The sequence below is a fragment of the Geotrypetes seraphini genome, chromosome 2 (assembly GCF_902459505.1).
Source record: "Geotrypetes seraphini chromosome 2, aGeoSer1.1, whole genome shotgun sequence".
Classification (NCBI taxonomy): domain Eukaryota; kingdom Metazoa; phylum Chordata; class Amphibia; order Gymnophiona; family Dermophiidae; genus Geotrypetes; species Geotrypetes seraphini.
The window spans coordinates 10806722-10878810 of NC_047085.1; positions in this window are offsets into that span (position 1 = coordinate 10806722).

The following is a 72089-nucleotide window of genomic DNA, read 5'->3' on the forward strand; positions in this document are numbered from 1 at the left end:
ATTATAAATGCCAGGAACTTATCTCAAGGTTTCTGTTCCATCATTAACTTCCATTCAGGTCTTCACACCCTGTTATCATTACTGGCTCATTCTCGCTCCACTCCACTCGACTGTGGGTGTTTGGACGATATACATTGCAAACTACTTTTTTTGACGCTTCATAATTGCACAGGAACTGAATGGGGAGTTAGGGCTGCAGAACAGGGCTGGAAATCAGCAGACATGTCACAAGGTTGGAGTAGGGTGTGGAGGTACAGTACACTGGAACTGCAGGCTTCCTACTGGAGCCAGCGAGAAGACAGCAAATTATCCTGGAGAAGAGAAACCTTGGCAACAAGTTCTCATCATACATAAGAACTGGGTCAGACCAATGCTCAATCAAGCCCAGTAGCCTCTTCTCATGGCATCCAATCCAGGTCCCTAGTACCTAGCCAAAACCCAAGGAGTAGCAGACTTTCATTATCTCAGAGTAAGCAAGATGCTGGGACCCCAAGGAGTAGCAACATTCCATGCTCCAAGGAGTAGCAACATTCAATGCTACCAATCCAGGGCAAGCAGTGGCTTCTCCCATGTCTGTCTCAATGGATTACATAACAAGCAGATGGTCAGCCTTACTTTTGAACATTGGCTGGCTGCCTTCAGTGCCACAGAAAAGTAGCCCGCCTCTAATGTTAGAGGCAGATCTAGATATTGTCGCTATCACAGAGACATGGTTCACTGAATCACATGGATGGGATGCAAACATACCGGGATATAATCTTTTTAGGAAGGACAGAGATGGTCAAAAAGGTGGAGGAGTAGCTCTCTATGTAAAGATCAATATCCAAGCAACCGAAATGCAAGGGACCTGGGGAGAGGAAGAAGCGATATGGATTGCTCTGTAAAGAGAAGATGGAACTTCTATCTATGTGGGTGTAGTCTACAGACCTCCGACTCAATCGCAGCAAATGGATAAGGATCTGATTGTGGATATCCAAAAGTTTGGAAGGAAAAAGGAGGTACTGCTGTTGAGAGATTTCAACCTGCCGGATGCGAACTGTAATGTTCCATCTGTGGAATCGGAAAGAAGTAGGGAGATGGTGGATGCCTTTCAAGAGGCTCTGCTCAGACAAATGTGATGGAACTCACAAGGCTACAGGGTAAAACTGAAAGAAGCCAAGAGAGAGATATGTTTGGCGAAGGCACAGGCGGAAGAACAAATGGCTAAAAATGTAAAAAAGGGAGATAAAAATTTTTCTGATATATTAGTGAAAGGAGGAAGATAAAAAATGGAATTGCTAGGCTAAAAGATGCTGGGAACAAATATGTGGAGAGTGATGAGGAGAAAGCAAATGTGCTAAACAAATACTTCTGTTCTGTGTTCACAGAAGAAAATCCTGGAGAAGGACCGAGATTGTCTGGCAAAGTTACACGAGAAAATGGAGTAGATTCTGCGCCGTTCACGGAGGAGGGTGTATATGAGCAACTTGAAAAACTGAAGGTGGACAAAGCGATGGGACCAGACGGGATCCATCCCAGGATACTAAGGGAGCTCAGAGAGGTTCTGGCGAGTCCTATTAAAGACTTGTTCAACAAATCTCTGGAGACGGGAGAGATTCCTGGGGATTGGAGGAGAGCGGATGTGGTCCCTATTCATAAAAGTAGTCACAGGGATGAAGCAGGAAACTACAGGCCGGTGAGCCTCACTTCAGTTGTTGGAAAAATAATGGAAGTGTTGCTGAAAGAAAGGATAGTGTATTTCCTTGAATCTAATGGGTTACAGGATCTGAGGCAACATGGCTTTACAAAAGGTAAATCGTGCCAAACGAACCTGATTGAATTTTTTGATTGGGTAACCAGAGAGCTGGATCGAGGACATATGCTAGATGTAATTTACTTGGATTTCAGCAAAGCCTTTGATACAGTTCCTCATAGGAGGCTGTTGAACAAACTTGAAGGGCTGAAGTTAGGACCCAAAGTGGTGAACTGGGTCAGAAACTGGCTGTCAGACAGACGCCAAAGGGTGGTGGTTAATGGAAGTCGCTCGAAGGAAGGAAAGGTGACTAGTGGAGTCCCTCAGGGTTCGGTGCTGGGGCCAATCCTGTTCAATATGTATGTAAGTGACATTGCTGAAGGGTTAGAAGGAAAAGTGTGCCTTTTTGCAGATGATACCAAGATTTGTAACAGAGTAGACACCGAAGAGGGAGTGGAGAATATGAAAAAGGATCTGCAAAAGTTAGAGGAATGGTCTAATGCCTGACAACTAAAATTCAATGCAAAGAAATGCAGAGTAATGCATTTGGGGATTAATAATAGGAAGGAACCGTATATGCTGGGAGGAGAGAAGCTGATATGCACGGACGGGGAGAGGGACCTTGGGGTGATAGTGTCCGAAGATCTAAAGGCGAAAAAACAGTGTGACAAGGCAGTGGCTGCTGCCAGAAGGATTCTGGGCTGTATAAAGAGAGGCGTAGTCAGTAGAAGGAAGAAGGTGTTGATGCCCCTGTACAGGTCATTGGTGAGGCCCCACTTGGAGTATTGTGTTCAGTTTTGGAGACCGTATCTGGCGAAAGACGTAAGAAGACTTGAGGCGGTCCAGAGGAGGGCGACAAAAATGATAGGAGGCTTGCGCCAGAAGACGTATGAGGAGAGACTGGAAGCCCTGAATATGTATAGCCTAGAGGAAAGGAGAGACAGGGGAGATATGATTCAGACTTTCAAATACTTAAAGGGTATTAACGTAGAACAAAATCTTTTCCAGAGAAAGGAAAATGGTAAAACCAGAGGACATAATTTGAGGTTGAGGGGTGGTAGATTCAGGGGCAATGTTAGGAAATTCTACTTTACGGAGAGGGTAGTGGATGCCTGGAATGCGCTCCCGAGAGAGGTGGTGGAGAGTAAAACTGTGACTGAGTTCAAAGAAGCGTGGGATGAACACAGAAGATTTAGAATCAGAAAATAATATTAAATATTGAACTAAGGCCAGTTCCTGGGCAGACTTGCACAGTCTGTGTCTGTGTATGGCCGTTTGGTAGAGGATGGGCAGGGGAGGGCTTCAATGGCTGGGAGGGTGTAGATGGGCTGGAGTAAGTCTTAACAGAGATTTCGGCAGGTGGAACCCAAGCATAGTACCGGGTAAAGCTTTGGATTCTTGCCCAGAAATAGCTAAGAAGAAAAAAAAAAAAAAAAAAAATTTTAAATTGAATCAGGTTGGGCAGACTGGATGGACCATTCGGGTCTTTATCTGCCGTCATCTACTATGTTACTATGTTAAGTTAACAATAGTTTCCTATCAATAGGCTACTTTGAAGGGATGACAAGAATTTTGGATTTTTAATATCTTCCTAAAATCCCATCTGTTCTGAAAATTCTTCTGATATTTCAGTTTATATTTTGCAGATCTTTTCTGATATTATTATGTTCTTATTAATGCTTTTAAACATTTTCTACTAAGTGGTATATAAAGTTAACCCAATCAGTCCTGGATAGCTGAAGGCAGTCTGCATTTAGTGTGTGTAGAGGGGGAATTTCTGGTGTTCTAGACTTGAAGGAGGGCTGTGACGTGGCAAACGTGAGAGGCGCCTGGGGTGGTGGTGAACCTCCCCTGCCCTCATCTCTACCCTCCTGCTCCTTCCCTAATCCCCCTTTGCCTCACACGCGCCCCCCTTCCCTTCCTTTCCCCTGTAGCTCGAGTCGTTCACTGCCACGAGCAACGAGAACTTCAACGTCTCTCCCGCTGACGCCATTTCCTATGTGCGGCACCCAGAAGTGACATGAGCAGGAGAGATGACGCGGTCACGAGGAGGAAGGGAAGGGATGGAGTGGGAGGAAGGGTGCCCCCACCAACATGGTACCCGGGGTGGATTGCCACCCCCCGTCACTATGCCACTGTCCTATTCAAGATGCCTCAGAATCAGTGGATGTGGGAGAATACAGCATCAAGGAATGTGCTTAGAGAAAAAGAAGGTTGGTTCACCTTTTTGAGCTTTTGCAACTCACCAACTTGTACTCATATAACTTGAGTTACCAGATTTTACTACTGTAAATTCTGGACCCATGGCCCTGCCCCCAGTCCCGCCCAGTTCCACCCAGCCCTGCCCCTTTCTGCTCAAGTCACACCCCCGTGTTCCGCCCCAGCCTCGCCCCCTCAACCTGTTCTTATGCTTGGAGCCGCTTCAGGAGGGCATCTGCGCCTGTGCAGGTGCCCTCCCAACAAAGTGCCGGGTTTTGGAAAGCCATCCTGATGCCTGAACATTTCCTCTAAAAGGATGACATATCTGGGGAAATCTGGACGTCTGCTAACCCTACATATAACGAGCAGAGGGGGAGGACAGGACAAAGGAATACTCTTCATGAGAGGGTCTGCTGACTCCATGTATTAAAAATTTTGATGAAACGCCTATCAAATACTAAGAGGGGCATAATTAAAAGAAACGTCTAAGTCTGTTTTGGGCCTAAGTCGCCCAAAATCGGACACGGGAAAAGGTCCATTTTCAAAAAATATGTCCAACATATTTTTTTTCCCAAAAATCGTCCAACTGTACGTCCAGCTGTCTGATCGCCCAGACCGCTAAATCGTCCATCTTTATACCCTATTTTCATCCCAAAATTCGTCCAAGTCACAAACGCCTAGAAAAATACCTTTTGGGCGTGGGAGGGGCCAGAAAAGTGATGCACTGGACACCCAGACATGGCACTAGAGTAGTGGGGTACCTTACAGGGCACTGCTGTGAACTTCACAAAAAAGGTCCCACATAAACATTTCACTACAGCTCCCTTATAGGTCATGGTGAGCTCCCCCAAAACACCCTCAGAATCTACTAGACCCACCTGTCTACCACCCCAATAGCCCTTCTGGCTGCAGGAGCCACTTATATTACATTACATTAGGGATTTCTATTCCGCCATTACCTTGCAGTTCAAGGCGGATTACAAAAGAATTATCCAAGATGTATTACAACAAGAACTTACAAAAAAAAAAAAAAATTGGTCATTTTCAAAAAGAGTAAGAAATGGGTAAGGTTATTTGTTTGGGGTAGTTGGCTTTAGTGAGAGGTGGAGTTTGAGACTTGCGGTATTATTTCTTTTTTCAGAGTTTTCTTGAAGGGTATGGTCTTTATTTCTTTTCTAAAAGTCTTGTAGACGAGGGATGCCGTCAGTAGATTGGCGATTTGGTTGACTAGTTTGGCTGCTTGAGTGGCCAGGAGGCCATCATATAGTTTTTTCCATTTGACCTCCTTAATTGGGGGGTATGAGAATGGGGTGTAAGTTTTCCTATGTCTGGTTGCGGTGTTGTGGATGAAGCGGTTATTCAGGTAGTTTGGACTGTCTCCGTATAAAGTCTTAAATAGTAGGCAGTAGAATTTAAATTGTATTCTTGCTGGGATCGGAAGCCAGTGTGATTGGAGATATGCTTCTGTAATGTGATCATGTTTCTTTAATGAATAGATGAGTCTTAGTGCTGTGTTTTGGATAGTTTGTAGTTGTTTTGTTATGGTTGTAGGGCATGGGAGGTAGAGGATATTACAGTAGTCAAGTAGGCCTAGTATTAAGGACTGAACTATGAGCTGGAATTGAGTTTTCTCGAAGAATTTCCAAACTTGTCTTAAGTTTCTCATGGCTAAGAATGACTTTTGTATTGTTTTATTGATTTGCGATTGCATGGTGCAGCATCTGTCGATAGTTATTCCTAGTAGTTTTAGGGTGGTTTGTATGGGGTAGTTGATTGCGTTGATTTCAATGTTGGTTATGGTTGGTATTTTGTTGTTTTCTAGGAGGATGAATTTCGTTTTATCTGGGTTTAATTTCAGTTTGTGATCTTTCATCCAGGTTGCTATTGATTTTAGTGTTTGGTATATTGTGTTCGCCATGGAGAGATCAGGTTGATCGAAGGGTATGAGAATGGTAATGTCATCGGCATAGCTGTAGGAGGTTATGCCTTGTTTGTCCAGGTGAGAGCTGAGGGAGGCTGTATAGAGATTGAAGAGAGTCGGGGATAGAGGGGATCCTTGGGGAACTCCGCAGGGGTTTGACCAAGGTTCAGATTTTTGTTTGTCTGATTTTACTCTATAGGTTCTTGATTTAAGGAATCCTTCAAACCATGTGTATACTTTATCTGTGATACCTATTGTATCCAGGATTTGTAGTAGAATGTTATGGTCCACCAAGTTGAATGCAGCGGTAAGGTCTAGTTGTATGAGCATCATTTTTTTTCCTGTGCTGAGATGTTATCTGGCTGTGGCCAAGAGAGATCCTAGTAGTGTTTCCGTGCTGAAGTTGTTTCTGAAGCCGGATTGTGTGGGATGGAGTATGCCCTGTAGCCGCGAATCTAAATTACCTTCTTACAGCAGCTGTAAGAAGGTAATTTAGATTCGCGGTTAAGGGCAGGGAGGTTTGTTGGACCGGGGCTGTTGTCGGTCGGTCGGTCGGGGAAGCGCCACAAAAGTAAGGGGACCTGGCCGGCTGTGCTGCACCCGGGGCGAGAGAGAAGGAGGGGGGGAGAAGGACCCTGAAAGCACTGAAGAAGTCAAAGGGATGGAGAAGGACGCTGAAAGGCCATGGGGAAGACGGGCCGGGGAGGGGGAAGGACTCTGAAAGCACTTGTGGAAGACAGAGGAGGGAGAAGAACGCTGAAAGCACATGGGGAAGACGGGGGTGGTGGTGGAGAAGGACGCTGAAAGGCCATGGGGAAGACAGAGAGGGAGAAGGACGCTGAAAGGACATGGGGAAGCAGAGGGGGGAGAAGGACACTGAAAGCACATGTGGAAGACAGAGGGGGGAGAAGGATGCTGAAAGGCCATGGGAAGGGCGGGGGGAAGGACTCTGAAAGCACTTGTGGAAGACAGAGGGGGGAGAAGGATGCTGAAAGCACATGGGGAAGACAAAGGGGTGGAGAAGGACGCTGAAAGGACATGGGGAAGACGGGGGTGGTGGTGGAGAAGGACGCTGAAAGGCCATGGGGAAGACAGAGAGGGAGAAGGACGCTGACAGGACATGGGGAAGATGGGGGGGAGAAAGACGCTGAAAGGAAATGGGGAAGAGAGAGTAGGGAGAAGACGCTGGCAGGGAAGAAGACAGATGCCAGACTATGGGGGGAGCGGAGGGAAGAAGATGGGTGCCAGACCAATTTGGAAGGGGGAAGAAAGGGAGAGGCACAGTAACAGAGCAAATGGAAGAGGCAGAAGGAAGAGAGACAGTGGATGGAAGGAATTGAATGAGAACATGAGGAAAGCAGAAACCAGGCAACAAAGGTAGGAAAAGAATTCTATTTCTTTTTTTTTTTTTTGCTTCAGGATAAAGTAGTATATTAGTTGCGTTGATAAGTTTATAGGGACGGGCGGGGACGGAGGGGATTCCTCACGGGGACGGTTGGGGACGGAGGGGATTCCTCGCAGGGACGGGTGGGGACGGAGGGATTCCTCATGGGGACGGGTGGGGACGGGTGGGATTCCTCACGGGGACGGGTGCGAACGGGTGGGACTTTGGCGGGGGGTTCGGGTGGGGACGGGTGGGATTTCTGTCCCCGCACAACTCTCTAGTTTGCATGAGGTGTATGTTACTTTATTGAGTTTTGTTATAGTTTTTTTGTTGTTTTTGGTCCAGTTGATGTTGAAAGTGTAGGTGAAGTGGTCTGATCATATGGATCTGGACCATGTTCTATTAGATGTATGAATTTCTGTTAAGGATGGTTGGTGGGTCATGAAGTCTACAATATCAAGTTGGTGGCCTTCTTCATGAATTGTTTGTGGATTTAGCATTTGGAAGGATAAGGCTTTGAGAAATGAGAGAAAGTTGTCTACTTGTTTGGATGATTGATCATCTAGGTGTAGATTTAGGTCTCAAAGGAGTAGGTTGTAGGTTGCTATTAGTGAGTTTTGGTATATGAAGTCTTCCACTTCGGTTCTTGCTAAAGATCAATTTCCCGGCGTTATGTAGCAGAGCATGCAGTTTAGTGTGTCTTTTAGTGTGGTGCTTGAAAGTTGGCAAGCTAAAAGGTCCATGTACGGGTTAGATGTTTTCTCAATTATATTAAGGGTTAGATCTTGTTTGATTAAGATTGCTAGGCCTCCGCCTCTTTTTTTTTCTCTGCAGACCACTGTAATTTTGTATCCTTGTGGGCAGACTTCAGTTATTCTGGGGTCTGAGTCGGAGGTTAGCCAGGTTTCTGTGAGGAAAAGACAGTCCAGGTTTTCTTGTGTTATTCAGGTTTTTATAAGCTCTGTTTTTGGACCTAGCGCTCTGATATTTAAGTAGGCGCATTTGAGTGTGGATATCTCTGTGTGATAGTTGTGGGTTGTGTTTGGATATATAAGTGATTTGGTGTGCCGGTGTGGTTTAGTCTTAGTGTGTGTTGGTCTTCTTCCCCATGCTGTGGTAATGGAGTGTAGAGTGTTAGATTGTAGGTTTGAGTTTCTGTCACTTGATGTTCTCCTATTTTGGAAGAGAGATTTATTTATATCTGTAGCGGGTGTAGGGAGGAGGTTATTTGCTGCTGTCTTTCCGCTGGTTAAAAGAAGGATTAACAGTATGAAGTGCTGGACTCATGAGGTTAGCTTCATTTTGTTTTTTTTTGCTTGGTGGTTGGTGGTTGGTGAAAGGTGGTAGAAGGGTCTTTGGTGGTTTGGCTGCTGTTTTTCAGTTGGTTTTATGTTTGGTAGTGTTGTGGGGGTGGATCGCTTCTTGGTCGCTTCACAAAGGTGCTCTGAGCGTCTTAGACAGCGTGCTGTTAGGCGCTGAATCTTTTATTGGTTCAGCGTAGTCCCGTCGGGTGGGGAGGAGGGGCGGAGTGCGCTCCCACGCCGGCAAGTCTCCCTGCCTGCTCCTGGGTCCAGCGATGTGGCCAAAGTGAGTTTCAAACACGAAACAAGAAATAAACAGAAACTAACAGAAACACAGGTGCTAAGAGACTTCCTGAGCCTTCCAACTGGCTCAGTGTAGTCTCGTCGGGTGTGGGGAGGGGCAGAGTGCGTTCCCACGCCAGCAAGCCCCCCTGCCTGCTCCTGGGTCCAGCGATGTCAGCGATGTCAGCCCTGTGCAGTCCCATCACGGCTGTACAAAAGAGTTTGTTGGGGTTTGGGGGGGTGCACATGTTTCACCATGAATGCAGTGATTAGAGTGGCTTATGTGCCTGGGTCCTCCTCTCCATGGTTCACTAACCCACCCCCAAGACCACTTAAGCCACCTCTGTGCAGCTCTACTAGGCTTTCCTATGCCAGGCTACCAGGTGCTGATGTTCTTGTGGCAGATATGTAAAGTTGTTATTATGATTTTTATGGGGGTGGAGGTGAAGGGGGGCAGTGATCACTGGGGCAGTGGGTGGGGGTCTGTACTTTGTGTCTGCAGTGCTTATCTGGTCACTTTGGATACCTTCTTGTGACTTAGACCTGGTTTTAGATGGCCTAAGTCACAACGTCCAGGTCCCATCTAGGCAGTGTTGTATAACTTTCAGTTATACATGCAGTACGACTAAGTCTAGGACGGCCCACGTCCCGCCCAAATCCCGCCCTCGACACTCCTCCTGACACGCCCCTTTTAGCTCTGGTCATTCAGCAGCACTGTGAAGGCCTAGGTCATTTTTAAATACGTCTAAAACCTGGTTTGATTATCGGCACTTAGGTGACCTTTCTTACTGATTGTCTAAGTGCCGATTTAGGCCGATTTTTAGATGTATTTCCATTTCGATTTTGAGCCCCTAAGTGTTTTACAACCATAAAAGTAAGGGAGAAAATAAATTTTAAAACAACAAAGATTGAAAATTACAAAAACGTGGACAAACACAAAATTAAACGTACAGAAAAAACTAACAAACCAACTGAGAAGGAGAGGGGGAGAACTACACTGAGTACAGGAAAGAGAACATAAATGGAAAACGACAATAGGGCTTGACTAGGCTTGAGAAAATCCAGGAAGGGTCCTGGTTGGACTTACATATGCTCTCGTCGAACATTGAAAACTCCAAAGTAATGATTTTCCCCATCAAGGAAGGACTTTCTATGCAGACCCTCTTAAATTCAAGTCTCAATCTATTAAAACTGTACCTTCACTTAAATTACTTGGAGTCACTTTTGATAATAAATTTATCATCTTCATATCAGTACAGTGGTCCAACGTTGCTTTTATCAGCTACGTATGATCAGATCATAATCCAAACTATTAGATGCTGCATCTTTGAACATTTTGATTCATTCTCTCGTGATTTCGTGCATTGACTATTGTGATGCCCTTTATAAAGGCATAACCAAAAAAGAAATACGAAGACTCCAGATAATATAGAATATATTCAATGCAAAAAAATCCGATCATGTTACCCCCCCTGTTGCAAGAAGCCCACTGGTTGCCAATGGAACACAAAATCACTTACAAAATTCTTCTAACATTTAAGACCAGACAAAACAATCGACCTGAATTTATTAATAATCTTCTTACCCTTTATAATCCTTCTAAGACCCTAAGATCGACAGCTAAGAACCTTTCCTCTATTCCGTCACTGAAGTTTATGTATACAATGAGGTCTACTATCTTCTCTGTCGCTGCCCCCTCTCTTTGGAATAGTATTCCAAATGATTTACGCGAAGAATCAATTCTTAATAACTTTAAGATGAAGCTAAAGATTCTCTTCCTTGATGCCTTTGAGACCTAACTGTCCTTTTAAGGACAATTAGTGCAAATACCATTGAGTTTAACCTTATTTATAACACCCTTCCTATTGTTTTTTCCTTAATTGTTCTCTTTTACTTAGACTATTGTAGTTCTTCAAGTTTTCAAGTTTATTTAGGAATTTTATAAACCGCCCGTAATGTCAGCTTAAACTTGTATTTTAGTTAAAGTTTGTTTTCTGTTTATACGAATTTGTACACTGCCTAGAAGACTGATTGGGCGGTATAAGAAATTTTAAATAAACTTGAAACTTTGTGGTACGTATTTTGCACTTTTTTAGGAAAGGGTTTGATAACGTCCTTATTGTGACTGAGACTGATTTTCAATGATTTTCAATGGGCTCTGATTTACGGAGGGAGTAACTCTGTGACCCTGCTGCTAAAACCCCTAAAGAGGGAAGAACGGAGAAGTGTGATTTTACATGGACAGAGGAAACTATAAGGAAGGGCTCGAGAAGTGAACGTTTCAAGGGCACGTCATATGAATTGTGTTAAAGTAAAAAAATAGGGATTCATATTCCTTCCATAGTAACATAGAGCAGATAAAGACCTGAACGGTCCATCCAGTCTGCGCATAAGTTATACCCATTAAAAAATATATATGATTAGATTAACTTGTGTCTTCTTTGATCTTTCTGGGCCGTAGAGTGTAAAGTCTGGGATTGTCCAAGGTTCCAAATGCCGTCCAAGCTCACTCCAGCCTATCCAACCATCCTGTTGTTTGCAGGATATCTACCGTAAAGTCTGGCCAGTAACATGTTGGATTCAAGCTGAACTGATCAAAATTCCCTCAATGAGGAGCAGTGCTTCTTATTTAACTCCAGATGGGGGGACTGGGGGAGGCATCACTCATCCAGACCTTGTGAAAGGCACGAAAGGTTTCAGGAAGTGGCACCAAAGAAGTTAGACAGACAGACACCCTATCACAACTCATATGCAAGCAGATTGATAGGCTTAAGAGTGATGCAGCTCTGATATTGGCGGCTGACAATCATGTGATGACGCCATTTAGAGAATCACGCCTCCAGGAAAGATAGGCGCTGGAAATGTGCGATTCCGGCGCTTTAAAATTTAACGTTGCTTGCCATTTCAAGTGGCATTTCTCAATTAACTTAGAAGCCAGTAGGGCCAATGGCAGAGTAAGGGTGAGCGGCACCCAGGACGGTGGCACCCTTTCCCGCACCCCCCTGCTACGTGTGCGCACCCTTCCCTTCCACCATACCTTTTGTAACTTCTCCGGCGTGAGCAACACGCCCACATTGGTGTCTGGTCATCCTTTGACTTCACTTCTTAGGCGCATGGCCCGGAAGTAATGTTGGAGCGAGCACCGAGGCCGTCATGGGCAACAACCTCACACCGGGGAAGTGAAAGAGGAATGGGGAAGCCAAGGGGCATGTGTGTATGGCAAGGAGAGGAGTAGGGGGTGCAGCACCCTTAGAAAGATTACAGCTGGGGTGGACCCCCTTGATACTCCACTGGGTAGGGTGTCTACAATGTCCCTCATATTGAGCTGGCGGCTTTCTTTGGCAGTTACGCCACTAGTGGGTTCTGAGCTTGACGCTTGTCCAACGTGGAAGAATTGCTGGTTGTCCTTCCTCCTGAAGAAGCAATCGTGGAAACACGTACAGGCTGTGGACATTAACGATGACTTTTTGGGATGATTGAACTGCATCGTCTGGGTTATTGGTTTTGGATTTTGATTTTGAGCTTTGACTTTGGATTTAAATACACTATTGGGGACCGTGTTGAGAATCTGGAATATTGTGAGCGACAGACGGAGTAGATTCACAGTAGTTTAAAGATAAGTAACCCTTCATTATTGATACATAGAGTTTTTTGGCTTATCTCTTTGTACAACATCTAAAACAGGAAGGGTGCTGTGACGTTGTAAGCCTGCGCTGGTAGAGTCCATGGCTCATGTACCTGAAGCTTTTTGGCTTTCACTGAGCACTTCATTTATATATCTTTTTCTGTTATATTTAATAATATATTATTATTAATTCTCTGTAGAGAAGAAACCAGCATGTATTATGAGAATTAAACAATCGTGAGTATTTTATTCCCACTATTTCTCTGAGTGTCCTCATATTGTCCCACCATAGATTAGATACAACACCTTCTAACCCAAACACCCCTCCCCACTGCCTCACACAAATACACCTATCCCGTACCACTACAGCATCTTCCGACCTCCTCCCACAAAAGGATTTGCTCCAGTTTAAATGTAGTGAAACTTTTATCAGCGAGAAACAGCTTTTTCATAGGCAGTTCCAGCACTTTGGAAATCATAGTCGAATACATTTCAACCCGATTTGTCTTAGTTTCCCTTTTGAAAATTGGTGGACAGTCTTATTTCAACATTATTATGTTGAACAGATGGAGAATTTTTTGAACAGTTGCTGTTTTATCTCTGGCTTTATTGCTATTTACGGAGGCCTAGTTTGAACGATGTTACAAGTATTGGTTTTCGTACACTGCTTGATACTTTTGTAACAACGGTATGTCAGATCTAATAAATCCAATCTAAACCACACACACATTGTCCCACCACAGGAGAGTGAGCTTCATACTGTGTAGAGAATGACATGGGGACAGAATTTGTCCCAGTCCCTGCAGATAACTGTCCCCATCCCCACGGATAACCATGAGAAACCATCCCGTGTCATTCTTTAGTGGCTCTCTCAACCTCAGTCCTCCTACACCAGCATTCTTCAATACAAGACTTGAGGGTCAGTGGCTAGAAATCATCCCGTGTCATTCTTTAGTATCTTATTTCAACCTCAACCCTTCTATATAAGCATTCTTCAATACAAGGCTTGAAGGTCAGTGGCTGGAAACCATCCCATGTCATTCTTTAGTATCTTAACTCAACCACAACCCTTCTACACCAGCATTCTTCAATGCAAGGCTTGAGGTCAGTGGCTGGAAACCATCCCGTGTCATTCTATAGCGTCTTATCTCAACCTCAGTCCTTCTACACCAGCATTCTTCAATGCAAGACTTGAGGGTCAGTGGCTGGAAACCATCCCGTGTCATTCTTTAGTGTCTTATCTCAACTCAACCCTTCTATATCAGCATTCTTCAATACAAGGCTTGAGGGTCAGTGGCTGGAAACCATCCCGTGTCATTTTTTAGTGTGTTATTTCAACCTCAACCCTTCTATATCAGCATTCTTCAATACAAGGCTTGAGGGTCAGTGGCTGGAAACCATCCCATGTCATTCTTTAGTGTCCATCTCAACCTCAGTCCTTCTACACCAGCATTCTTCAATGCAAGACTTGAGGGTCAGTGGCTGGAAACCATCCCGTGTCATTCTTTAGTGTCTTATCTCAACCTCAACCCTTCTATATCAGCATTCTTCAATACAAGGCTTGAGGGTCAGTGGCTGGAAACCATCCCATGCCATTCTTTAGTGTCCATCTCAACCTCAGTCCTTCTACACCAGCATTCTTCAATGCAAGACTTGAGGGTCAGTGGCTGGAAACCATCCCATGTCATTCTTTAGTATCTTAACTCAACCTCAACCCTTCTACACCAGCATTCTTCAATGCAAAGCTTAGGGTCAGTAGCTGGAAACCATCCTGTGTCATTCTATAGCGTCTTATCTCAACCTCAGTCCTTCTACACCAGCATTCTTCAATGCAAGACTTGAGGGTCAGTGGCTGGAAACCATCCCATGTCATTCTTTAGTGTCTTATCTCAACCTCAACCCTTCTATATCAGCATTCTTCAATACAAGGCTTGAGGGTCAGTGGCTGGAAACCATCCCATGCCATTCTTTAGTGTCCATCTCAACCTCAGTCCTTCTACACCAGCATTCTTCAATGCAAGACTTGAGGGTCGGTGGCTGGAAACCATCCCATGTCATTCTTTAGTATCTTAACTCAACCTCAGTCCTTCTACACTAGCATTCTTCAATGCAAGACTTGAGGGTCAGTGGCTGTAACCATCCCATGTCATTCTTTAGTGTCCATATCAACCTCAGTCCTCCTACACCAGCATTCTTCAATGCAAGACTTGAGGGTCAGTGGCAGGAAACCATCCCGTATCATTCTTTAGTATCTTAACTCAACCTCAACCCTTCTACACCAGCATTCTTCAATGCAAAGCTTGAGGTCAGTGGCTGGAAACCATCCTGTGTCATTCTATAGCGTCTTATCTCAACCTCAGTCCTTCTACACCAGCATTCTTCAATGCAAGACTTGAGGGTCAGTGGCTGGAAACCATCTCGTGTCATTCTTTAGTGTCTTATCTCAACCTCAACCCTTCTATATCAGCGTTCTTCAATACAAGGCTTGAGGGTCAGTGGCTGGAAACCATCCTGTGTCATTCTATAGCGTCTTATCTCAACCTCAGTCCTTCTACACCAGCATTCTTCAATGCAAGACTTGAGGATCAGTGGCTGGAAACCATTCCGTGTCATTCTTTAGTGTCTTATCTCAACCTCAACCCTTCTATATCAGCATTCTTCAATACAAGGCTTGAGGGTCAGTGGCTGGAAACTATCCCATGTCATTCTTTAGTATCTTAACTCAACCTCAACCTTTCTACACCAGCATTCTTCAATGCAAGGCTTGAGGTCAGTGGCTGGAAACCATCCTGTGTCATTGTATAGCGTCCAATCTCAACCTCAGTCCTTCTACACCAACATTCTTCAATGCAAGACTTGAGGGTCAGTGGCTGGAAACCATCCCATGTCATTCTTTAGTGTCTTATTTCAACCACAGCCCTTCTATATAGCACTATACATAAAAGCACTATACATAAAAGCACTATACATAAAAGACACCATTCCCTCGTCCGGAGTGGATATAGAACCAAAGGCGGAAGGACTGGAGTCATTATGGGTCAAATTACCAAGAAAAGGTGGCCTTGACATAAGATTGGGTCTATACTATCGTCCACCTGGACAAACGGAAGCAAACGACAAAGATCTGGCGGCAGAATTGAGGCGGGAAGGCAACAACAGGAATGTGACAGTAATGGGAGATTTCAACTACCCCGGGATAAACTGGAGTATTGGAAACTCAAACTGTGCGAGGGAAACAGAATTCTTAGAAGCTGTGAGGGACTGCTTTATGGATCAGCTTGTCAAGGAACCAACAAGAGGAGATGCCACTCTTGACCTAATCCTCAACGGATTAGGGGGACCTGCAAAAGAAGTGGAAGTAGTAGGGCCACTAGGAAACAGTGATCACAACATGATTCAGTACAAATTAGGAGTAAGTACAACAAAAGGGAAAAGAACCACAGTGACAACGCTCAACTTCAAGAAAGGGAACTATGATGCTATGAGAGCAATGGTAAGAAAAAAACTTAGAAACAGCTCAAGGAAAACAGAAACTGTAGAGCAAGCCTGGTCTCTATTCAAGGGCACAGTGCAAGAAGCACAACATATGTACATCCCCATATTTAGAAAAGGGTGCAAAAAAAACCGAACAAAAGACCCCGCATGGATAAACAATGAGGTGAAGAAAGCGATAGGAGACAAAAAAAAATCATTCCGGAAATGGAAAAAGGACCAGACTGGGGAAAACTGGGATGAACACAGGAAAGGCCAAAGAAAATGTCACCAAGTGGTTAGGAGAGCGAAAAGAGAATACGAAGAGAGACTGGCCAGGGAGGCAAAAAACTTCAAATCATTCTTCAGATATGTTAAGGGGAAGAAACCGGAGAGGGAGGAAGTAGGACCGTTGGATGATGGAGATAAAAAGGGAGTGATAAAGGAGCAAAAAGAGGTAGCTGACAGGTTAAACAAATTCTTCTCGTCAGTCTTCACAAGCGAGGACACATCAAATGTACCGGAACCCGACGTGATCTTCCATGGTGATCAAGAAGAAAAACTGTCGGCAATAGAGGTGAGCCATGAGGATGTCCTCCAACAGATAGATAGATTGAAAAGCGACAAATCACCAGGCCCAGACGGAATCCACCCTAGGGTACTAAAAGAACTAAGAAATGAGATAGCAGAAATACTCCAACGAGTTTGCAACCTATCCTTGAAAACTGGAGAGATACCGGAGGACTGGAAGATAGCAAATGTTACACCTATCTTTAAAAAGGGGTCAAGAGGAGACCCGGGAAACTATAGGCCGGTAAGTTTGACATCGGTTCCAGGCAAGATGGTAGAAGCACTGATAAAGGACAACATCTGTGAGCACATCGAAAAAAATGGGCTGATGAAAGCGAGCCAACATGGCTTCTGCAAAGGAAGATCGTGCCAAACAAACTTACTGCACTTCTTCGAGGGGGTAAACAGCCATTTGGACAAAGGGGAACCTGTAGACATCATCTACCTTGACTTCCAAAAGGCCTTTGACAAGGTACCCCATGAGCGGTTACTTAGGAAGCTGTGGAACCACGGGGTGGAAGGGGACGTACACAGATGGGTCAAACACTGGTTGGCAGGCAGGAGACAGAGGGTTGGAGTGAAGGGTCACTACTCGGGCTGGAGGAAAGTCACGAGTGGAGTTCCGCAGGGGTCTGTACTTGGACCGCTTCTGTTCAATGTATTTATTAATGACCTGGAAACGGGGACGAAATGTGAAGTTATAAAATTTGCGGATGACACTAAACTCTGTAGAAGGGTCAGAACTATGGAAGAGTGTGAGGACCTACAAAGGGACCTAAGCAAACTGGAAGAGTGGGCGAATAAATGGCAGATGAAATTCAATATAGGGAAATGCAAGGTCATGCATATAGGGAGAAAGAACCCGATGTTCAGCTACCAAATGGGGGGACTAGTATTAGAGGGAAGTAACCTTGAAAGAGATCTGGGTGTACTGGTGGATACAACAATGAAGTCAACGACGCAATGCGCAGCAGCCGCGAAGAAAGCGAACAGAATGTTGGGTATTATTAAAAATGGTATTACGACCAGAACAAAAGAAGTCATCCTGCCGTTGTATCGGGCAATGGTGCGCCCGCACCTGGAGTACTGTGTTCAGTATTGGTCACCGCACCTTAAGAAGGATATGGCAATACTTGAGAGGGTCCAGAGGAGAGCGACACGAATGATTAAGGGCATGGAAAACCTTTCATACACTGAAAGATTGGAGAAGCTGGAGCTCTTCTCCCTGGAAAAGCGGAGACTCAGAGGAGACATGATAGAGACCTACAAGATCATGAAGGGCATAGAGAAAGTGGAGAGAGACAGATTCTTCAAACTTTCAAAACATAAAAGAACAAGAGGGCACTCGGAAAAATTGGAAGGGGATAGATTCAAAACAAATGCTAGGAAGTTTTTCTTTACTCAGCGGGTGGTGGACACCTGGAATGCACTTCCAGAGGATGTAATAGGGCAGAGTACGGTACTGGGGTTTAAGAAAGGATTGGACAATTTCCTGTTGGAAAAGGGGATAGAGGGATATAGATAGAGGATTATTATGCAGGTTCTGGACCTGTTGGGCCGCCGCGTGAGCGGACTGCTGGGCACGATGGACCTCAGGTCTGACCCGGCAGAGGCATTGCTTATGTGCTTATGTGCTTATATATCAGCATTCTTCAATACAAGGCTTGAGGGTCAGTGGCTGGAAACCATCCCGTGTCATTCTTTAGTGTCTTATCTCAACCTCAGTCCTTCTACACCAGCATTCTTCAATGCAAGACTTGAGGATCAGTGGCTGGAAACCATCTCGTGTCATTCTTTATTGTCTTATCTCAACCTCAACCCTTCTATATCAGCGTTCTTCAATACAAGGCTTGAGGGTCAGTGGCTGGAAACCATCCTGTGTCATTCTATAGCGTCTTATCTCAACCTCAGTCCTTCTACACCAGCATTCTTCAATGCAAGACTTGAGGATCAGTGGCTGGAAACCATTCCGTGTCATTCTTTAGTGTCTTATCTCAACCTCAACCCTTCTATATCAGCATTCTTCAATACAAGGCTTGAGGGTCAGTGGCTGGAAACTATCCCATGTCATTCTTTAGTATCTTAACTCAACCTCAACCCTTCTACACCAGCATTCTTCAATGCAAGGCTTGAGGTCAGTGGCTGGAAACCATCCTGTGTCATTGTATAGCATCCAATCTCAACCTCAGTCCTTCTACACCAGCATTCTTCAATGCAAGACTTGAGGGTCAGTGGCTGGAAACCATCCCATGTCATTCTTTAGTGTCTTATTTCAACCACAGCCCTTCTATATCAGCATTCTTCAATACAAGGCTTGAGGGTCAGTGGCTGGAAACCATCCCGTGTCATTCTTTAGTGTCTTATCTCAACCTCAACCCTTCTATACTAACATTCTTCAATACAAGGCTTGAGGTCAGTGACTGGAAACCATCCCGTGTCATTCTTTAGCGTCTTATCTCAACCTCAGTCCTTCTACTCCAGCATTCTTCAATGCTAGACTTGAGGTCAGTGACTGGAAACCATCCCGTGTCATTCTTTAGCGTCTTATCTCAACCTCAACCCTTCTATATCAGCATTCTTCAATACAAGGCTTGAGGGTCAGTGACTGGAAACCATCCCATGTCATTCTTTAGTGTCCATCTCAACCTCATTCCTTCTACACCAGCATTCTTCAATGCAAGACTTGAGGGTCAGTGGCTGGAAACCATCCTATGTCATTCTTTAGTGTCCATCTCAACCTCAGTCCTTCTACACCAGCATTCTTCAATGCAAGACTTGAGGATCAGTGGCTGGAAACCATCCCATGTCATTCTTTAGTATCTTAACTCAACCTCAACCCTTCTACACCAGCATTCTTCAATGCAAGGCTTGAGGTCAGTGACTGGAAACCATCCCATGTCATTCTTTAGTGTCCATCTCAACCTCAGTCCTTCTACACCAGCATTCTTCAATGCAAGACTTGATGATCAGTGGCTGGAAACAATCCCATGTCATTCTTTAGTATCTTAACTCAACCTCAACCCTTCTACACCAGCATTCTTCAGTGCAAGGCTTGAGGTCAATGGCTGGAAACTATCCTGTGTCATTGTATAGCGTCCAATCTCAACCTCAGTCCTTCTACACCAGCATTCTTCAATGCAAGGCTTGAGGGTCAGTGGCTGGAAACCATCCCGTGTCATTCTTTAATATCTTAACTCAACCTCAACCCTTCTACATCAGCATTCTTCAATGCAAGGCTTGAGGTCAATGACTGGAAACCATCCCGTGTCATTCTTTAGCGTCTTATCTCAACCTCAACCCTTCTATACTAACATTCTTCAATACAAGGCTTGAGGGTCAGTGGCTGGAAAGCATCCCGTGTCATTCTTTAGTGTCTATTTCAACCTCAGTCCTTCTACACCAGCATTCTTCAATACAAGACTTGAGGGTCAGGGCTGGGCCCAGTCATATTCTGATTCTTTCCTCTCTCCTTAAATGTGGGGATGTAGAGGGGGCCAGATTTTGTCCCCGTTTCAGTCTCTACTTCACAGACACAGTGGTGTAGTAAGAAGGGGAGCGGACCACCCCGGGGGCCTTGTTGGTGGGGGGCCAGCAGCACTCCGCCATCCCCTACCACGCTCATGCCCTACTTTCCCACCATCCCCGTACCTTTTTCAATCTTTACCTGCGCAAGCAACTTCTCAGGACAGCTGCTCGCGCTGGCCTGGCTCCCCTCTGAAATCACTTCCGGGTCACGAGGCCAAGAAGTGATGTTAGAGGGAAAGCCAACGCAGGCCTGCTCGCACTGACGAAGATGTATCAAGGAACAGGGGGGAAGGGAGGGCATGAGTGTGGCGTGGGGGTGGAGAAGGAGTGGGAAGGGGGCGCCACTGCCCCAGGTGCCTCCTACTCTCGCTACGCCACTGCACAGACTCATGTGGCTTGGAGCGTGAATCCCAAGAAAAGAACAGACACTCCTGTGAAAGATTTTGTTAAATGCTCTTTTATTTATGGATTTCTCTACGTTCACACGGTATTCCTCCTTCTCCCAGGGAAAAGGCATCTTCTGTGTGGTTTAGCAGGCTGGAGAGCCTGTGCTGCTGCTGCGACCCTTCACCTCACTTCTTAGTGTTCCCTTTTTCTGTCTCTGTTTTCCCTTTCCCTTTCCCTTTCCCTTTTCCTTTTCCTTTCCCTTTTCCTTTCCCTTTTCCTTTCCCTTTCTCTGTATCCTCAGTTGCCCGTTTCTCTTTGTTTGCTCGTTTTCCTTTGAAAAGGAGAAAAAAAAAAGGGGGGGGGGGAGAGAATGATTAGTAGAAAAAACAATGAGTTATCGGCAGTTCTAATCCCCGCCTCTGCCACTGACCCTCAAGGAGTTACTTTGGAGGTGATATTTTTCACACACATGGCAGTATACGAGCCTAAAACGGTGCTTTGCTCTAGCCCTGCTTAAAAGTACAGACAGAGATAAACAAGTCGGTGTTTGCTTCATAATTAATGGAATATGGACTATTTATATAAGGTTTTATTAGGCTTTGTGACATTTGGGTGAAACATGGCTTCTTTGCATTCTTCAAGGGGACCCTCGAAGTTACAGGGAGGTACTTTTAAAACCAACAGAAGGAAATATTTTATCACAGTTAAGCTCTGGAACGCATTGCCAGAGGTTGTGATAAGAGCGGATAGGTTTGGACAAGTTCCTGGAGGAAAAGTCCATAAACTGCTGTTGAGACAGACATGGGGGAAGCCACTGCTTGCCCTGGAATGCTGCTACTCTTTGGGGTTCCGGAATCTTGCTTACTTTTTGAGATCCTGGAATGTTGCCGCTATTTAGGCTTTTGTCAGGTACTTGCAACCTGGATTGGCCACTGTGAAGACAAGAGCTGGGCTAGATGGTCCATTAGTCTGACCCAGTAGGGCTATTCTTATATTCTGATATTCTTATGTTATTTTTAGTAAAATCTTTACATTTTTTGAGTGGGCAAGAGGGCAGCAATGATCTGGACGGTGGCTTTTCCTTTGTTGACAACTGTCTTTCTTTTAAGGTATGCCTCATACAAAATGGAAGGGGGATGTTAAGGCCATTCCTGCTGCACCCCCCAAGTCAGCAGAGAATCAAATGCTACATCCAGGGATGCATGCTCTGTTGCAGTGGCGGGTGGAAGAGCACCCCCTACAGCTGGAGCATGAAACATCTCTTTCCCCTCCCCTCACAGCAAATATTCTGCCACGTCCTGCAGCCCAGGAGGTGATGGTAGCAGGTGTGGGCAGTGGCATTGTAAGCGGGGGAGGGGAGGAGGGGCAGTTCACCCCGGGTGTGGTCTTTCTAAGGGCGCTGCACCCCTCCTCCTCTCTGCCCCCCCCCCCACTCCTCTCCTTGCTGTGTGCGTGAAGTTGCTGCCTGCATCGGCATCGGCACTCTTTCTGACATCACTTCCGGGACCCGTGGATAGGAAGTGACATCAAAGGGCGAGCGGACACCGACGTGGGCATGCTGCTTACGCTGGAGAAGTTAAAAGGGTAGGGGGAAAGGGAAGTGGGCGCTTGCACGGCAGGAGTGGCGGGGAAGGGGGACACCACCGTTCGCCCTTACTAGGCACTTACTAAGCCTCAGAAAGGACCACCCTGTTAGTGTCTTCAATGATTCAGCAAGATGTAAACTTTACAATGAAGCAATATTTTAGACACGCCCAAGACTGTCTGGGGGGGGGGCCTTGGGTGGTGGAATGGGGTGTGACACAGGCGGAATGGGATGGAACTGGGGGAAATCTGGTAACCCTAAGTGTGCATTGCCTGTGTCTCTGTAATAGGCTCCTTCAGTTTCCTATTGGATTATGGGACGTTTCCTATTGGATTATGGATTTCCTATGGATTATGGGATGCTTCCTATTGGATTATGGATTGGGATGCTTCCTATTGGATTATGGATTTCTTATGGATTATTTGACACTTCCTATTGGATTATGGATTTCCTATGGATTATGGATTTCCTATGGATTATGGGATGCTTCCTATTGGATTATGGATTTCTTATAGATTATGGGACATTTCCTATTGGATTATGGATTTCCTATGGATTATGGGACGTTTCCTATTGGATTATGGATTTCCTATGGATTATAGGACGCTTCCTATTGGATTATGGATTTCTTATGGATTATGGGATGCTTCCTATTGGATTGTGGATTTCTTATAGATTATGGGACATTTCCTATTGGATTATGGATTTCCTATGGATTATGGGACGCTTCCTATTGGATTATGGATTTCCTATGGATTATGGATTTCCTATGGATTATGGGACGTTTCCTATTGGATTATGGATTTCCTATGGATTATGGGACATTTCCTATTGGATTATGGATTTCCTATTGGATTATGGATTTCTTATGGATTATTTGACACTTCCTATTGGATTATGGATTTCCTATGGATTATGGATTTCCTATGGATTATGGGATGCTTCCTATTGGATTATGGATTTCTTATAGATTATGGGACATTTCCTATTGGATTATGGATTTCCTATGGATTATGGATTTCCTATGGATTATGGGACGTTTCCTATTGGATTATGGATTTCCTATGGATTATAGGACGCTTCCTATTGGATTATGGATTTCTTATGGATTATGGGATGCTTCCTATTGGATTGTGGATTTCTTATAGATTATGGGACATTTCCTATTGGATTATGGATTTCCTATGGATTATGGGACGCTTCCTATTGGATTATGGATTTCCTATGGATTATGGATTTCCTATGGATTATGGGACGCTTCCTATTGGATTATGGATTTCCTATGGATTATAGGACGCTTCCTATTGGATTATGGATTTCTTATGGATTATGGGATGCTTCCTATTGGATTATGGATTTCCTATGGATTATGGATTTCCTATGGATTATGGGACGCTTCCTATTGGATTATGGATTTCCTATGGATTATGGGATGTTTCCTATTGGATTATGGATTTCCTATGGATTATGGATTTCCTATGGATTATGGGACGCTTCCTATTGGATTATGGATTTCTTATGGATTATGGGATGCTTCCTATTGGATTATGGATTTCCTATGGATTATGGGACGCTTCCTATTGAATTATGGATTTCCTATGGATTATGGGATGTTTCCTATTGGCTCCTTTTTTCCTATGAGAGCACGTCTGATCTAACGGTGCATTTGCAAAAACCACCGTAATCCCATCCCCAATTCCATCCCATTACCTTTACCAACCCCCAACCGACCCATCCGTTCCTATCGTAAACCTCTCGGCATGTGCTGAATCCAAGATACACTGGTTGAGAGTGGACTCTGGATAAACATGGAACGAAGAAAGCGGAAAATCACTGGACTAAGGGCTCCTTTTATCAAGCCGCGCTAGTGTTTAACGCGCGTAATAGGGGTCCCTGGGGGTCCTATAAAGGTGAGTACGTGGGAAACAATTGTGTGGTGAGCCGGAAGTGAGACACTGCTTGTGTTTGCAACATTCTAGAGCTCAGACTGTGATGTCATAATGCCTGATTCTACCAATGCCTAAGCTCCGTCCTTACCTCAAACACTTTAAAATCCTAAGTAGCAAAAAACAAAAGGAACTGACCCCAAAATATCCACAAAGAAGAAAATCCAGAGAAAACAAAAAAAAACTCTGTGGAGTGACGATGTTCCTAAATGGACTTTATTTGAAAGTGTCAAAGTTCCAAAGATACACTGAAATCATCCACATAAAATAATTCCATCCACATAAAAGCCTAAAGGAACCTAGTCCGCTAGGGATACAGGACCCAACACGGTCCGCGTTTCGACAAAAAGTCTTCTTCAGGGGTCCCTGGGGGTCCTATAAAGGTGAGTACGTGGGAAACAATTGTGTGGTGAGCCAGAAGTGAGACACTGCTTGCATTTACAATTGTTTCCCACGTACTCACCTTTATAGGACCCCCAGGGACCACTGAAGAAGACTTTTTGTCGAAACGTGGACCGTGTTGGGTCCTGTATCCCTGGCGGACTAGGTCCTTTAAGGCTCTTATGTGGCTGATTTACTTTTATGTGGATGGAATTATTTTATGTGGATGATTTCAGTGGACCTTTGGAACTTTGACACTTTCAAATGAAGTCCATTTGGGAACATCGTCACTCCACAGAGTTTTTTTGGTTTTCTCTGGATTTTCTTCTTTGTGGATATTTTGGGGTCAGTTCCTTTTGTGTTTTTCTCCTGCCATACTCACCAGGCTTCATACATGTCAACACCCCACACATGTTCTCACAGCATTTGTCATCCTCAGAGCAATCTTTGTCCACAGAGCAGTTTGCCTTCGGGGAGAACCAATTACTTTTCTTCTCTGATGTCTCTTTTCCATGTTTTCCACAGGGTTTGAACGAACTGCAATACTTCTCACGGTACTCTTTGGGGCACATCTTAACATTATCTGTGGCATCTGGAGGAGGAAGCACGAATGTTACAGGTGTACTCGGTTGTTTCGCGCCATCGCTACTGTCACAGAAACACTCACTCCTTCCGCACGCTCTCTGCTGGTCCATCGCAAGTGTTACACAAGCATTCAAGAGTCTTTGCACAGTCCCTGGTTTATGGCAGGCAGGGGAGAGTGTGGCACAGTGGTTAAAGCTACAGTGCCAGTACCCACCCTGCTCCCTGGGCAACTCACTTAATCCCCCATTGCCCCAGGTACATTAAATTCATGTAAACCGTTCTGAGCTCCTCCTCGGAGAATGATACAGAAAATTAAATAGTGTGAAAAGTTTCAGCCTCTGAGCTGAGCAGAGCTGGTATTGTGATGTCATAATGCCTCATTCCACCAATAAGAGCCAACCTCATCAGTGATGTCACAATGGCTGGATCCCTTTTGCTACATTTTGATTTCTAGAGTGGTGCAGTGGTTAAAGCTACCGCTTCGGCACCCCCACGCTGCTCCTTGTGACCCTGGGCAAGTCACTTAATCTCCCCATTGCCCAGGTAGATTAGATAGATTGTGAGCCCACCAGGTATTATAACATTCATAGTCTTGTTAACCATCCCTTTTTTTAATAATTCCTAGCATCCTGGTTGCTTTTTTGGTCACAGTCGCACATCGGGCGGAAGGTTTCATCGTGAAAAGGATCTGGGTATCATCGTAGACAATACGATGATACCCACTGCTTGCCCTGGATCGGTAGCATGGAATGTTGCTACTCTCTGGGCATTCTAGAATCTTGTTACTCTCTGGGATTCCGGAATCTTGAGATTCTGTATGGAATGTTGCTACTCTCTGGGGGGTTCTAGAATCTTGTTACTCTCTGGGATTCCGGAATCTTGAGATTCTGTATGGAATGTTGCTACTCTCTGGGCATTCTAGAATCTTGTTACTCTCTGGGATTCCGGAATCTTACTATTCTTTGAGATTCTGTATGGAATGTTGCTACTCTCTGGGCATTCTAGAATCTTGTTACTCTCTGGGGTTCCGGAATCTTGCTATTCTTTGAGATTCTGTATGGAATGTTGCTACTCTCTGGGCATTCTAGAATCTTGTTACTCTCTGGGGTTCCGGAATCTTGCTATTCTTTGAGATTCTGTATGGAATGTTGCTACTCTCTGGGCATTCTAGAATCTTGTTACTCTCTGGGGTTCCGGAATCTTGCTATTCTTTGAGATTCTGTATGGAATGTTGCTACTCTCTGGGCATTCTAGAATCTTGTTACTCTCTGGGATTCCGGAATCTTACTATTCTTTGAGATTCTGTATGGAATGTTGCTACTCTCTGGGCATTCTAGAATCTTGTTACTCTCTGGGGTTCCGGAATCTTGCTATTCTTTGAGATTCTGTATGGAATGTTGCTACTCTCTAGGCATTCTAGAATCTTGTTACTCTCTGGGGTTCCGGAATCTTGCTATTCTTTGAGATTCTGTATGGAATGTTGCTACTCTCTAGGCATTCTAGAATCTTGTTACTCTCTGGGGTTCCGGAATCTTGCTATTCTTTGAGATTCTGTATGGAATGTTGCTACTCTCTGGGCATTCTAGAATTTTGTTACTCTTTGGGTTTCCGGAATCTTGAGATTCTGTATGGAATGTTGCTACTCTCTGGGGGGTTCTAGAATCTTGTTACTCTCTGGGGTTCCGGAATCTTGCTATTCTTTGAGATTCTGTATGGAATGTTGCTACTCTCTAGGCATTCTAGAATCTTGTTACTCTCTGGGGTTCCGGAATCTTGCTATTCTTTGAGATTCTGTATGGAATGTTGCTACTCTCTGGGCATTCTAGAATTTTGTTACTCTTTGGGTTTCCGGAATCTTGAGATTCTGTATGGAATGTTGCTACTCTCTGGGGGGTTCTAGAATCTTGTTACTCTCTGGGATTCCGGAATCTTGCTATTCTTTGAGATTCTGTATGGAATGTTGCTACTCTCTGGGTTTTGGCCAGGTACTAGGGACCTGGATTGGCCACCTTAAGAATGGGCTACTGGGCTATTCTTATGTTCATTACCCTGCTCGGTCTGTTTGTCAGACGGTTGCCTTTTCCCATCAGGTATGTGGCCCTGAGTACCATCCCATGGCTGGAGGCCATATCCTGACTGCCTCCTGGCATAACAAGTATGAACCTGTGCCTTCCTGCTTGTTGACATAGTACATAGCAGCCATCAGTCCTCTCTTCCTCTCTCCCTCCGTGCAGTCAGTGTCCCCTGCCTGTACCTTACTAACTTCAGCTGCACGGCTTGTCCCAGAGCCACCTCTGTGGCTTCTGGTGGCCTCTCCTGGAGCCATCTCTGCTTGCAGCCAAAGTTAGTAAGGTACAGGCAGAGGACACTGACTGCGTGGAGGGAGGAGAGGGAGGGAGGGAGGGAAGGACACAGAGGATTGGACCTTGGACTTTTAGTAACCCTAGTCAGGTGTATATGGTAAACAAATTCCAGAAGCAGTGAATTCTGTTAAAGGCACAGGAGCTAGCAGCCATTGCTCTATTGCTGACCCGCAAAGCCCTGCACCTTTAAGAGGACAGATTCATACCAGCTGGCCCATGGGGCATGGGGATGGAAGATGGCAATCCACCCCACAGAGCATCACTTATTCTGCTGGCTTCGGTCCTTCATCCCCTTCTTTTCCCTATCTATTAACACGTTTTCAAATCATCTCCATAGCAGGAACAACCCAAGAGATAAGGGAATTCCAGTGCTAAGCTCCCAAGGGCCCAATGTTTCCTGGCATACTCACTAGTCAAGGGTGTTATACACTTCATTCCGCATTTAGTGTCACAGCATATCTTTTCTGTATCGCAGTTCGTGTTGTCATTGCAGTTCTTTGCCGTGGCCAATTCTTTCAGACTTTTAAATAAATTTTCCTCACACTGTGATTTAGGTTTCGGAGCCTTCTCAGGACGATTTCTATAGTAATCCTTGGGGCACATCCCAGCCTTCACATTCTCTGAAACAGAAACATGGATGTTACAGGAGCGCTCTCTTTATTCCCCCATCATCACTGCTGCTACAGAAACACTTATTCACTTACAAATAGTCTCTGCTCTATCAAATGGGGACAATTTTTTTTTTTTTTTTAATAATTTAAATTTTTTAATAATTTTCAAAGAGAAGCATTCATCAACAGTTTCTGACACAAAACAACAATAATACATAGATCAGCCAACAGCAGTCGTCAGAAAAACAATCAAGATAACAATAATCTGATAATCATCTTCCCAATACCCCCTCCCCCCCAGACAGCAGAGTCAAGTCCCATAAGTCCCATCAACCCCTTCCCCACCCACCCCCACCCCCGCCTTGGTCAAGGAGCCCTACCAAAGAACAACTTATAACATTGAAATATCATCCAATATAGCCCCCAGTTTTTTCCAAGTAAAATCCTGAGACCCACAAGGAGCACGGCACCGAGCCACAGCCCTCTCCATCTTACCCAAGGACAGCAAACGAGTGATCCATTCCTCATAAGTAGGAGCTAAATTACTTTAAACACTTTGTATCCGCCAACCCAAGATGAAGAAGCTTAGTTTGCCAATTATGCTCCCTATGGTTATCAATGCCCAGCAAACAGCCCTGAGGTGTGACTCCCACTGGCCCTCCCATAAAGGCAGACAAAGCTTGAGCCACTCTCTTGCCAGCCAGTCCTACCATATGTGCAAGAAGGACCCCACCCCCATACCACACCTCCAACATTGAGCAGACACTTGAGGAAACATTCTGTGCAGTCGCTCTGGGGTATAATACCAGCATTATAGGATTCTCCTGAACTAATCCAAAGGATGATGCTCGATATACCTCCCCACACATATTCTCCCATTCCTTAGTGGTAAACCGCTGTCCCAGATCACCTTCCCAACGTGTTATAAAAGGAAAAGAGGTATTAGAATGACCCCTCCAATACGGAAAGCGGTCGAGGGACCCTCCGTAATAATAACCACATGTTCTCTAAATACTCGTGCCCTACTGGTGAACTAGATCCCCATCAAATGTTGGATCTGATAATAGGCCAAATAGTCCCCCTCTGGCAACTCATATTTACTCTGGAGCATTTCAAACGATAATATCCCTGGGGGCCCTAGTAAATCCCAGAATGTGATCAACCCTTTCCGAGCCCAGCGACGTGGTTATCCCTTCCCACTGGAAAAAGTGGTTCCACCTGTATTCCTGTCATAGAAGACACCATGGCCCCATTCCTCAATTTAGCCTGAACTCTTATCCACAATTGCCCCAGATGCCAGAGAAAAGGATTGTCGATACCCTGAATCCTAGTCCTCTGTGCACCAGAAACCCAATGCCAATGCTTCAAGAGCTCCGAACCCCCACTTTTAAAATCTCCTATGTCCCAGTCCAATATCAGTCTAATCTGGGCAGACTGGTAATACCACCATAGGTTCGGCACACCTCTACCTCCCACCTCTCTAGCTGCCCACATCTGTTTTTGAGACAATCGGGACGGCCTGCACTGCCATATAAACCTCCGCAATTCCACACTCACTAAGTCAACAGAAGGCAAAGTTTGAAATAAGAAAAGCAACCGAGGAAGTATATTCAACGGAGACGAATTTTTCCCCGTCTCCACAGGAACTCATTTTCCCGTCCTGTCCCAGTGAGTTCTTTTCCTGCCCCTGCCCCATTCCTGCAAGCTCTGTCCTCATCTGCACAAGCCTCAAACCCTTTAAAATCATACATAGCAACATTCTAGAGCTCAGATTGTGATGTCATAATGCTTCATTCCACCAATGCCTAAGCTCCGTCCTCGTCTGCACAAGCCTCAAACACTTTAAAATCCTAAGCAGCAACATTCTGTCTATATCTCATCAATCACGTACGTTATTTTAAAATGACCCTTTTTTTAAAAATTGTATCTTAATTTTAGTATTGTAAACCAACCAGATACTTGTTGATGGTTGGTATATCAAATATAGAAAAACTTTAAAAATTGGAATCATGAATTTGTAATGTGTGTAACAAATGATCAGACTGGATGAACCATTCAGGTCTTTACTTAAGAAGAAGATGAGAGGGGAACAGTGTGAGGTGAGAGTGTGCGGCAGAGAGAGGAGTTTGGAGGACAAAATGGTAAGAAAGAAGAGTTGGGAAAGAGAGAGCTGGTTCAGAGCTGGGAGAGGGCAGTGCAATGTGGGGTGAAAACTGGAGGCAAGAGGGGTGTTGGGAAATGAGAACGGCTGAGATCAGATGAGGGGACAAGGTGAAAGAGAGGAAGTGGAAGTATGTAGGATGTTGGCGTTCCAAAAGGTTTATCCTTCTCGCTCTTCTACCTTGGATCCTTCCATGGGTGAAGACAAGGCAGATGTAATGTTCTATTGGACCGGAATGAAAGCTGGATCTATAAACACACTGGAATTTGTTTGATATTTCTTCGGTTTGTTGAATTTCTGCTTTCTGTTTTACTTCTTTTCATTTCTGCTCGATATTGTATTGATATTTATTTGGTTAGATTTACTTCATTTTATTTTATCTCGATATATTTTACTTATCCTTACCCATGGGCCCCTTGTTACCATTTGACTTTGTGTCGTCCTTGATATTTTAATTTTCAATGCCCCCCCATTTCACTTTTATTTTTTAAAAATTTAGCATTGTACACCGTCTGGCTTGAGCAAAAAGACTAAACTAAACTAAACTAAACCTTAGGTTTGTATACCGCACCATCTCCGCGTGCGCAGAGCTCGGCACGGTTTACAGAGTTAGAAAGGAAAGGAACTACAAAGAAAGGATATAGGAGAGGGACTGAGGAGATAGAGGGGGACAGGATACTAGAGCACGGGAGGTGATTAGATTTTTGAAAAGAGCCAAGTTTTCAAGAGGAAAGGAGGAACAGGGGAGATATGATTCAGATGTTCAAATACTTGAAGGGTATTAATGTAGAACAAAATCTTTTCCAGAGAAAGGAAAATGGTAAAACCAGAGGACATAATTTGAGGTTGAGGGGTGGGAGATTCAAGAGCAATGTTAGGAAATTCTACTTTATGGAGAGGGTGGTGGATGCCTGGAATGCGCTCCCGAGAGAGGTGGTGGAGAGGAAAACGGTGACGGAGTTCAAAGAAGCGTGGGATGAACACAAAGGATCTAGAATCAGAAAATAATATTAAAAATTGAACTAAGGCCAGTACTGGGCAGACTTGCACGGTCTGTATATGACCGTTTGGGGGAGGATGGGCTAGATTGGGCTTCAATAGCTGGGAGGGTTTAGAAGGGCTGGAGTAGGTTTTAACGGAGATTTCGGCAGTTGGAACCCAAGCACAGTACCAGGTAGAGCTTTGGATTCTTGCCCAGAAATAGCTAAGAAGAAAAAATTAAAAAAATTTAAATTGAATCAAGTTGGGCAGACTGGATGGACCATTCGGGTCTTTGTCTGCCGTCATCTACTATGTTACTATGTCTAGGTAACCTTTGATAGATGATATATCAAATATGTAATAAACTTGGGAACTTGGGTTGCTTGCTAGCAACGTTTTAAGTTTCTCTGGGAGTCTTCTTTCTTCTTTCCTCCTTTCTATTTATCTTTATCTAAGTGACGGCTTTCCCTTAGGCACTTTAGTTTAGATTGCGAGCCCGCTTGGGTCAGTGAGGGTAGTTACACAGATTTATCACTGTGAATGTAAACCATAAACCGTTCTGAGCTCTTGGGGAAGACAGGATATCAATCTAAAAAAATAAATAAGGTGTATGGGCACTTGTAGGCATGAGAGAAAGAGAGGGAAGGACAGAGAGTGGTGCTGAACAGAGGAAGAGAGACAGGGGCAGGGAGAGAGAGAGAAGGGGTGAAGCTGATGGGAAAAATGGACAGAATGAAATGATAGGAGGGTGACTGGGTGGTAGTTTTTTTGTGGAGGATGGGACATGTTATGTTGGGACCACCAAGCCCTGGGGGGAGGGGGGGGGAAGCATCTGTCCCTTTATTAAGGCTTTCCTTTCTTTTTCTTCTCTTTCTCTCTCAGAACTATGGTTAACCCCCCCCCCCCCAACATATTTAGAGCCCACTGCATATAGAAGGGTACTAGTTTCTTTGCTCCATTTTCTGAAGTTTGGGCTTGCTATGTAATGCTCATCTCCTCCCCTTAGGAGCCAGGGAGTCTAGAATAACTTACCCTGTTGGGCGCCGGTGAAAGCGATTAGAGCACATAAGATCAGGAGCTTCATCTCTGCAGGTCAGTCTGGACAATGGTCTCAACTTCAACGACAAAGAATGAATAGCTTTCCCTCTGCTACCCAAAGCAGTGGTGCTCCTATATTTATATGTCTCCAGGACAAGCCACTCATGACTGATGAGATTATCCCAACACCTGACTCATCGTCATCATCACCATCTCCTCTCAGGCATGAAAACCCTTCCCAAAGCTGACTTAACCTCTCTTAGCCTTAGCAGCCTGAATATCTCCTTGTTTCCAGATGTGTGCAAATCTTCCCCAGGGAGCAGATTAGGGGAAGGAGAAGTGACTTTCCTTCTCAGATTATTTATTAAAGCACAGCATGCTGGGATCTGGTATGTTTCTTATCTCTTGATGAAAAGGAACTGTAAGATAATATTTAAGGTCAAGAAAATATTGAGCATAAAAAGTATTGTTTTCCATGGAAAAGTTGTTACCTAGAAATTTATCTGTAAAATAACAGATTAGAGAGGTGACTGTCACGTTACCATCCATAGATTGAAGAGGAGCCCAAACCCCAGATGTAGACACTAAGGCAAGGCCTGGAGTGGCCTGAACTTAGGCGGGAGGATAAGTGGAAATCAGAAGTGGTATACAGGGGATGGGGGTGAGAGTTTGATCTGAACCCTCCAATGACCAAGACCGACAGTGGGAACTTCAATCAGACCATGCACCGAAGCAGCTAAACTCTACGTATGTCATAAAAAATGTATAAACAACTCAACAGTTAACTTAAGCAGCTAAACTAGACAACCAAATCGCCAATCTACTCCCTCGACTACAAGACTTTTAGAAAAGAAATAAAGACCATACTCTTCAAGAAAGCCCTGAAAAAAGAAACACCACCTCTCACTAAAGCCAACCACCCCAAACAAATAACCATACTCATTTCTTACTCTCTTTGAAAATTACCAATTTTCTTTTTTCTTCTTTTTTGGGGGGTAAGTTCTTGTTATAATACATCCTTGATAATTCTTTTGTAATCCGCCTTGAACTGCAAGGTAATGGCGGAATAGAAATCCCTAATGTAATGTAATATACAAATTCTTCAGTTGGTCAAGCGTTTCTTGTCAGACTCCATTCATATATAGCATGCCATTCATCTCAAATCAATAAAATAATAATAAGCAATATAATATAATTCCAACCCTTCAACACATGTGCTGTGATATGTGAAAAGTGTTCAGTGTCCTTGTCTCCTGCACTAGAGCCGTGTGGAGAACAAGATCACCCATGATGACTCCAGGGCCGCCGACAAAGAAACCAACTATTGCAGTTCAGGAGATGGATGGGGACACTGACTCCTGGCAGTTAGTGACCTCCTCCACAGGTAAACGTAGGAGATCCCCCCCCCCCCCCCCATTTACAATCTCCTCACCTTCTCACTCTTTCTCTCACCAGGGCAGCTCCACATCGACCCCACAGCTGAGCCTGAAGAACAGATTCCAGGTCTTGCAGGAAGAGACTACCGACGTGTACCATGATCAACACACTTCTCCATCTCCGGGGACGATGGATCGACACCCCCAAAAGAAGCGTAGAGTAATAGCCATTGGGGACTCCATGTTGAGGGGCACCGAGGGACCAATATGCAGACCAGATATGCAGTCGAGGGAAGTCTGCTGTCTGCCCGGAGCCAGAATAAGAGACGTGACCACCTATCTCGATAGACTTCTCAGGCCCCAGGACCACTTCCCCATGCTGCTTATCCACGTCGGAACGAATGACACTGCCAAGAACACCCTGGAGGACATAACAAGAGACTTCGGAGCTCTGGGAAAGAGGCTGAAGCAGATAGGAGCACAGGTAGTATTATCTTCCATTCTTCCTGTTAGGGGCAGAGGAAGGGACAGGGACGAACGCATCCTGAAGACGAATGAGTGGCTACAACGATGGTGCCAGGAGATGAACTTCGGATTCCTGAATCACGGAGAGACACTACAGGGACTACAGGGACCAGACGGACTCCACCTGACCAACAGAGGTAAGAATGTCTTCGGACACAGACTAGCCCGCCTACTTCGAAGGGCTTTAAACTAGGTAAGTCGGGGGTGGGTACCCAATTTTACACCGGAGCAGTAAGTAGCATTCCTGATGTAGCGAACCAACATTACGTTTCTAGGTCTGAGGTAAGTACCCTTACTGCAAACGAATCGCTAGGAGACAATTTGACTCAAATGGGTGGCTCACAACAGGAGCTTAGCAAACAGAAAGAGTGGAGAGCTATGTATGTTAACGTACACAGCCTAGGGAATAAATTTCTAGAACTAGAAACAGAAATAGTTAATGCAGACATAGACATAGTAGCAATATCCGAAACATGGTTCACAGACTCTCATGGGTGGGATATAACCATACCAGGATACAACCTGATTAGACAAGATAGAGAGGGTAAGTTAGGTGGTGGGGTACCACTTTACATCAAAGAGAACATTAAGACAACTAGGATCACAGATGTCAAGTATACTGGGGAATCCATCTGGATAAACTTGGCCAGAGGTGGAGAAAAATGCCTGTTCCTTGGTGTGGTATACAGACCTCCGAGACAATCGGAGGAAAAGGACGCAGAATTAATTGAAGACATTGAGAATATCACCTTACGGGGGGAGGCTGTTCTATTAGGAGACTTCAACATGCCTGATGTGGACTGGAACACACTATCAGCGACAACTTGTGATAGCAGGAGGATATTAACGTCCATGAAGGGAGTAAGGCTCAAACAAATGGTACTAGAGCCCACTAGGGCCCAGGCCATCCTGGACCTGGTACTTACGAATGGGGAAAGCGTCTCGGACGTCTCGGTGGGAGAGACGCTAGCCACCAGTGACCATAACATGGTATGGTTTAACCTTAAGAAAGGCTTCCCTAGATCACAAACAAAAACAAGGGTACTCAATTTCAGGGGCACTGACTTTGCACGCATGGGAGATTTCGTCTACCAGACGCTGCAGGTTCAAGAAGTAACTGATAATGTGGAAGCTATGTGGACAACCTTGAAATCGATCCTTCATGAGGCAACTATCCGCTACATAAAATCGGTAACCAAACAACAAAGAAAAAGGAAACCCCAATGGTTCACAGATGAGGTATCATACCTCGTCAAGGAGAAGAAAAGAGCATTTCTATCATACAAACGCATGGGGGAAAAAGAAGCAAACATTGAATACAGGACAAAGTCTGCAGCGGTCAAAACAGCAGTCAGGGAGGCCAAACTTCGTATGGAAGAAACTCTAGCGAAGAACATCAAGAAAGGGGACAAATCCTTCTTCAGATACATTAGCGACAGGAAAAAGAACACAAACGGGATAGTACGCCTTAGAACGCCAGATGGGAATTATGTGGAAACTGACTCCGATAAAGCCAAACTACTGAATGATTACTTCTGTTCAGTCTTTACCTGCGAGGCACCAGGGCACGGGCCTCGGCTGGATGCAAAGCAAAGCATGGATGACCCATTTCAGAAGTTTGAGTTCACACCAGCTGATGTTTACAAAGAACTGTCAAGACTCAAGGTGAACAAAGCCATGGGACCGGACAATCTGCACCCAAGAGTGCTCAGAGAGCTATGCGATGTTTTGGCGGAACCGTTAGCCATGCTCTTCAATCTCTCCCTAAGTACGGGGAGAGTCCCCCTGGACTGGAAAACTGCCAATGTTGTTCCTCTGCACAAAAAGGGTTGCAGAGCGGAGGCTGCAAATTACAAACCAGTAAGTCTCACATCAATAGTGTGTAAACTCCTGGAAACTCTACTTAAAGGGAAATTAGACACAATATTGGATGAGGGGAATCTGAGGGATCCCTGTCAACATGGATTCACTAGGGGCAGGTCATGCCAATCCAATCTTATCAGCTTCTTTGACTGGGTGACAGGAAAGCTAGACTCGGGAGAGTCTCTGGACATAGTGTACTTGGATTTCAGTAAAGCGTTTGACAGTGTCCCATACCGTAGACTATTAAACAAGATGAAATCGATGGGGTTAGGTGAGAAACTAACGGCATGGGTCAATGATTGGCTGAGTGGAAGACTTCAGAGGGTAGTGGTCAATGGCACCCTCTCTAAGACATCGGAGGTGACTAGCGGAGTGCCGCAGGGCTCAGTCCTGGGACCATCCCTTTTTAACATATTCATAAGGGACTTGACCCGAGGGCTTCAGGGAAAAGTAGTGCTGTTTGCCGACGACGCCAAACTATGCAATATAGTAGGTGAAAGCGATCTCACGGATGGTATGGCGCAGGATCTGATCAAGTTGGAAAACTGGTCCTCGACATGGCAGCTGGGCTTCAACGCAAAGAAGTGTAAGGTGATGCATCTCGGCAGCAGAAATCCATGCAGAACATACACCTTGAATGGAGAAACACTAGCTACGACCTCAGAAGAACGGGAGTAATCATCAGTGCAGACATGAAGGCTGCCAAACAAGTAGAGAAGGCCTCATGCAAGGCAAGGTGGATGAGGGATGTATCAATAGAAGCTTCGTCAGCGGTAAACCTGAAGTCATAATGCCACTGTACAGAACCATGGTGAGACCTCATCTGGAGTACTGTGTGCAATTCTGGAGGCCACATTACCGTAAAGATGTACTTCGAGCTGAGTCGGTCCAGCGAATGGCCACTAGGATGGTCTCCGGACTCAAGGGTCTCTCATACGAGGAAAGACTGGGCAAGTTGCAGCTCTACTCTCTAGAGGAGCGCAGGGAGAGGGGTGACATGATTGAGACATTTAAGTACGTCACAGGTCGTGTCGAGGTGGAAAACGACATATTCTTTCCTAAAGGACCTTCAGTCACAAGGGGGCACCCGCTCAAACTCAGAGGAGGGAGATTTGGTGGTGACACCAGGAAGTATTTCTTTACAGAAAGGGTGGTGGATCACTGGAACAAACTACCGGTGCAGGTGATCAAGGCCACTAGCGTGCTCGACTTTAAGACTAAATGGGACATCCACGTGGGATCTCTACGTGGGTCGAGCAGCACTCTGACTTAATGGGGTGGGACAGTGGAGTGGGCAGACTTGATGGGCTATAGCCCTTTTCTGCCGTCATCTTTCTATGTTTCTATGTTTAAGATCAGGATCATCATATCACTTTTCAGTCCCTCCAAATGGTTATCTTTGCATATACTCATTAATTACACACAATCGCATATACTGCAACCATGAGGTACTTATCTTTCTTCAGAAAGCCTAAGTTTAGAGCCTTCTTTAAGCATGAAACACAAATGGATGAAAACCAGTTTTCCTATGATAAATACCAGTCTACCTGGGTCCCTCCCGGTCCACCGGATCCATCAGCAATAGCATTTGAGCGAGCAATAATGAATGATTTGGTTAATATAGAACATCAAGAAGTGAAAATTTCACTCCAATTTATCTAATCATCAAAGAGCTGGATTAAGGCATTTAAGTGAAGATTAGTCAATAGTAATACATAGCGCGGACAAGGGAGGGGGTATAGTGGCTATGGATTTCCATAGGGAGGCAATGTAACAGCTGACACTAATATAGATGTAGACCCAACGGAAGTTTTGCACCATGAAATTAGTGAAATGTTAGCATATGCTAAATATGAGGGCATTATAACACAACGGGAATATAAACATCTTTATCAGCAGTTTCCGATTATGCCTCATATATATTTTATACCTAAGATTCACAAGTCTTTATTTCATCCACCTGGGCGACCCTTAGTGTCGGGTAGAGGGTCACTGCTGGAACCTTTATCCCAGTATGTGGATCACTACCTAAGACCTAAGGTTAGTAAAGCAAGACCTTATGTAAGAGATTCTGGTCACTTCAAGAAGTGCAGGGAACCCAAACATCAGGACCATTGATGTGGTCGCCCTATATACCAACATTCCTCAAAGAGAAGCTTGTGATGTAGTTGCTCATTTTCTGTCCAACAGTCCGAATATTACCCCTGAAAAGCGGGGTTTGTTGATGTGAGTGGTCGAAAAGGCAATTTACAACAGACTAAAGGGGTGGCGATGGGTGCCACAGTGGCACCCTCTATAGCGTGTCTGTACATGATGCTGTTTGAAGAGAAATATGTATATCCGTCTCGATTCTTTCACGACATGGTGTTATGGAAACGCTTTGTCGATGACGTCATTATGTTTTGGAAGGGCTCTGAATTACTTCTTAAGGAGTTTCTGTCTGAACTAAATTTATGTATACAGTTGAATGCCAGGATATTTCTTTCCTGGACATTCACATTACGAAACAGAATGATGAATTTGAGACATAGGAAAAAGCTCAGACAGAAACACCCTTCTGCATTATTCAAGTCATCATCACCCCAGACCACAGTGCAACAGCATTCCCCCTCGACCGATCCAGCGCCTCACCTCATCAAAGTTCAGGTCTCTGCGGCCCCCTTCCCCCCAGCCGGACGTGCGAGCTTGCTCCGCCCCTCCCGACTAGCCGGGAGAATTCAAATTCGGCTGAAGGAACGGTGCCTTTGCAACTGAGTGGAGCATAACCAAGTTTCCTGCACTACAGCACCTCACCTGCAGACCAAACAACAGTCGAACGATCCTACTCCGCCACTACCTCCTCCTCCTCCTAGCTACTCGGGGACTGCTAACAGGAAAATCTTCTCTACACCTCCACAAGTTCTCCTCAGCAACCTGTGCCTGTTTGAGCGATCTCTTCTTCCTGCCTTGGAAGACCCCCACAGGCCCACGACCTGGAAAAAATCTGATAAGTATTTGCATGACTACTCTGGTAAAATTAATTGCAAGACTTTTCCACATAAAATATTTGCATGACTACTCCGGACAATTTTCTATCGTACTCTCTGCATGATTCAGTCTCTATTGGCCACGCTGTACAGGATGGCGCTCTGTGGATCTGATTTGGGTCCTTATGGTCTACTGGATCTGCTACAAAAGCAGGTCAGTTGCTGCATTTTATGCTATTCCTGTTCCAGTACTTATAAGATCTCGCTCAACTAATTCAGAACATCTTAGAGCTGTTAATCCTTCTCTATACGACTGTTCAGAATGGGGTCCCTTCCAAATCCCAGTTGTACCCCCCTCACGAAAACCTAGCTAACACTACTGTAAAAGACAGCGGATATTGAGAAAGATTACCTACCCTGTAACCACCGACGCCCCTTTCCATCAAAATCTTCATGGTTTCTACTTAAATATACGCTCTATTAGGAACAAGTCACAACTGGTCAAAGACTGGCTGGAAGAAGCCACCCCCGATTTTGTTCTTCTAACTGAAACTTGGTTGGTCTCAGATGACGACATTATTATACGCGACTGTCTGCCTCCTGGGTTTAAAATTATATCTCTACCTAGAAGCAGAAAATTGTTAAAAACCTACCTATTTCAAGATGCATTTGATTTATGAAATGATTTATTTTATATTCTTACAGGTCTTTAATTTTCTTTTCTCTTGCTTCATTCTAATCATACCTATTGTATTACACATTCTATGTAAATTCTAACAAATAATGCAATTGTAACTTTCCCCTTCCTTCCTACCCAATCATGTTTGTCCACATTGTTTTGTCAATTGTCTAACTTAGTGAAATTACATGTATTGCCACAATCTGCTGGTTTTTAATTGTACATCGCTTAGATATTTTTTATAAGCGATATATCAAATGTAAATAAACTTGAAACTTGAAACTTGAAACTTGTAAAGGGGGAGGATTAGCTATCATCTTAAAAGAATCATTCAAGTCCACAATCCTAGCTTCAAATCCTTGTCTGTAAACTCTGGACAGATCAGCTAGAAGATGCTCTAATAATCACCCTATTCTACATCCCTCCTAAGAAATGGAAACTCAGAACCATCAGAAAATACTTTGATGCAACATGTTTCCGCTTACTGGTTCAGTCTTCCATCTTGAGCATGCTCGATTATTGCAACATCATCTACCTGGGATCCTTCAAAAAAAACACTCTAAGACTCAGAGTCATTCAAAATTCAGCAGTTCGACTAATCTTTGGGCTGAAGAAATAGGATCACATAAGCCCCTATTATCAAAATCTCCATTGGCTGCCCCTGGAGGCGCGAATTCTGTTTAAGTTCTCTTGTCTGTGTTATAAATTAATATTTGGTCTGGCACCCACTTACCTAGTTTCCCAATTTAACCTGGCAAGTTTTATTAGGCCCACACGAAGAACACATCTGTTCACCTATCCGACAATAAAGACCTGCCACTACAAAAGATTCCTGGACAGAACCCTTGCCTTCCAGGCAGGCAAATGGAACAATTGGCTGAGTAACGTTATCATGCTCTCTTCAACCTACTTCAATTTCAGAAAATTGGTCAAAACGAGTTTGTTCATTCGATTTGTAAACTAAGAATTTTTATACCTCTGCTAATTCAACCAGTAACCTTAAGATCTATATAGCTTTCCACTTCTTCCATTATGTAAGATTGTATTGATGACTTTGAATTGTGACCTCTTCGCTGATTGTCCAGCGTTTCTTGTTGTAAACTGCCTCGAACTATCATAGCTTTGGCGGTATATAAGAATAAAATTATTATTATTATTTATGAGACTCAGACGCCTCTGCACAAAGATAGAGGAGTTTAAAATTCAGGCACAAGGGATGGGATCACGTTTTGTACAAAGAAGGTGGTTAGAAAGGCTTCTAAAAGAGCCATGCATTGTCATCGTGAAGGGCTACTTCTGCCCAAATCAGCAAATAAAGAGATACTTTTGGTGTGCGCATTACCGCACTCATGGGAATCTCGCATAATTAGAGATATTATGTGTAAAGATTGGCCCATACTACAGGTACACCAACAGTTTCAGAAATTCCCAAAATGTGCTTACACACGAGGCGATAGTAGAGGTGAATTAACAACTAGACATGTCAGAGCAGAGGATGAGCAGGACCCAGGCCATTGCCTGTGGTCATTGCAAGTACTAAGGGGCTCAGTACAGATACCAGGATGGGATCGTTATTCTCATTTACATTGCCATGCTGACTGTAATTCAGCCCAAGTAGTATACTGCATTAGCTGCCCTTGTGGCTTATAAAGGGCGAACAAAAGGCCCGATCAAAATTCGTGTTGCAGAACACTTGAATTGTATTAGACATCGACGTTTACAGGCACCTTTAGTAGATCATTGGGTGGAAAGGGGGCACACAGAGGGCGACTTGCATTTCCTGGTATTTTTACAAATAAAACCCATGAGAGGGGGAAACATTTCACTAATACTCTAACAGAAAGAACAGAGATTGATTTTTGACTTTAGAGCCGAAGGGCTTAAATACAGACATATAAATACAGTGCATATAAATAAATAGCTTATATCTTAGGTTCAAATTTGGGAGGAGTACAGAGGACTGATGGGGGGGGGGGGGGTTTCTCGTTGTCTTTTCTTTTTCTTTCTCCAGCCAATTGGGTATAGAATTTAGAATGGGGTTTTTTACTCATCGAATAGTAACTGATGCAACTTTTATTGATCTTGGCATAGAGAAGCGCCACAGACTTAAAGATTTAAAAATTAGAGTTTATTTGGGGACAATTCAAGCGCTCTCCAATGATTTTTTGGGATCTTGACGGGATCGTGGTGTATGCTGGGTACGGTCATGGCTGACGTTACGCGGAGCGTGTTTTACAACGAGGCAACTTACAACTGCGTGTTTGTTTTTTCTGTCAAGTAACGCCAAATTGTTTTAATTAAAAAAAGAATGGGAAAACAGGCGCTCTGTAACGAATTTTTAGATCTTAAAAGGAATTGGAGTTTATGCCGGGTTCGTCATCAATGACGACGCACGGCGCGTGTTTAAAGAGAGGCAGTTCACAACAGCGCCATTTAACCGTCAAATGATCCGCCCATATGTAACCATACAGTATTGACGGTTTGGCGTTGAAAATTTCATAGCGCTAAGGATAAAGAAGTCACATCAGTAGCGCAGGTTGCTCACTTCTGAGTTAAATTGTAAGTAGAACATTATCTTGGCCCTAGAAGTTTTGTGGGTTCATATCCTGTGAAGGGCTGTATCAACCTGAATAGAACATTTTATTAACGTTTGGATATCCACTACCACCAGTATTAGTGTTAGAGCAACTGGCAGAGATGTAGGTACACCCATGGGGTGGTATGTGTGTTCCATCAACTAGGGTGGCTTTTGCGGATATTTCTTATTTTATTTCAGTGAATACATCCGTGAGGAAGCCTTCACGGATGGAACTCAGTAACATTGGCAGGCTGCACCTCCTCGTCCGCCCAGCCCTTGACATTTAAGAAAAAGTCATAGAGACAGTTCTTGGGAATAAAAGGCCACAACTTTATTAAAGATATGCATGAAATAACATCCTAGGCCAGGGGTAGGCAATTCCGGTCCTCGAGAGCCAGGTCAGGTTTTCAGGATATCCACAATGAATATGTATGAGATGGATTTGCATGCACTGCCTCCTTGAGATGCAAATCTATCTCATGCATATTTATTGTGGAGATCCTGAAAACCTGACCTGGCTCCGGCTCTCGAGGACCGGAATTGCCTACCCCTGCCCTAGGAAGCACCCGAGCCATAAGCCCTCTATAGGACTCGCTCCCCACCCTGCCCTCCAGCGAGGGAGCATGCGCTTTTAGCCCCTTCCATGACCTGCCATCCTCGTTTCTAGTGAGGCCACTGCATTGATCCGTCAGTCCACCGGCCACGCAAGCCAGCGAGGCGGACACGTCTTGACTGTAGGCGTAGTCTGCTCTCTCCGTGAGAGACCATTCTCAAACTTGGCCAGAATTTTCAGGGCTCGGGGGCATCAGCCGTTATGACATCAGCAGAAAAAGGATAACATTTTGGCATACTTTTTCTTAACAGTACATACCTGACCCTGCCATGCCCAATCGAAGAGTGCCGTGTTACCAGCGACATGCTCGGAGGGCCATTGCTGCCGGCACGTCTGAGTTGGGGAGCAACACAGCTAAAGAAATTGCACTTAACGAATGCGAGCACCCAGAGCACTAATTTCACAAACTCCCGCCGAGCCGCTTCAAGAAAGAGAAGTACCTCATGTTTGCAGTATATGCAACTGTGTATACTTAATGGGTATATGCAAAGATATATAACCACTTCCAATATCACAGCTCTAACTCTTTATTCTAACTTGGTTAATTAAGAATCTATCTATAAATAAATAATTTAATATTCACCTTCCCCCCTCATAAAGATACCCGACGTAAGAAACTTTACGACAGCCTTCTAGCGACACAGGCAGCGAAAATTGACCCCACCATCACCAATCTGATGATCAATACAACAGACATCAAAGTGTTTCGAAAAGAAATCAAAACATTTCTATTCAAAAAACACGTCCTTACTTACTAATCTCCTCCCTAATCGCACATGCTCTCTCCCCCGGGAATAACACTTCAGTCAACTCCTCGAACCTCACCTGCCAAAAATATTATATTTCCAAATAAGCATCACCCATCGGTATCCAACAATCCTAACCCTTCAAAGTAAGGTAACTTTCTTCTGTTACCCGAATATATTGTTATTCTCCACTGTATCCTGTAATTACTGAATCTTGTTAAGTAATTCTATCGGAAAAATTCCAGATATCCTCTAATTTGTAATTCTCTACCACAACATGTAACTTACTTGTTTCGTTGTTATGTAATTCTCTCGGTAATGTCCAGATCTCTTCCAATTGTAATCCGCTTAGAACCGCAAGGCACAGGCGGAATAGAAATCACTAATGTAATGTAATGTAAATTGCTCAGACCCTTCAACCGAACTGTTTAGTGATAACACCAAACTCTGGTTGCCAATGGGACCGTCACTGTCACCGCCTTCACTGTCCCATTGCCACTCTCCATTACCCAAATCAGTAATGTTAAATAACAATTCAAAAACAAAGAAAGAAAAGTCACTTATCTTGTATGCTGGTCGGTGGCTTATTGAGGCAACCGTAGATCACTCAGTAAAGTGCTTGTGCTCAAAAGTGCTCTCAAGAACCCCGAAACCCCAAATTGTTTATTTATAGATTCTTAATTAACTAAGTTAGGATAAAGAGTTAGAGCTGTGATATTGGAAGTGGTTATATATCTTTATCATCACAGATTATTAGTAGATAGCTCCTGAGATAACCATTTGGAGGGACTGAAAAGTGATATGATGGTCTCGATCGTGTTCTCCACGCGGCTCTAGTGCGGGAGACAAGGACACCGGACACTTTTCACATATCCCAGCACATATGTTGAAGGCTTGGAATTATATTAGATTGTTTATTATTATTTTATTGATTTGAGATGAATGGCATGCTTTATAAAAAATGTAGAAACACATTTGCATTGTCATACTGGACAGACCAAAGATACTTATTCATTTTTCTCTACCGTTCTCCCAGGAAAGCTCAGAATGGTTTACATGAGTTTATTCAGGTAACATAGAAACATAGAAACATAGAAATAGACGGCAGATAAGGGCCACGGCCCATCTAGTCTGCCCACCCTAATGACCCTCCCCTACCTTTGCCTAGTGAATAGAGCCCACGTGTCGATCCCATTTGGCCTTAAAATCAGGCACGCTGCTGGCCTCAATCACCTGCAGTGGAAGACTATTCCAGCGATCAACCACCCTTTCAGTGAAAAAGAATTTCCTGGTGTCACCTCGTAGTTTCCCGCCTCTGATTTTCCACGGATGCCCTCTTGTTGCCGTGGGTCCCTTGAAAAAGAAGATATCTTCTTCCGCTACGATGCGGCCCGTGAGATACTTGAACGTCTCGATCATGTCCCCCCTCTCTCTGCACTCCTCAAGCGAGTATAGCTGCAGTTTGTCTAACCTTTCTTCGTACGGGAGATCTTTGAGTCCCGAGACCATCCGGGTGGCCATTCTCTGAACCGACTCCAATCTCAGCACATCTTTGCGATAATGTGGTCTCCAGAATTGCACACAGTATTCCAGGTGGGGCCTCACCATGGATCTATACAATGGCATAATGACTTCCGGCTTACGGCTGACGAAACCCCTGCGTATGCAACCTAGGATCTGTCTTGCCTTGGATGAGGCCTGCTCTACCTGACTGGCAGCCTTCATGTCCTCACTGACGATCACCCCCAAGTCCCGTTCTGCTACCGTTCTTGTTAGGATCTCACCATTAAGAGTATAAGTCTTGTATGGATTATGGTTGCCTAGGTGCATGACTTTGCATTTTTTGGCATTGAAGCTGAGTTGCCAGGTCCTAGACCAGCGCTCCAGTAGGAGTAGGTCGTGCATCATGTTGTCGGGCATTGAATCTTCGTCCATTGTGCATTTTCCCCACTACATTACTTAGTTTGGCATCATCGGCGAATAAGGCTATTTTACCTCGAAGCCCTTCTGCCAAGTCTCTTATAAAGATGTTGAATAGGGTCGGTCCCAAGTCCGAACCCTGTGGCACTCCACTGATCACCTCCGTCATTTCTGAGGGGGTGCCGTTCACCACTACCCTTTGAAGCCTACCACCAAGCCAGTTCCTAACCCATTTCGTCAATGTGTCACCTAATCCTATAGAACTCATCTTGTTCAGCAACCTGTGGTGTGGTACGCTATCGAATGCTTTGCTAAAGTCCAGGTACATGATGTCCAGGGACTCCCCAACATCCAGCTTCCCCGTCACCCAGTCAAAGAAGCTGATCAGGTTGGATTGACATGATCTCCCCTTAGTAAATCCATGTTGACGGGGGTCCCGTAGATTTTCCTCATCCAGGATCTTATCCAATTGTCGTTTGATCATAGTTTCCATAAGTTTGCTCACTATAGATGTTAGACTCACTGGTCTGTAGTTTGCTGTCTCCATCTTTGAGCCTTTCTTGTGGAGTGGAATGACGTTAGCCGTCCTCCAGTCCAACGGGACGCTTCCTGTACTAAGGGAGAGGTTGAAGAGTGCCGACACTATAGATGTTGATGTTGAAGAGTGCTCACTATAGATGTTAGACTCACTGGTCTGTAGTTTGCTGTCTCCATCTTTGAGCCTTTCTTGTGGAGTGGAATGACGTTAGCCGTCCTCCAGTCCAACGGGACGCTTCCTGTACTAAGGGAGAGGTTGAAGAGTGCCGACAGTGGCTCTGCCAAGACATCACTCAACTCCCTAAGCACCCTGGGGTGTAGGTTGTCAGGCCCCATTGCCTTGTTAACCTTGAGTTTTGACAGCTCATCGTAGACACTGCTGGGCGTGAATTCGAAGTTACTAAATGGGTCAACTGAGTCTGCCCTTGTCTGTAGTTGAGGGCCAAGCCCCAGCGCTTCACGGGTGAAGACTGAGCTGAAGTATTCATTTAATAGCTGGGCTTTTTCGGAATCCTTTTCCACATAGTCTCCGTTTGGTTTCCTAAGACGTACAATCCCGCCAGAGTTTTTACTTCTATCACTGATATACCTGAAGAAGGATTTATCTCTCAAGCATTTCCCCCCCTCTGTCCCAGTGGGCTCATAATAGTGCTGCCTGATTCAGGAAAAACTATTTCGATTCGATTCAGCCTATTGAATCGATTTTTTGATTCGATTTTCCTGCCCAATTGGGTGTTTTTTTTGTTTTTTCAAACATTCTGGTGAGATTATTTTATAACCTCTTCACCCCCTTTGCCCTCTCCTAGCCACACTAGCGCTATGGTGTAAACAAAATAAAGGAACAAAAAGGACTTTTCCTCTCTCTGTTAAATCCTAGCTCACGGTCGCAGTTTAGTACCAGCTCTGGCAGGATACACGTTTCAAATCTGACATATTGTAATCACAAAACAGAAAATAAAATGATTTTTTCTACCTTTTGTTGTCTGGTCATCTTTCAAATCATGTTGGTCCCAGGCTCCTAGCCACTGGAGCAGCAAAGCTGAACCACCAACTCTCCAATCTACTGATCTCGACCACAGACTACAAAACCTTCAAAAAAAGAAACAAAAACCCTACTCTTCAAAAAATACATGAAACCAAACTAACCTAACTAGATCTACCTCAAGCATCACCTGCAATACTCTCCATTCCTTAGCAACTTAGAAAATATCCAGACCACTCCTTATGTACTTCTAAATGTCCTGACAATTCATATATAATCCGTCTTGAACCACAAGGTAATGGCGGAATAGAAATCACTAATCTAATGTAATGCAATAACTCGCTTGCCAGGGTCTCTTGCTCATTAGTCGTTTTCTTCTTTCTCTGTGGTAACCATCCATCTTCCATTTCTGTCCTCTCCTTCCATTTCCCTTTCCTCCCCTGGAGGTCTGGCATCGTTCCTTTACTCCGCCTCTATTCCCGTGGCTGCAGCAATGGACCCCACCATACCCAGATCCACCATCGCTCCTTTTCTCAACTACTCTTTCATCCAGCATCTCTCCCTCCTTCCCCACCAGCTCTCACTTTCTATTTCTAACTACCCTCCTATCCAGGATCTCTACCCTCCCACACACACACCATCCTTTGTGTCTAACTTCTCTCCCTTTCTGTTCCTTCCCTCCCTAAATCCCATTGTCATAAGAACATAAGAAGTGCCTCCACTGGGTCAGACCTGAGGTCCATCATGCCTAGCAGTCCGCTCACGCGGCGGCCCAACAGGTCCAGGACCTGTGCAGTAATCCTCTATCTATACCCCTCTATCCCCTTTTCCAGCAGGAAATTGTCTAATCCTTTCTTGAACCCCAGTACCGTACTCTGCCCTATTACGCTCTCTGGAAGCGCATTCCAGGTGTCCACCACATGTTGGGTAAAGAAGAACTTCCTAGCATCTCTCTGCCTCTCCTGTTTTTAGATCCATTATTTCTTCTATCCCTCCCCCCATCTCCCCTCTCCATGATCTCTCCTAAGTCCCTCTCCTCCCTCCACCATCCATCCATGTCCAGACAACTCCTAATGTACTCCTAAATGTCCTGACAACTCATATGTAATCTGCCTTGAACCGCAAAGTAATGGCGGAATAGAAATCACTAATGTAATGTAATGTAATCTTCCCCCCTCCACCAAGTTCATTTCTCCCATCCATCTTCTCCCCATCTCTCCCTCTCCAGTCCACCAACTCCCCCAAGTCAATCTCTCCCTCTCTCCGAAGTCCATCTCCCCTCCATGATCTCCCTCAAGTCCATCTCCCCCTCCACCAAGTTCATTTCTCCCATCCATCTTCTCCCCATCTCTCCTCCACTCCACCAACTTCCCAAGTCCATCTCCCCTCTCCCTCCATCTACCTTTATTTTGATATTACAACGTGTTGCCGGTGGCAGTAGTTATTTAGCGATCCACTCCTGCCACCACCCCTTGCGTCTTCTCTCCACTGCGGCCTGCCCTCAGTGAAAACTTCCTGTTTCCGTTTGGCGGCCTAATGGAGAGAAGACGCCCGGAGTAGCGGCAGGGTAGTGAATTGCATTCGCTTTCGCCGCTTTTGCCTGGCCCGTGGAGGAGAGGAGAAATATTAATGCCTGGGAAGGAGAGAGCCTTGCTGCCACCGATCTGCACACAGAGACCCGTTCGGGCTTTCCCTCTGCCACCGGAGTCCTTGCTTCAATGTACCTTCTGGTTTTGCAAAATTGGAAGTTACATCAGAAGCAAGGACTCCGGTGCCAGAGGGAAAGCCCGAATGAGTCTCTACCAAGGGGGCCAACGAATCGGTAAGTCCAATTTTCTTCAAAAACAGATTGATTCAAATCACCCGAAGTGAATCAGTGAATCGATTCGAATTGCGCAGCATTAGCTCACAATCTATCTAATGTATCTGGGGCAATGGGGGATTAAGTGACTTGCCCAGGGTCACAAGGAGCAGCGTGGGATTTGAACCCACAACCTCAGGGTGCTGAAGCTGTAGTTTTTACCACTGCGCCACACTCTCCCAGCGTAGCCTGTTTCTGACAAGTGACCAATCCAGGCCCAAGTGTCTAGCAAGATCTCAAAAGAGTAAAACAGATCTTATTCTGCTTATCCTAGAAATAAACAGTGGGTTTTCCCAAGTTCATTTTAATGGTCTATGGACTTCTGCTTTAGGAAATTATCCATACCGTTTTTTAAACACTGCTAAGTTAATTGCTTCACCACACTCTTTGACAGCAAATCCCAGAGCATAATTGCACAATGAATGAAGAACTATTTTTTCCAATTTATTTTAAATTTACTACTTAGTAGCTTCACTGTGTGCCCTCTAGTCCGTACATTTAAGGAAAGAGTACACAAGCAATTCATGTCTATACTTCGCTCAGTATTTTATAGACCTTTATCATATCTCCCCCTCAGTCACCTCTTCTCCAAGCAGAAGATCTTGTTTAACCTTTCCTCATTAGAAAGTCATCCCATCTCCTTTATCATTTTCATCAATCTTCTGTACCTTTTCTAATTCTTCTATATCCTTTTGAAGATATAATGACCAGAATTTCTCATAATATTTGAGGTGCAGAAGTTACACCATGGACTGATACAAAGGCATCATAATGTTCTGAATGGAAGTACAGTACACTGGAACCACAGGACTAGTACTAGAGTCAGCAAGCAGATAAACCCGGCAACAGGTTCTCTAAATGCAAGAGACCAAATAATAAACGGTTGTCCGGCCTTAACTTGATAACTCTGACCAGCCACCTTCAGGTCCTGTGATTTCCCTAGGTGCAGTTTCCAATTCATTTTTCTAATTGACATGTAGATAATGCATCTTTGCAGACAAAAGTATGATTTTATACTTTGTTAAATATTAAAACTCATTTAGCGAAAGCTAGAAGGATGCTAGTGTGCTTAGGGAGAGGTATGGCCAGTAGGAAAAAAGAGTTATTGATGCCCTTGGTGAGACCTCATTTAGAATATTGTGTAGAATTCTGGAGGCCGCACCTTCAAAAAGATAAAAAAGGATGGAGTCGTTCCAGAGGAAGGCTATTAAAATGGTGCTTGGTCTTCATCATAAGGCGTATTTAAAGATTTTAAGATCTCAATCTGTATAATTTGGAGGAAAGGCGAGAGAGGGGAAAGGTTTTGTTCGGGATGACTCTGCCTGTCTCAGCGTCGGATTTTTCTTCAGCCCTTGAAGGCCGCTGAAAGTTCCCCCCCCCAGTGACTTCCAAGGCAGATGAAGGAGGAAGTTTCCGCCATCTTGACCCTCCTTCCTCCGCCCGACGCCGTTCATGCAGGAGGGCTCTGCTTCTACTCTCTTAAAGCCCCTGCTTCCTCCAGCCCACCAGGGATCGCTGAAAGCCTTCCTGCCTGTGCAGATTTTATTCGGGCTGGCTCTGCCCATCTCAACGTCGGATTCTTCTTCAGCCCTTGAGGGCCGCTGAAAGTTTCCCCCCCCAGCAACCTACAAGGTAGAGAAAGGAGGAAGCTCTCATCCATCCTGCTCCCTCCTCCCTCCGCCTCACATCCCTTAAGCAAGCAGGATAATTCTGTTTTACCCCACGAATCCTGATGCTATACTTGGCCTTGTTCAAAGTTTTTTTTTAGGACACTATTCAGTTGCTAGTGCTTGACCTTGACCTTGTTCAAAGTTTTCTTTTAGGACACTATTCAGTTGCTAAGTGCTTGATCTGTTCAAAGCTTTTTATAGGACACTATCTAGTTGCTAATTGCCTGACCTTGTTCAAAGTTTCTTATAGGACACCATCCAGTTGCTAAGTGCTTTCAATGTTAAGGGATGAGCGCAATATTTAAGCCCTCTCCTTTACCTCTATACTAGTTCCATCAAGGTATGCTAAGTCTGTCTAGTCCTCTCTCTACCTAGTTGTTTAGATCCTCTTCCTGTTTAGATGCCAAGTTGCCTAACTCTTCCCCCGATCGAACTTTCCCAATAATAATTAAAAAAAAAAATACAACCCAAAAGCTCACCAATTTCTCACCATGAAGCCACCCTCAAGGTTCTTTCTCCTCCTACTTTGCTTTTCCCTCAACACCACCCTCTGCGTAATACCTCCCTCTCCCAACCTTCTCGATTCCGCGAATAGCAACAATATCTGCCCTGGCCTCAAAATCCCCACGCTGATTCGCACAAGATCACATCCCCCCCAAAAAAAACCCCCGAAGAATCAATCATGCTTCTTTAAAGTCTGTTTCCCCTGCCAATCTCCCCAACCTTGCCTCTGACTCGCTCACTCCAGTCCCAACACTTTATTGCAACGCAAGATCCGCTTGCAACAAGATTTAAATTCTCAAGGACCTATTCGAGGATTCTGACCCTGGTTTCCTATGCATCACGGAATCATGGATTAAAAAAGATGACCTATTTACACAAAATGAACTCTGCTCCCATGGCTACCAAGGTCTCTTCTCACCTTCTAACTGTAAAAGAGGTGGCCTGGCAATTCTCTACAAATCCTTCTTCGATGTTCAGCTCCTCGAAAGGAGTAGCCACACCTCACTAGAATACATGCTAGCTTCTGTCAACGATGAACTTCACCCTCACCCACTGGGCATCCTGCTTCTATATCGCCCACCTACCCCTTGAAACAATTCTTCCGAACTTGTCCTCGAGACCATAACAAATGCCTTCCTCAAGTTTCAAAGATTACTGATCATTGGAGACATCAATCTCCACCTAGACGACATCACCAGCAAGGATACGATTGAACTTATTAGCTTCCTCACCTCCCTTGGCCTCCCCCCCCCCCGCACCAACCCAACCCACGAAAAGGGGCACACACTAGACCTCATTAGCTTCCTCGATCTTACCGCTCACAAGACGTCAGTTGACGACACTCGCTGGGAACATGTCCCCTGGTCTGACCACTTCTTATGGGCTTTCTGTCTCCCCATCTTCATGTCGCACCTTGGGGCTCCACCCCGCACTTCCAACCCCATTACCTTCCGCAAAAAAATCACAAGCGATCTGTTCTGGTCTAAATTTCTCAATCTATTCTCCTCTGCCCCTAAGCCTGCAGATTCAGGTACTAACTGGCATAACTGGGTCGCTCTCTCCGAATCCACCTACCATTCCCTCGCCTCTCTCTCCACTAAATCCATCTCCTACCCCCGCAAGGCCCCTTGGTACCTCCCATATCACAGAGAACTAAAACAGAAATGTCGAGCTCTGGAGCGCATATGGAAAAAATCAAAATGTCCCATAGACAGACAGTCCTGGAGAGTCAATATCAAACTGTACAATACATCGCTAAAAAAAAGCAAGAAAGAACTTCTATGGTGACAAAATCTCCAGATCCAACAATCAGAGTAGTACTCTATTCAACATCTGGCGCTCCCTAATCTGCAAAAGAGACCCCCACCATGCTCCCCTCCTCTCCCTCAGCCAATGTTTTAGCAAAATTCTTCAACGATAAGGTCTCTACCTTGAGATGCTCCTTCCCTCCTTCAGTCTCCTACAACTCCCTGGTGCCCACCAATTCCATTCCCACCCTAACGGTCTCTAACCCTATCCCAGCTGACAGATCCTGGACTACCTTTGAGCACGTATCTGAATCCCTGGTCATCAATCTCTGCCTCAAACTGAAATCCTGTAACTGTTCCTTGGACCCATTCCCCACCTACCTATACGAGAATATTCCCGCACAGGCCATCTCTTCTATCACCAATCTCATAAACTCCGCCCTTCAGTCGGGCCTTTTCTCCCCAGAAATGGGTCATATTGCCCTGACCCCACTACTGAAAAAATCTGACCTTGACCTTCCATAACATCCAGCTATCGCCCAATTGCAAATATCCCTCTCCTAACCAAGATGCTAGAGTCCATCATACTTAGAGAGATTCTCTATTCTTCTACCCTATCAATATGGCTTTCGTCCTAACTTCAGCACCGAATCCCTACTGTCCTCCATGATCTCAAAGGTTCAACAACTTCACTCTTGAAACAAGTTCACCGTCCTCCTACAATTTGATCTTTCCGCTGCTTTCGACGTTGTCCACCATGATATTCTTGTTTACCAGCTCTCTGAGATAGGCATTAACTCCACAGTCCTAGACTGGTTCTCTAAATTCCTTTGCTCTCGTTCTTACACTGTCAACATGAATGGCACCTCATCCTCCCCCTGGAAACCGAATTGTGGAGTCCCGCAAGGCTCTCCCCTATCTCCTATCCTTTTCAACATCTATATGTCCTCCCTAAAACTCCTCTATCTATCCCCCCTTGAAAAATTTACACTTATGCTGACAACATCCTCGTCCTCCTCGAGACCAATTCGAACCTCACCAACCTGTCTAAGAACATATCCTCTTGTATAATGAACCTACAATCCTGGGCCCACACTGTGCAAATGAAACTGAACAAGTCCAAAACAAGACTTCTTTGGCTCGGCCCAAAACTAGACCAACTACCCACCTCCATCCCAATATCCTCTGGCTCCACTCTGCAGCTTGAGTTCTCGAGCAATGTCTTGGGCGTCATCATTGATTCCACATTGTCCTTCAATGACCAGCTCCAATCCTTGGTAAAAAAATGCTTTTTCAGCCTTCACATGCTGAGGATAATTAGATCCTGCTTCCATCAAAAACATTTTACCCTCCTTGTCCAATCCATCATCCTTTCCAGATTGGACTATTGCAACTCTATCTACTTAAGCCTAACTAAGAAAAACCTTCACAGACTTCAGCGGATCCAGAATGCCGCGGCCAAGCTCATCTTCATTAAAAGTAAATTTGACCATGTCTCCCCGCTCCTGTCCAAGCTTCACTGGCTTCCGATAATCACCAGGGTCCACCTTAAATGCACCTATTTAGCTTTCAAAATCCTACACGGTATCCTCCCTCCCTTTATCCCACTTTCTTGGAATTCTTCAAACCCTAATACCACCAGATCCTCCCACAAATTAAAACTATCCTTCCCCTCGCTAAAAGGCATTTCCCACACAGGAAAGCTAGGGACCTCCCTCCACTTCAAAATCACTGAGCTCTGGAACAACCTTACCTCCCCTCTTCGGAACTTGAGCTCTCTCCAAGTTTTCTGCAAACATCTGAAAACCTGGCTTTTCTCAAAAATGTAAGCCTCTCTCCAACTTTGGTATCCCAAGTCCTCAAAAACTCTTCATATCTGGCATCCCAAGTCCTCTAAATATTCTTCATACTTTGACCTCTAACCCTTTGTTGTAGTTCCTTCCTATTTCATCTACTGTAAACCGCGCCGAGCTCTACGAACATGGAGATGATGCGGTATACAAACCTAAGGATTAGATTAGATTAGATTAGATGTTTAAATACCTCTCTGGTGTAAATGTGCATGAGTCAAGTCTCTTTCATTTGAAAGGAATTTCTGGAATGAGAGGGCATAGGATGAAGTTAAGAGGTAAGAGGCTCCGAAGTAATCAAAGAAAATACTTTTTTACAGAAAGGGTGGTTGATGCGTGGAACAGTCTCCCGGAAGAGGTGGTGGAGGCAGAGACTGTGTCTGAATTCAAGAGGGCCTGGGTTAGGCACGTGGGCTCTCTCGGAGAGAGAAAGAGATAATGGTTACTGCGGATGGGCAGGCTGGATGGGCCATTTGGCCTTTATCTGCCATCATGTTTCTATTTTCCAAAGCTTTAACCAGTGTTCCCAGTTCCTTTTTCAGTGCTTCTCGTCTGTGCCAGATTTTTGTTTTTTTCCACTAAATAAGCAGATTGTCTCCTCAAGTTTAGGGTTGCCAGACCCTCTTTTCAAAACCTAGCATTGTGTCTGGGTTTTGAAAAGTTTCCAGCTCAAGACCGTTTCATAAAATCTGGTAACCCTACTCAAGTACCTCAGCATTCTCACTGAGAAATTGAAATCAATCTATACCAGTTCAAATGTCTGAAGGGTGTCAGAAATGTGTTTGTAGGAAGGTGTGGCTCACTGGTTAAGATGATGATTCTGCCTGTAGTCTGTTACCAAATGGGTAGGTTGCCAGTGTTTTTTCAGGGGTCTTTTTACAAGAAATTAAATAGTATTGTGACAAAATTTATTTGAATTGCCTTAGTATCTTTACAAAAGCCAATTGTGATGGGTGGGGTAAATTTTCCCAACTTATAAAGGTACCATCAAGCCTATATTATGCGTACTGGATCCTCCCGGAGCTCATGGAAAATCTCCCAGACTGGTTACGGTTGGAATGGCAGCTCATGTCTCCACTGCGTTTAGATCACGTCCTAAGTATCAAGTTACCTAGATTGTATAAGGACAACAGAATTTTATTAGACATGTGGCAAACTTTAAAATCTAATATAATAAAACACTAGGCCGTGCATGCGCACTCCCATCGCGTGCATCCGTTTTCTGTGAGCTGTAGGGCACCGCAGATAGGAGTGCGCATGCGCGCGAAGCTCTCTCTATCCCTCCCCCCAAGGTGGATATCAGTCGCGGCGGCTGTCGGCAGCCCGAGGCGGCTGCTGGCCGCCCGAAACTCGCTCTCTCTCTTCCTCCCCTCCCCCGAGTCGGATGTCAGCCGCCGCGGCCCGAGTTGGATGTCGGCCGCGGCGGCTGTCGGCGGCTGCAGGCCGTTAACATAAGTAGGGCATGGAGTTCAGGAGGAAGGTATGGGGGGAGGAAAATACTGCATAGGGAAGTGGGGTGGGAGGGAAATGCTGCAACACACGGAAATGGAGGGGCAGAAAAGGGGTTGATGGACAGGGGAAGAGGTGCTGATGAACAGGAAGGGGGGCAGAAAAATGAAGACAGGCCTACTGCTGGACAGGGGGAGCAGAAAGGAGGTGATGATGGACAGGGGGAGGTAAAACAAAGGGAGAAGGGCTTCTGCTGGATAAGGTGAGCAGTGATGGGGTGGTGGAGGACACAGGGGAGGTAAAAGGAAGGGAGAATGGACAGGGGGAGCAGGCAAGGGGTGGTAGTGGATAGCCAAGGGAAAAAAAAAAAAAAAGACAGACAGAAATATAGAAAGCGGCTAAGGAGAGAGAGAAAAAAATAAAGACAGACACACACACATATATTCTAGCACCCGTTAATGTAACGGGCTATAAGACTAGTCTATCAATAATTTAACACCTATTCCAATCCATAAATCCACGTGCCAGACCATCTGGCTGAACTCCAAGATTCAAATTGGCGGGTTTAAGGTCATTCTGGAAACACTGGATGAAGGCAGGTATACGTACTTTGGATGATGTTATATCAGATGGTAAGCTGCTTGACTTTTCACAATTGCAACACAAATTTGGTCTTAACAAATCACAAAATTATAGATGGTTGCAGTTGAAGCAGGCCATTCAGGAGGGGTTCCCTGAATGGAAAAATCTAACAATCAGCATAGTCTGCCGGTCTTATGTTTTCAGGTGGTCTTCCTGGGACACCAGGACCCTTAGTGGTATAAATTAATATCTGGATTTTTGAATAAGAAACCAAAGACTGGTCTGTGTGATATTTGGAGCATTGAGATAAAGCATCAAATTACTGCGCCTCAGTGGCCACGAATTTGGTCTTGGAGGATGAGATGTACGGCGTCGGCATGTGAGACAAACTTGGGGTTTTTTTTGTTACATAGAGCGGTTTGGACCCCAGTTCGTTTATAGAAATTAGATAGCTCTAAGTCTGATAGATGTTGGCACTGTCATCTCGAAGCTGGGACATTAGATCATTTACTGTTCTATTGTCCATTGATACTTAGTTTTTGGAAATCCATTTGGGGCCAAGTGAATAATCTACTGGAAAATCCGGTGACATTATCATATGACACTGTGTTATTTGTACTTCCATGAGAGCCAAGAGTCAAATCTCTTCTTTTTTTTTTTTTTTTTTTTTTGTAATCTCATGTTTATTGAACAAAAAGGCAAACCACACTCCAAATTTCAGAAAGAAGCATAGCAATACATAGCGTGAGACAAAATGCAAGATAAGAGTGCATGGAAAAGCTACATGAGGCATAGACATGGCAACCATAAAAACACAGGTCAGTGCTGTACAGAGGGGTAAAATTCGCCTCCATACTTAGCATAAAAACAGGCGATGTCAATCCCAAAGGTGTGTGAAAGGAGGAGTGCTGCACGCCAAAATGCCCAAATTTTAGAAGAGCGACAAAGTTATCCCAAGCTACGGGATAAAATACCCTAAGCTAGCAACCTTCAAACTCACCAACACAATCACACTCGTACAGTCCAGAAACGAGCAAACACTCATACATCCAACCCGTCTCCCCCACATTCACACCCAGCCACACCTATACCCCACAGAGAGAAAGGTATAAGAAAAGAAAAGAAAGATGGAGTCAAGGTCCAGGAGAGTACAGAAGAGAGAATATATATTTGAGACCAGTGCATCAACAAAAAGACAGGAAATAGCAACAGTAAGACAGTCGCCTACTGTAATTGCGTAGGACTATACACCAAAAATTGTTCCCACAGGTGACAATATTCTTTCCAATGGGCCTGAGAGCGAGAAGAATCGGTCTGCAACTCATAAAGGGCCAAGGTTCGCATTTTATTCGACCAGAGCGATACAGGAGGCACCTCAGACGAAGCCCAATGTTGCAGAATAAGTTGTTTCCCCATCAAGATTGCATGGAGGATAAATTTCTGAGAAGAAGTACTGAGTTGTTGTAGAGACAAATCGTGTGCATCACCCAGCAGTAACGCAGGTGGATTCCAAATCGAGGCATTTATGAACTAAGGTCCAGAAAGACAAGACAGGGCAGAGGAAAAAAGAATGTAGATACGTTCCAGGGGAAAGGTGACACTTGACACACAGAGCTTCATGACAAAACCCTTGGATCTGGATAGGTATGTACGGTGTAGAATCTTAAATTGGGTCTCACGTAACGAGACATTTTTAATAAAGAGGTAAGTATTTTGGAAAAAGTTTTGTAAATCATGGAGAGAGACCAGTAAGCCCAGGTCTCGGGACCATTCAGTTATCACGGGTTGGAGGCAGCTATCTCCCTGATAGTTCCGGCTCTCTTTATACCAAGTGGCAATCTTGTTCTGCGGGGGAAGAATAAGTAATGCTTTCTCGTCCAGCGTACCACAGGTCCAGGTGGTGAGGGGTGTGGCTAGCATTGATTGATAATAGTGCTTAATTTGGAAATAAAGATAAATCTGTGTGGTGGGGAGCCCCCAATGGGTGCACAGCTGAGAAAAGGAAGGGAACTGACCACCCCCCAGGTGCAACAAGTCAAGTATGGTGGAGTCGCGTTCAAGGCGTCCCCGCAGGCCCGGCAGACCCCGAAATCCCGGGACAAAACTGGGATTACCTATCAGGGACAGAAAAGGGGACAGATGAGGCACCTTGTGTTGGAGCTTTCTCCACCACGTCCAAGCCTTACGGAAAGCGAAAAGGAATTCCATTGTGGGGTAACGAAGAGACACCGCCGTGCTCGGGTTCCCATGAAGGAAGGAAACAAAAGATACAGGGAAGCAACAAGAAGCCAAAAGTCCTGGTGGGGAGTATTGCCGGTGTGAAGTCAGTTGTTCGTGAATCCAGCGAAACAGCGATGCGACATTGTAGAGGCGTAGATCTGGGAGTCCAAGCCCTCCCTGTTCCTTACTTCGAGACAATTTATGGAACCCTATGCGGGCCCTACGGTCCTGCCAGATAAATTTCCGGATGATGAAATTATAGTGGCGCTCATCCTCCCGACTAACCCAAAAGGGGACAGATTGGAGTGCATATAAGAGTTTAGGGAAGAGAACCATTTTCACCAGAGCCACCCGTCCCATCAGAGATAAGGGTAGGGAGCGCCAACGCTGACAGAGGGTTTTAATACGACCAATAGCCGCTGAAATATTGGCGTCGTACAGCTGTTTCGGATTCCGGTATAATAAGATCCCCAAATATTTCAGCTTCCCTTGTGCAATGCCAACCCCCAGGCGTTTATACCAAGGATCAAGAGTAGAGTCATGGAGAAGAAGAGCTTCAGTTTTATAATTGATTTTTAAGCCATTGAACAGTCCAAAGGAGTTGATAATGTACATCAAATGGGGAAGATGAACATCCGCGCGTCGGACATAAAGTAGCATATCATCTGCGAACATGCCAATTCGAAATTCCGAGCCCCCCACATTCAAACCCTGCAGAGTCGGATCTTGCCGGATTCGGATAGCTAGAGGTTCAAGAGAAAGGAGGAAGAGCAAGGGTGACAAGGGGCAACCCTGTCGGGTACCTCGGCCGAGAGGGAAGGGGGCAGAGATCCCTCCGTTGATCACCAATTGCGACTGAGGACACGAATACAATGCAGACACCCAGCGAACAAAATCCCCTGAAATACCATAACGCTCAAGAACCCAAAAAAGATGGTGCCATGAAACCATATCGAACGCCTTTTCCATGTCAAGGCTGGTGATTAAGGCTTTATCTGAGGCCAGGTGAGGAAGTTTGAAAACCGCAAGAACCTTAAGCAAGTTCATAGAAGCATGTCTGCCAGGGACAAAACCCACCTGGTCCTCGTGAATCAAGTCAGGGAGCATTGTGTTAAGGCGAGAAGCCAGAATGCCAGCCAATAGCTTCACATCCTGATTCAGGAGGGAGATGGGACGATAAGAGCCCAGCTGATCCATAGGTCTTCCAGGTTTCGGCAAAATAATCACGTGGGCGCGGTTGTATGTATTTCCCGGAGGTGTTTCCGAGCGAAGGCCCATAAAATAAGCCTGAAGAGAACAAAGGCCAGCAGGGGGCAATAACTTATAAAACTCCGGACCGAAACCATCCGGCCCCGGGGTCTTAGCCAATTTAAGCTGTCGGATGGCTGCTTGTAATTCGTCCCCACTGATCGGCCGATTGAGGATAAGGTGTTGGGAAGCAGATATTGTAGGCAATCTCAGGCCTGAGAAGAAAGCATCCCGAGCTTGGTCATCAGGTGGTTGCTCGGCGTATAGTTGTTGATAAAACTGGAGAAATTGGTTCGTGATCTCCTGTTGCTGGGTATACATCCTACCCGCCCCATCCCGGATAGACGTTATGACATGTCGTGCACGAGGTGGTCGAATCAGATTTGCGAGCAGACGTCCAGTCTTATTGCCCCAAGCGTGCAATTTATATTTATAAAAGTAAATGCTACGTGAAGCTCTTTGAGATAGGATATCATTTAACTGATGTTTTACCACCTGAAGTCGATCCCGCGAGGCCCGTGTTAGAGTCGAAATATGGGAACGTCGCAATTGGTACAGCTCCGCGGTCAATGCCAGCAGTTCCCCGTCTCGTTTCTTCTTAGCTGCCGCTGAATAAGCTAGCACGTGGCCCCTCATAACAGCCTTAGCGGCTTCCCAGTACGTGACCGCGCTGACATCCCCCGTATCGTTAGTGGCTAGGAAGTCCTCCCACTTCCGCTCCAAATAGCTCGTAAAAGTGGGATCAGAGTACAAATGGGGAGACATCCTCCAAACCCTACCAGGAGAAGCCGAAGAAAACTGAAAAGTAGTTCCTAGAAGTGCATGATTCGAAACCAGCGGGGCATTCATGACAGCTCGAGACAGCTTAGAAAAAAGGCCCTCCGAGATTAGTATATAATCGATTCTAGTGTAAACATTATGAGGGTGTGAGAAAAAGGAGAAGTCGCTATCCCCCGGGTTCAGGGTCCGCCAGGCGTCGAGCAGTCTCAATTCACGAAGAAGGAAGGGTATTCCTTTATCATAGTGGCTTTTAGATGCCTGCTTAGCAGGTTTGCGATCCACAAGGGGCTCCGCCACCACATTGAAATCGCCCCCTATGATCATCTGATGGGAAGAAAAAGGTGCCAAAAGGCCCACCAAGGAAGAAAAGAATGTGTGAGAGTAAATATTCGGAGCATAAATCGTGCCCAGCACCAGGGGGCAGCCCCATAGGTCCCCAATCAGAAACAGATATCTGCCTTCAGGGTCCTTTAGTTCCTTATGAACGATGAAGGGAATGTTTTTATGTATCAATATTGCCACCCCCCTCTTCCGGGAAGAGAAAGCTGAGAAACCCACCTGTCCCACCCAATCCCTGCGAAGTTTGAGGTGTTCAGTGGTGGACAGATGGGTCTCCTGGAGGAAAGCTACATCACATCTCTCCCTTTTCAGATAGGCCAGAACCTTTGTTCGTTTTACCGGGGAATGGAACCCATCCACATTCAAAGAGTTAACATTTAGATTAGCCATAAAATGATAGAAAAACAAGATTAGGATATGATGAAAACATCCAAAGTCCAGAGCGGACCGAATGGGGGGCGTCCCAGCCATATCCCCCCATCTTTCCTGCAACGAAAAATAAGCACCCGAGCAAAAGCCGCTCCATCCAGATAGAGAAAAGGACACCGTGCCACTGCCATCCATAAGGTACACAGCCAATCCATCCATACAAACACACAATCACACACACTCCTATCCCCCTACCCACCCCAGACCCCGTCCCCCCCTCCCCCCTCTCCAGACTAATAAGTCTACCCCTGCACAACATAACAGCATAGAGATATCAGCTCCAGGCCGCCTCGAAGCGGTCATAAGGATAAGAGAGAAAAGCCCTAGAGAGACAGAAGATTAAGCAAGTTAAGTAAAGACATATATCACCCAGTGCCCATAATGGAGTGCCGGAGGAGTGCAAACCAGGAACAAACATCAAACCCATTTCACTAAGTAGGGTCATATTAAGCATCGAAATCTTATACATGGAAACAGCTGCAAAGGAACACACAGCAAAAACAAGTAACAAGAAAAAGGCACATAAAGAGGTATGCTTCCCAAATAAGGACATCTGTGGAGGGGTCCCAGCCACCATCATACCGGCCATTAGGGCAGGCAGGGCTCGCAGGACCCCCTCCGACTCTTCTTAAAATCCATCAGGCAATGTGATACAGCCAGCACATGGTAACAAGTCGAGTCAAGGGCCATCAGAGCCTAAACAGTGTCCTCAACAAACAATAAATCAGAAATAACAGCCCCAGACATAAGTCCAGTACCAAGAGTTGTGAGCAATCAAGCATGCCGTATAATCAGTCACCCACCCCGGGGAGATCCAGGGGGGGGGAAGTGTTTGGATAAATTGCTCCATGGCTTGAGGAGTATCCAAATAGGTGACCTTATTGTTGTAGAAAATCCGGGCACGAGCCGGATACAGGAGAGTTACCTTAACACGGCGCTTGTAAAGTTCGTTACAAAAAGGAGCCATGGCTCGACATTGGTAAGACACGTGGGGAGAAAAGTCCTGGAACAGTAGGATTTTTTGTCCTTCAAATTGTAGCTCAGTGCCTTTGCGATATGCAAACAGGATTCGCTCTTTCACTGCAAAGTTCAGAAACCGGGCGATCACGGGTCTCGGGCGTAGCTCGCCCTCTTTGCGGATTCCCACACGGTGTGCTCGTTCAATCAGCACCGGGGTCAGAGGCGCCTGAATATCAAAAACCGTTGGCAGCCATGTTTCAAGACGGGCTCGCAAATCCACATCTCTCATCGAGGACGGGATTCCAATGAATCGCAGATTGTTTCTGCGGCCTCGATTCTCCTGGTCCTCAGCACGTTCTTTCAGTGTAGAGGTGGATGTTTCCAGGGAGCACAGCCTCTCCTCAAAATTATCCGTGCGCGCCTCCTGCTGCGCTATGCGATCCTCCGCTCGCTGCATTCGATTGGACTGAGACTCCAAGCGCTCCCTCATTTCTTCCATAAAAGATTGTATTTTTGTGAGCTTGTCTTCCATTACAAGCGTGAGGGATCGCGTAAGCTCCTGCACAGCGGCCTCCTGCAGCGTAAACATGGGTGCCGCGTGCTGCTCCGCCATCTTTGGTGTCGGCACGTGAGATTTGGCCTTAGCTCCCCTCTGGGATTTAGTCGGCATACCCTGGAACGGCACCTCAGAAAGCAGCTCGTTTACACCTCCCGGGGTAGAGAAGGCACTAAGGGCAGAAATCGGCGGGTTGCACGCGGTTTTTAGAGCTTAAAGCAGGTTTGTATGCCGAGGCAGCCCGGATCTGAGGAGAGGCACGTCCTTTCAGGTCTCCAGCATCACGTGACCCCCCAAATCTCTTCTAATAATAATAAACTTTTGCTCATCATGACAGGGGTTGCCATACAGCCAGGACAGGATTAATTTGTCGAGGGCCCCTAGGCACACAAGTACACTGGACCCCCTGCCCCGCCCTACCCCACCATGCGCCCAGGCGGAAACAGGAAGCTGCGTCAGAGGGAAGCTTTGGGCAAGCAGCACCGCTTGCACAATTACAGTTCCCGTTGCCTTTCTTACCCGCGTTGCTTGCTTGACTTACTTTCCATCGATGGGGGAGGGCTGCGTTGCTGATTGGGGTGGGGCCCGTGTTGCCGATTGATGCTGGAGGGGCCCATTGCCGTTTGGAAAAAACAATGTTGATGCCATCCTTCATTGGGCCCCCCTGACCATTTCGGGCCCTAGGCACGTGCCTACTTGGCCTATTGGTTAATCGTGCCCTGCATACAGCAAATTATGAAAAACTGTAAAAATTGGGATCGGCTGAATTATAATTTTTGGTGGAATTCGTTATGCCAAATCTTTAAAATGGAACAGGAATAGCCATACAGCAGGAATATTTTAAGAAATTTAGGGATATTTGGGAGCAATTAACAAAATATTGTACAGAATGAATATTATTTTTTTTCCCTTTGTTCATACACGTCCAGGGTGGGGAGGGGGGGAGGGAATATTTTATGATTTATTATGCTTAAGTACAATTGTTGGATATAAGGGGGGGGGAGGGATATTTGATGTGAATTAAACTTTGATGGTATAAAATGATTGTATCTTATGTTTCACTTATTGAAAGTTTTAAAAATGAATAAAGATTAAAAAAGAAAAGAAAAGAAATCAATCTATACCAGTTCAAATGTCTGAAGGGTTTCAGAAATGTGTTTGTAGGAGAGTGTGGCTCACTGGTAGAGCTGATACCTCTGCACCCAGAGGTTGAGAGATCAAATCCTGGTACTGCTCCTTGTGACCCTGGGCAATTCACTTAATCCTCCAGTACCCACCGCTTTGAATGCCAAAGAAACAAAAAGGCAGTATACAAGTCCCCACTCCCTTTCTCTTTCATCAAGCCCAGGATCCCGTGGCCAACCCAGGTCCCAAGTACATGACAGAAACCCAAAGAGTAGCAACATTCCAGAGCTGAGATTGTGATGTCATAATGTCTCATTCCACCAATGCCTAAGAGCCAACCTTATCAGTGATGTCATAATGGCTCTGTTGTCCTATACTCAGCTCACCTAATAACATAAGAATTGCCGTACTGATACAAACCAAAGGTCCATTGAGCCCAGTTTCCTGTTTGAAACCCAAAGAGTAGCAACATTCTAGAGCTGAGATTGTGATGTCATAATGCCTCAGAGCCAACCTCACCAGTGATGTCACAATGGCTGTACTGTCTCATACTTGGCTCACATAAGAACATAAGAGTTGCCATACTGGGACAGACTGAAGGTGTGGCTCACTGTTAGAGCTGCTGCCTCTGCAGCCAGAGGTTGTGAGATCAAATCCTGGTGCTGCTTCTTATGACCCTGGGCAAGTCGCTCAATCCTCCAGTGCCCACCCTTTGAATGTCTGCTTTTGAAATGCTAAAGCTGCAAAACGGCAATATACAGGACCCCATTCCCTTTCCCTTGTCTTGTGGCTGTCCAAGACTTTATATAGAATGGGAAGACCTGAAGGAAACCTACTGTTATCTTCTTCTCATTTGGATGCAGGGGGCGTAGCTACGATTGATCAAGTCTGACAAAACACCCAGGGTCACCCAGTGGTAGGTGTCAGCTGAACCCTCCCTTTCTGTCTGCCTGAGTCTGGCACCTGTCCTCCCTGTGCCCAGCTGCTTACCCACCTGCTGGGTTCGCCAAACGCTACAGCAGCAGAGAGAATGTTAAAGGTTGACTGGCAACAGAGCCTTTCCTCTGCCACATCTTGCCTACAGAAAGATGCATCAGAGTGGCAGGATGTGACAGAGGAAACGCCCCACCAACCAGAGAAGCAACCTTTAATATTCTCTCTGCTGCTGTATAGTTAGGAAGACCTGTTATTGAGAAAGACATAAGGGAAGCCTCTGCTTGCTCTGGATCGGTAGCATGGAACGGTGCTACTCTCTGGGGATTCTAGAATCTTGTTACTCTCTGGGATTCCGGAATCTTGTTACTCCTTGGGATTCTGTATGGAATGTTGCTACTCTCTGGGATTCTAGAATCTTGTTACTCTCTGGGATTCCGGAATCTTGCTATTCTTTGAGATTCTGTATGGAATGTTGCTACTCCTTGGGTTTTGGCCAGGTACTAATAACCTGGATTGGCCACCATGAGAACGGGCTACTGGGCTTGATGAACCATTGGTCTGACCCAGTAAGGCTATTCTTATGTTCTTAATTAAGAACTGTAACAAAAATAGATGAAGCACTAGTGATGTATATAACGTGATTTAAATCAAGGGAAAAAAGACCTCAAAATACCCCTAAAGTGTGATCAATGAAGTCACAAATATTTTGGGGTTAGGTATCATCACTGGTCAAAAACCCTTGAAGTATTTTAATATTTTTACTTTTAATTGATTTTTAATGTTTTTAAAATATTTTTTCTATTAATATAAATATAGTGTATATCTTTTTTGTATTAGCGTTTTCTTTCTCTGAACAAATGAGCATATAGATGACTAGCAACTATTGGTTCAATACCAATATAATTATCATGCTTATATATGAATGATAATAAGCACTTATCTTTGATAACCCAACGGGGGCCCAGTCCGTTTCGCACTGATGGGCTTCTTCAGGGGTAATGAAAAGGCTTGTTAGATTGCCAGTTAGATTTCAACTTTGCTCAAAAATCTTTAAATGAAAGAAAAATATATAAGAATATACATTATATACCATATTTTTAATGAATAAATCATTAATGAAAAGCACCAAATACCCTGTATACTGATATTGAAACTATAATTTCATCTGTAATGTTATATACATAAACTTTCTTTATGTTGTGTTATGTTTGTTATTAAAGTATTGTCTCCATGAATTTAAATGTGTCTGGGTTGAATCAATACAACTTTTAGTCAAAATGTAGTTTAAATGTTGCAATGATAACTACAAACTCTATGTTTCTTTGTAGCAAAATAAGGATATCTCAGATGAATGAATGTATCCATGAGTTGAATGTATTTTAAGCGTTACAAATATGGCTCCAAACTCAATTACTTATTTACAACAATTTTCACTGCACAACAATTTTTTGGTTAAGTCTTGATTCCTGAAAAGTTTTTGGTGATTATGACAGGTACCAACTTGGTATGCTCAAATATGGTTTTGGTTTTACTGCATCACGTAAGAACTATGAGAAATAGACATTTTTATGTTTACTGACAATAAAATATATAGTCAAGTTTACGTTTCGCACAAGCGACTAAATGAAACAGAATTAAAAGTGTTTTGCTCCCGAGTTTCTTTTATATTCAGTGTCTGGTGCATCACGTTGTAGCATCCAACAATAGTCGGCAAGCATTGACGGATTCCAATTGCCCTGGTATCGTTTCTCCATCGTAGCTATGTCTTGATGAAACCTTTCACCGTGCTCGTCACTCACAGCACCGAGATTTGCGGGGAAGAAGTCCAAGTGTGAATGGAGGAAATGAATCTTGAGTGACATATTGCACTTCATTCTCTTGTATGCTTTGAGAAGTTTGTCTACCAGCTGAATGTAGTTTGGGGCTCTGTAATTGCCCAGAAAATTGTCAACAACGTCTTTCAAGGCTTTCCAGCCAATTTTTTCCGGCCCAACTAACAGATCTTCAAATCGCTTGTCACTCATAACATGTCTGATCTGGGGGCCAACAAAAATACCCTCTTTGATCTTGGCATCAGTTATTCTTGGGAACATCTGTCTTAAATAACGAAAACCTTCCCCTTCCTTGTTCATTGCTTTCACAAAATTCTTCATGAGTCCCAGTTTAATGTGAAGAGGAGGCAAAAATATCTTTGTCGGGTCAACAAGCGATTCATGTGCTACATTTTTCTGTCCTGGAACTAACTTTTTACGGAGTGGCCAGTTCTTTCTAGAATAGTGCGACTCTCTGTCTCGGCTGTCCCATTCGCAGATGAACCGGCAGTACTTTGTATAGCCAAGCTGCAGTCCTAGTAACAGAGCAACGACTTTGAGGTCTCCACAGATATTCCAGTTATACCTGGTATACTGGACATACTTTAGTAACATTTCCATATTCTCATATGTTTCTTTCATATGTGCTGCATAGCCAACAGGTACTGAAGGATAAACGTTGCCATTGTGCAACAGAACAGCTTTCAGGCTTAACATTGACGAATCAATGAAAAGACGCCACTCTTCCGGGTTGTGATCACAACCAAAGACCGAGAACAATCCTTCAATGTCACAACAGAAACAGAGACTGTCGACTTGTGCAAAAAATTTGGTTATATCATGATGCCGGTCTCGAAACACAGAAATTTTCGTACCTGGTGATAGCAAACACCATTCCTGCAGTCTCGAACCTAGCAGCTCAGCTTTTGCTTTTGACAGACCCAAATCTCTGACCAAATCGTTCAATTCGGACTGTGTTATCAGATGTGGATCGCCTGATGAGGATGGTTCAAAATCCGGGTCAATGTCACTGTTAGAACCCTGCACTGCAGTTTCTTCATCTGGTTCGTCTAAGGTCCAATCCTCTGGTGGTTTCGGAACTGGAAGACTGTCATCATGTGGCATGGGTCTCATTGCTGAAGGCAGATTAGGATATTCAATTGACTTCTTGTTTTTGGCAGAGAAACCAGACACATTAGTCAAACAGAAATAACAGTCCGTCACATGGTCTTTCTGTTCTCGCCATATCATCGGAACAGCAAATGGCATCGTCTTTCGAGTACCTCTGAGCCAGGCTCTCAGACTAACAGCACATGTCGCACAGCAAATGTGAGGCGCCCATTGCTTGTCTTGATCACCTATTTTGCAGCCAAAATACAGATGATAGGCTTTCTTTACAAGGGCAGTCATCGAACGTCTCTGAGGCGTAAGTGTATATTCCCCACAGATATAGCAGAATGTGTCGCGGCTGTTACGACACCGACGAGACATATTGCCCGACACCAAAACGTCTATAGCATCAAGCTTACTTACTGTTATATTGCTACAGCTACTATACTACTATACTTTACTATACTGATACTATATACACACACGGACTATCTATATTAACCAAATGAGCAGGATCGGTGTATGGAAGCCACCATTATAGCATGGTGAGACAGCGCAAGCTCGTTCAGACCTGCCCAGACATGCCCAGGATGTCATCTTCCATAAAACAGCTTCCAACCTGGCTAGATTTTATGCATGGACATACCCAGGCGGCACAAACTGTTGTTGATAAGACACTTATGGGAGAAAAAATTGTTTGCATCCAAATATAAGAAAAAATCACGACAAAATTGAAGATTTCTCTGAAATGGTACGTGATGGGTAATTTTTGATGTAATATTCATGATCAGCACCCAAAATTCTATAAGAAACACCCAGCAGTGTTCAGGAAGCAAAAACTTTGTTGTGCAGTTATTTGTGTTGATAATAATCTTTAAACAAACGGCAGTGTTTTCAAATCTAGCAATTTGACAACCATGTAATACTTGCCGTTAGTAAGACTTTCGTGAACATCTTACAGAATTATATGAAGTAAATAAAATGGCGCCCGTCATTAAACAGAACGCTATAAATTTGTTAGCCAATCAGAACGCTGGATACATAAATGCTCTGTTTTTTTAAAAAACATTGTTTAATTATTGATGAATGTATGAACGCTCATTTTGTGTATAATGGTTTAAACATTTAAGTATTTGAATGAGTCCACAATACGTCATATTTAATTACCATTAAAACGACTTAAACTTTGACGGCGACAAGATATTCTGACTATGGCTGCGAGTTCAATTTCTTTTGGGATATATTAAGATTTGTTGTCCACAATGGTACTCAGAAAAGCTACAAACTTGATAATATTTAAATGGATAGCAGTAATGTACAATCTAACTGCTTTGAAACTAAAGAATACTTGCCGGTGGTGAAACTTTCATCGACTCCTCAATGAATTTTACAAAAACAAAATGGCGATCGTATTTAAACCGAACGCTGTGAACTTACTGGCCAATAGGAACACAGATGCAAAACCAATGTTTTGCAAGATTTTAATCATTTTTAAATGATTTATTTATATATAAATCATGAAATGTTACCTTAGAACATGTAAATTCGCCTGAGATGCATGATGGTTAATTGCTATGAAGTTTATAAACAAAAACAAGATAATAAAATCGCTGTTTGTAGCTTTGTATATGTCAACCCAAATTGTTGTACTTGAAATGCAACATTTAAATTTGGATACTGAAATTGAATGCCTTAGAAAAAAGATTTTTTCAATAATGTGTGTAAACATTAATGGCAATTGTTTAACCAAAAGAACATGAAATTTAGTTTAAAGATGACGCTGTCATTTGAACATATACAGAAGACCTTAAATCCAATCGAATCTTGATACTTTGAATAACAAATGTTCAAATTTTCTGTTTAAAGTGAATAAGACTGTGTGTTTAGATTGAATTCAAGTAATGTATCTAGCTAAATGGAAACACACTAAATTATGGACTCGATTTTCCCATGTACATTTAAAATGACACTTTCTAAAAGAAAGCATGCCATTCTATCTGACTGTTTAGTCCATAAGGTTCAAGTGAATTAAGTCTCGAGATCCAAGATTGTTCTCTTCTTAATAAAAGCTTGTTGCGGTCGCCCCCTCTGTTGGATTTGGGAACTTGATCAATAACCCAGCATTTAAGTTGTTGAAATTTGTGTTGAAATTCATTGCAATGGGCTACCATGGGGGCTTCAATTTTGATCCTCTTAAGATTTGACCGGTGTTCATTCAGTCTGATCTTCAAACTTCTTATGGTTTTGCCTACATACATCTTGTGACCAATTAGTAATCAAGAATGCAGATAAAGGGGGTGCTGTAGTCGTGATGAACAGATCCGACTACATTGAAGAAGCACTGTCCCAATTATGTAATCCATCCATCTATAAAGAGATACGTCTTGATCCAACTCATAGATTAAAAACTGTCATTTCAAAGATAACCAAAAATGCATTATCTAATGGTTACTTAACCAAACGTGAACATCAATATTTGAATGTAGTTAATCCAACCATTCCAGTTCTATATTTACTACCAAAAATTCACAAAAACATACAGAAACCACCGGGTAGACCGATCATTTCTGCAAAAGGGTCTTTATTAGAAGCATTATCTTCATACGTTGATAAATTCTTAAGATCTCATGTTGAAGGTCATTTTTCATATATTAAAGACACCACACATTTTTTAAACATCTTGGACACTATATCTGAACAGAAAGTAGATGGCACTTCATTTCTGATGGTAACCTTAGACATCAGTTCTCTATATACATCCATCCCTCAATCAGAGGCCATTGAGGCCATTCGACAAATTTTGGAATCTAGGCCACGTCCACATTGTGCTCCAACTGACTTTTTGATACATTTGACAAGATTAGCAATGCAAGAAAACTATTTTTTGTTTCTTGACAAATTATATGTTCAGTTGTCTGGAGTTGCTATGGGCGCAACGTTTGCTCCGTCGATTGCTTGCATCTTTATGAATCTTTTTGAAAAAGAATGGATATTATCATCACCATTCAACAGTAGAATCAAATCGTGGCATAGATTCATAGATGATGTTTTTCTGTTGTGGTCAGGCACTATTGAGGAATTTATTCTTTTCTTCAAATGGTTAAATACATGTAATGAGAACATTATCTTTACATATACACATTCTTACCAAAAAATAAATTTTCTAGATGTTGAAGTCACACAAACAACAAAAGGATTTACAACTAAAGTTCACCATAAAAGCACAGATCGTAATACTCTATTACATTCCACTAGTTGTCACCCTTTGGGATGCAAGACCAGCTTACCATATTCTCAGTTTCTACGATATAAACGTATATGTAGTGATGAGAGAGATTTTAAACATCAATCCAAATCATTAAAAGAGAAGTTCCTCGATAGAGGCTACAGCAGAAAAAACATTAAATCAGCATATACAAGAGCAAAATTCAATAACCGAGAATATTTGTTAAATCCAGTTTCAAAGCATCATCAAATTGACAACGTTTGCACCTTCGTCTCCAAATACAACAATGCAAGTTCCAAAATTTCATATGTAATGAAGAAACATTGGAAAGTAATGCAGACTTTGGATGTGTTTAAAGACACTAATCTAAGAAATGCTTACTCTCGTGGTAAGAACCTTAAAGAACTTTTAAGTCCATCTGAGCTCAAAACATCTGTCACAAAGTCTACCATATTAAAGGGTCACTACAAATGTGGACATTGTTCCAACTGTGAAATTATGATACAATCAGACATCTTCTTGAATCCGTTTGATTCCAAACAATACAAGATTAACTTTTTCAGCAACTGCAATAGTACCCATGTGGTTTATCTTGTTGTATGCCCATGTAACAAGATGTATGTAGGCAAAACCATAAGAAGTTTGAAGATCAGACTGAATGAACACCGATCAAATCTTAAGAGGATCAAAATTGAAGCCCCCATGGTAGCCCATTGCAATGAATTTCAACACAAATTTCAACAACTTAAATGCTGGGTTATTGATCAAGTTCCCAAATCCAACAGAGGGGGCGACCGCAACAAGCTTTTATTAAGAAGAGAGCAATCTTGGATCTCGAGACTTAATTCACTTGAACCTTATGGACTAAACAGTCAGATAGAATGGCATGCTTTCTTTTAGAAAGTGTCATTTTAAATGTACATGGGAAAATCGAGTCCATAATTTAGTGTGTTTCCATTTAGCTAGATACATTACTTGAATTCAATCTAAACACACAGTCTTATTCACTTTAAACAGAAAATTTGAACATTTGTTATTCAAAGTATCAAGATTCGATTGGATTTAAGGTCTTCTGTATATGTTCAAATGACAGCGTCATCTTTAAACTAAATTTCATGTTCTTTTGGTTAAACAATTGCCATTAATGTTTACACACATTATTGAAAAAATCTTTTTTCTAAGGCATTCAATTTCAGTATCCAAATTTAAATGTTGCATTTCAAGTACAACAATTTGGGTTGACATATACAAAGCTACAAACAGCGATTTTATTATCTTGTTTTTGTTTATAAACTTCATAGCAATTAACCATCATGCATCTCAGGCGAATTTACATGTTCTAAGGTAACATTT